Source organism: Medicago sativa, chromosome 3 (genome assembly GCF_051527215.1).
Source record: "Medicago sativa cultivar Bolivia chromosome 3, Bolivia_mono, whole genome shotgun sequence".
Taxonomy (NCBI): domain Eukaryota; kingdom Viridiplantae; phylum Streptophyta; class Magnoliopsida; order Fabales; family Fabaceae; genus Medicago; species Medicago sativa.
In genome coordinates, this window is record NC_140751.1 from 9,731,436 (window position 1) to 9,784,739 (window position 53,304).

The 53,304-nt window shown below is 36.0% G+C and overlaps 4 protein-coding genes, 1 long non-coding RNA gene and 1 pseudogene across 7 annotated transcripts; 1 reads left to right on the forward strand and 5 right to left on the reverse strand.

The window, feature by feature from the left end:
• Positions 1-995: 995 nt before the first annotated feature.
• Positions 996-6,777, reverse strand: LOC146935540 (glutamyl-tRNA(Gln) amidotransferase subunit B, chloroplastic/mitochondrial-like; annotated as a pseudogene). Its single transcript, XR_015029961.1, has 9 exons — positions 6,760-6,777; positions 5,868-6,552; positions 3,941-4,149; positions 3,699-3,839; positions 3,387-3,591; positions 2,698-2,919; positions 2,019-2,087; positions 1,638-1,782; positions 996-1,578 (listed from the first exon to the last, which is right to left on the reverse strand). The product of XR_015029961.1 is annotated as a glutamyl-tRNA(Gln) amidotransferase subunit B, chloroplastic/mitochondrial-like (transcript).
• A 3,069-nt stretch (positions 6,778-9,846) lies between these two features.
• EMB3141 (Pentatricopeptide repeat (PPR-like) superfamily protein) lies at positions 9,847-12,349 on the forward strand. Its single transcript, XM_085750712.1, has one exon. The coding sequence runs from the start codon at positions 10,046-10,048 to the stop codon at positions 12,134-12,136; it is 2,091 nt and encodes a 696-aa protein (XP_085606838.1). The 5' UTR covers positions 9,847-10,045; the 3' UTR covers positions 12,137-12,349.
• A 2,750-nt stretch (positions 12,350-15,099) lies between these two features.
• Positions 15,100-18,480, reverse strand: LOC146935542 (Ribosomal L18p/L5e family protein). Of its 2 annotated transcripts, none has more exons than XM_085750714.1 (3): positions 18,387-18,480; positions 18,070-18,196; positions 15,100-15,731 (listed from the first exon to the last, which is right to left on the reverse strand). In XM_085750714.1, the coding sequence occupies exons 2-3, from the start codon at positions 18,178-18,180 to the stop codon at positions 15,279-15,281; spliced, it is 564 nt and encodes a 187-aa protein (XP_085606840.1). In that variant the 5' UTR covers positions 18,181-18,196; positions 18,387-18,480; the 3' UTR covers positions 15,100-15,278. The 2 variants fall into 2 exon arrangements, with proteins under 2 accessions (XP_085606840.1, XP_085606839.1); XM_085750713.1 differs by having other exon boundaries at positions 18,070-18,216.
• A 3,442-nt stretch (positions 18,481-21,922) lies between these two features.
• LOC146935543 (RING/U-box superfamily protein) lies at positions 21,923-22,708 on the reverse strand. Its single transcript, XM_085757635.1, has one exon. The coding sequence runs from the start codon at positions 22,587-22,589 to the stop codon at positions 22,056-22,058; it is 534 nt and encodes a 177-aa protein (XP_085613761.1). The 5' UTR covers positions 22,590-22,708; the 3' UTR covers positions 21,923-22,055.
• A 7,927-nt stretch (positions 22,709-30,635) lies between these two features.
• On the reverse strand, positions 30,636-31,698 carry LOC146935544 (uncharacterized). Its single transcript, XM_085757636.1, has one exon. The coding sequence runs from the start codon at positions 31,640-31,642 to the stop codon at positions 30,782-30,784; it is 861 nt and encodes a 286-aa protein (XP_085613762.1). The 5' UTR covers positions 31,643-31,698; the 3' UTR covers positions 30,636-30,781.
• A 1,784-nt stretch (positions 31,699-33,482) lies between these two features.
• Positions 33,483-42,481, reverse strand: LOC146935545 (uncharacterized). The gene is made up of 3 exons (XR_015030276.1): positions 41,881-42,481; positions 35,652-40,021; positions 33,483-33,793 (listed from the first exon to the last, which is right to left on the reverse strand). It is a non-coding gene; the product is annotated as an uncharacterized LOC146935545 (long non-coding RNA).
• Between the last annotated feature and the right edge of the window lie 10,823 nt (positions 42,482-53,304).

Genomic DNA, 53,304 nt, shown 5'->3' on the forward strand with positions numbered 1-53,304 from the left:
CAGAGTGATATTTAACTGAGAATGAGTCATTCACATCTTCAAGGAATCAAAATTGTTAACATCAAATTTGGTCAACCAATCAACACATTCATTGTCTTCTCTCAAAGTATGATTTAAGGAGACCACTCAATAAAGAGAAGAAAGTTTCCTAATAAGAGATAACAAGTTTGCACGAGGATAAAAGCTATTCTGATTAGTCTCATCAATAAGATTCAGAATTGTATGATAGTCAGATTCCATGATGATATATCGATACCCAAGGTCCCAAGCCAGATAAAGTCATCTACAAATAGTTGAAAGTTCAGTTAGAAAATTAGAAGATCTTTTTTTGGTAGTGTAGTAAATTATAAGATCTACCACTAGAACAAAAAAAGCCTTTAATCCAACCTCATCTATCATTTCTCAAGGCATTATTGGGATTCCCATAAGAACCATCTAATGATCTTGCTATAGAGAGGCACGATAAGAGATTATATTTTTGATTGAATACCAAATTCCTTCTTCACATTTTGGAAAATTTCTTCATTTCTATTTTTCCAAATTTCAAAACAAGTTACTATGAACTTAGTATTTGCCTCCTTTAAACCAAGCCTGACAATCCTACATGTAAAAATTGTTAAGATGGGTGGAAGAAACATACATCCACATAGACATTGCTCTAGGGCAATCCGTAGAGTATGCAGATCCCAAATAAACTTGGTGTGAGCACGACCAATCCCAAATCCATTTAAACCAACATGTTGTAATAAATGAGGCTACATTTTCTATTATTAAATTAAATTAAGAGAAATTATATTTGTATAACTATTTTTTGACAACTTTTGTGACAACTTTCTCTCTTATACTCGCATTATATTTTTACTTTCCCTATCTCTTATATTCACAATATATTTTATGGTTGTCCCAAAAGTTGTTATCTAAATAGTTGTTCAAATAACAATAACACATGTCTTAAATTAAACGCATACATTATTCCAAAATACTGGACGTATATATTTGTAATACACAAATAAACTATGAATCACATAAATAATATTATTGCATTTGCTTCCTTCAAAAAAACAATTATTACATTTGTTCTCTCATTATTGCTTAGGCAAAAGAGAACACCAGTTTATTCTCATTACATAATCAAAGAACATGATAGATGCAGAAAGTTAAATAAATTAATTGGGATATAAACCACATGTTTTGGGAAGCTACTTTGACCTATTGATCCTCTACAGAAGAAAATAAAAATAAGGACAAAGCACCCAAATTTCAACAGTTGAAGTGGAAATACTTCAGCCCTCTGGAACTCAAAATGCACAAAATCTATAAAATCGGCCAAACTATTCGACCAATATGTAACTAACCTTGTATTGCAATGAGCAACACAAAAAGCTTCCAATTTTATATTTCATTTGCAATTTGTGTAGTGGTCTCATCAGGATCAACACTTGTATGTTAAACGCATGAGTAACTATGTAGCACCGACACTTCAGATTGAAGGCGTGCATATAGCAATCTATTAACATCAGCTTTTTGAATTCAATTTCTCCAAGAGAATCTTGTTAAGTAGACCTGGATTTGCCTTGCCTGCATTTGGACAAACGTAAATAAAACAAAGATAATAAAAGGGAAAAAATAAAACTAACAATTGTTTCCAGTTCTAAAAGTTCATACCTAACCAGCAAAAAAACCTTGGAGTTTCGTTTTGCCTCCTCGGTATTGCTCAACCTGTTTCGGATTATCTACAATCACTTTGTCAACCATTTTTTCAATTTCAACAAGATTTGCTATCTGTCATTTCCAAATAATAATCAATAAAGTTGTTCAGAGTGGAGTTTGCATGTAGGAAGTGGTAACAAAATGAGGTCAAAGGAGGATTTCAACAGGCATTGATGTAACTAACATCACCACATCAAAATGTAAAAAACTATTAAGTTTGCATGTAAACTAGAAAGTTGATGCGGAATGCTGACTCAATTATATATAAACTGGTAAAAATTTCAATAATTGTTGATACTACTACTAACCTGAACCAAGTCATTTTTTTCAATGAGCTCCTTGACACTTCCACCCTTGGCTAATAGCTCAAATAGTATCTACAGAAACACAAACAAATTGTAAAAGTACAGAATGCAAAATAAGCCGATTATAACAAATGTATGATTGTTTTTCCTTCTTTTTAAATTCATGGAGACAAATATATGAAGCAGACGCAACACAACACAAGAGCCTGACCGCCATATAGTCTCATCATGGAAGACATAATTAAAGTCCAACAACAAACAAGGGAAGAACTGTTGAGAGAGGGAAGAGAAGCATATTTATGCTGAATGAATATAATAGATATAAAGAAAAAATATTTCTGAATGCTATATTTACATGTTACATTGAACCTAAGAAATAGTACTCCCTTCGTCCCACAGTGAATGACCCAGTTTGACTATGTGCACTATTCGCATGATATACTTTGACCATATATTTTTTACTAATATATAAAGACAAAGGGTAATATATAACATGTCGGAATTGTCTCGATGGACATTTTCAAAATATCAACTTTTTATATTTTTTATAATAGATAATTAAAAATATTAAAGGTCAAAATTGTGCAAGTCAGCCTGATAATTAGACATGACAGGTCAACATATTTTATAAAGCCCTTGGTCAACAAACACAACTAACTTCCACTGTATAGTTATGCACCACTCGTTAATGCCGAAGCAAACATTCCTCCTTTCCGATCTTTCCACTGATGGTTCCACCTTTAATGGAAGAAATCAACTCAGCTAACTCTTCAGGTGTAAGCATAATGTCATTTATGGTCAACTTTTCATATTTCATGAAGGCTGCAATATCGCTCATTATCCAGTTGGCAACCAGTTTTGCATCTGCACCTTTTGCAAGTGTAGCATCAAAAAATTCTGCAATCTAACGCATCCATTGAGAAAATAAAAAATCACGTCAGATTATGTGTAGTAATAAATATCATTTCTATTTACTTTTTATCTTTCCAATGAACTATACTTTATTGAGTTTCTCTTTCATTAAGATGTGCATCAGTTTTTATTTCTCTAGAAATACATTAGTTGGTTTGTTGTATCTTACGTGTTGAGCATCTTTTGACTAAATCCACAGAAATGCTCCAACAACATGTTCACTATCTCGAGCACGTTTACAAGTTTTGCATGAAAAACTTGTAAATCAATCTCAAGTTGTTTACCACCCTACAAACTAGAGTACTCAACTCATGAGTTACGTGGAACGATAAACTCTCACTCAAAAGAGATACTCCCACTACACAAGTGATCATCACTCACACTTGCATAGTCATGTGTATCACTATCATCACACTGGTACAAAATCTAGTATCGTTAAAAAAATAGCAGGTAACTCACGTTTTTATCATTTGCTAGGAAAAGAACATCTTGCATGCCTAATCCCATCTTTTCATATCTTCTACGTTTTTCTTCAGGAAGCTCCGGTAAAGAATTTTGAATACCATCTACATATTCTTGGGAAAGGATTACTGATGGAAAGGTCTGGTTCTGGAAAATATCGATAATCAGCAAGCCCTTCCTTTTTTCTCATTGTAATAGTTCTCTAAACAGAATATTATGTAAGAAAATAAGTATGAGGGTAGAGAAAGCAACCTTGTAGCTGCTAAAATACCTAGAAGGAAAACAAGAAAATCACAATATAGTACTAGCCTGATAGCCTTCTTCCCAGAGTCGAGTTTCCTGTACTATCTGATCTTCTTGACCTTGACAGTGAAGTTGCACTTGCCTTGAAATTTCAAAATCAATAGCTCTGCTCATTGATGCAAATGAGTTCAAATTTTTCACTTCAACCTGCCAGAACAATAATTGATCATAATAGCTCCTATTTGTCAATATTACATTGCAACATAAAGCTCGAACAATATCATTTTTACAGAAGACATAGCTAGTACCTTTGTCCCAAACTTTAACTGCCCAATGGCCGTACTGATACGTTTACATCGCAACGAAGAGAACCTTCTTGCATGTTGCCATTGCTCACTCCCAAATACCTAACCAACCTCTGTAATTCTGCTGCATATTCTGCGGCTTCAATACCATTTCTCATGCCAGGCTCAGAAACTATCTCTAGCAAAGGTACCCCTGTCCTATTTAGATCAACCTGTGAAAAAATACCATAAAATTTAATATACTTGTATCTAGAATTTTTTTGTAGTCACAATTCACTTTTACTACAAGCAATCATGTTATTTTTGAAGGTACAAGCAATCATGTTGTTGAATTGAAGTTATAATATGCATGTATCTAACAAAATATACAATTATTTAAATTTCACTATTTGATTTTTCTAATTACTGATTATATTTAATGAAGGTAAGCACCACTAGGATATGAGTGTGTGTGCACGCGTTCGAACCCCTGACACCCCTTCCCCCTTGCCGTTTATTTGTGTATGTGTTGGCGATTAGGCCAATAGAAAGGAAAAAAAAATCTAATATTATAGAAGGCAAATTCCAAACTGGCAATTTCTCGTTCATGAAATCTAGTGGACGTACTACCGAGATTTTGTTTCCTTGTAGGGTTAAAATATGTAGTTTGCAATTTTCTTTAATCTTGTAATGCTTGTTGACCAAAAAACAAATATCAAAATGGTATATAACAATGAAACTTTTATTCTACAAAAATAGAAATATTATCCACACAAGATAAACCAATATGCATCACAACTGCACAAGATAAACCAAATGGTAATTACATAAACATAGTGCACTTAAGTTTGTGTTTCAAGAGTTTATTAAAGAAGGATCTGTGATTAAAATTTGTCATTACTGCTGATGTTAGTGCAGTAATCAAACCTATAATTACAGAGGTATCAATAAATTTTTCTGAACATAGTTGCTTCATTTTGAATAAATTGGATGAGTTTTGTCAAAGGACTCTAATGATAGTTCCAATCCAAAGACTAAACAAACAAAATGAACTATACCAGAACAGACAACATTGGGGATAGTAGGGCTTCCCTAATCGCTTCTTTTGGTGTTTTCTCTGGATATATTCTAACTCCGCAATAATAACATGTTAAATAACCAAATTGGTCCGCAACTTCACAAGGGAAATCATTCTTTTACATAGGATTGTATAGTTTTGGCTTGACAAAATGTTTTCTATATTAATTTCTTGATTTCATAATTAATTACGAAGTTATCAAAACAGATAACAAACTGGTTGGAGTCAAGTGGTTAACTAACTTCAGTTAAGGTCAAAACGATAAAGAATACACGAATTTGATCCTGATTGAAACAATTTCTTTACAAACTCTACTTACTTCTAGACGGAAGTTTGAAGTATCAAGGCCCCTTTGGTCAATAACAATTGCTAACAGAGGTACCTACAAATCACCCACCAAAGAGACTCTCACGCTGGCAGTGGGAGTTGAACTCACGTCTTTGCATGTAAGAGTCAACTCCTTACCAACTGAGCCAACTTTTGTTGGCACATTAACCATAATGTTAAAGGACACCAAATTAGATAAGAAAAACAAATAGCAAGAGAAAACCAAAGTTAAACAAGTGTACGTTTGGTTCTGCTGTTACAAGAATTGATTATGTAATTGATTCTGGCTAAAAGTGAGTTGAAGGTAAAGTGATTTTTATTCGGATACATGTAAAAGTGAGTTGAACAAGTATATTTTAAAAATCAATTTTAGAATCAAAAGCTACAATCGTCATAGCTTCAAGTAGAATCAATTATGGAGGCAAAATCAATTCTACTCGAAAGCAACCTAACATGTCATAATCAAGTTGTCCCCTCTAAAAGTGGAACCAAACATAACCTAAATACCAAAACCTAGAACCAATGAGAAGAAAGAAACCAACTAACCTGAGAGTAATTTCCGTTTTCGGTATGCAATAGCTTCCCATCATCCTCTTCCATATGAACCCTGGTAATCCCAAACCTCTTATGCCCCCACCAAACTCCACTGGAATATCAACATCAAGAAACCCGGAACTCGCAATGGGCACATCAAATTGCAAAATTTGATACCTTTAGGCAAATCAGGATAAAAATATTGTTTCCTATCAAACTTAGAATTGAACGCTAATTCGCAATTAAGAGCAAGTCCTAATTTAACAGCAAACTCAATAACCTTATTGTTTATAACAGGTAAAGCACCAGGTAACCCCATACAAACCGGACAAATGCTGGTATTTGGAAAAGAGCCGTAATTGTAGGGACAGTTACAAAAGGCTTTGGTGTGTGTGAAGAGTTGCACGTGTGTTTCAATGCCGATTATTGGTTCGTAGTCTTTTGGGAGATTGTTAAGTTTTTTTGATTGTGTACTGGTTGAATGTTTGGGTTGTGTTTGTGTTTGTGTTTGGGATTGGGATTGTGTGGCTTTTGTTGTTGTGGAATGGAAAAAGTGATTTTGTAGTGTGAGGATTGTGGTTGGGTAGAGTGGAAATGGGTGAAGTTTGAATGTTCTGCCAAGGCCGGTCCCAAGCCCGGGTAAAATGGAGAGGGTTGTGTTAGGCCTCGACAGCCAACGTAAAACTTTGTCGAATCTCTATGACATGGACCAAATACGAAATAGTGTGAATGCTAGGTCGTTGCCCGGAAGCAACGCGCTGTATGGCTCGAGTACAGTGTCAAATGAGCAAGGGCCGCTGCATCGCCGCCTGGATGTAGTGAAAAATAAGCAAGGGTTCCCACATCTTCGTGAACGGGTGCGGGTAAAGAAGCTAGTTCATGAGAGTAGGATTCGTTTTGGAACTAGATATCTTGGGTCCATAGTACAAAATGACGGAGAAATAGAAGCTGATGTACATCATCGTATTCAAGCTGGGTGGTTGAAATGGAGAAGAGCCTCAGGTGTTTTGTGCGATAAGAAAGTACCACTTAAGCTGAAAGGAAAGTTCTATCGGACAGCAGTCAGACCGGCAATGTTGTATGGTACGGAGTGTTGGGCGGTTAAGAGCCAACACGAGAGTAAAGTAAGCGTAGCGGAGATGAGGATGTTGCGTTGGATGAGTGGTAAGACTAGACATGATAGGATTAGGAATGACATCATTAGAGAGAGAGTGGGGGTAGCACCTATAGTAGAAAAGTTGGTAGAAAATAGGCTTAGATGGTTTGGACATGTAGAGAGAAGACCCGTAGACGCCGTGGTAAGAAGAGTAGATCAAATGGAGGAGAGTCAGGCTAAAAGAGGTAGAGGAAGACCTAAGAAAACTATTAGAGAAACCATTAGAAAAGATTTAGAGGTCAATGAGTTGGATCCAAATATGGTCTTTGATAGAACATTATGGCGGCATTTGATCCATGTAGCCGACCCCACTTAGTGGGATAAGGCGTTGTTGTTGTTGTTGTTGTTGACATGAATGAAGGAATGAAGTAATTAAAGAACGTTAAAAATGAATGTTCACTATGCAGTTTCTGGTTGCATAATCTATAAAAACCCAAAATTGAAAAAGTGTTTATGGAAAATGCAACTCTGAACAAGTTTGCTGAATGCACTTCCTGCGTCACCGTTGCAAGCTATTCCGTCTGTCATAGACATTAGATATTAGTGTGGCTAAAATATGAAAGAAACTAGGAACTAAATTATACTAAAAATAAGAAGGGTCTTGCTAACAAGTGCCCTAAGGGCATTGTTTAAGAAACCACAAAAAGAAATTTTGTATTGAAAATACAAGTCAAACAATGTAAAAGTCATAACTGCACAATTTTCAATGCAAAAATTACTACTTTTGGATGCTTAAACAATGCGTAAGGGCACTTGTTAGCATTTAATAAATAACATTGTTTGATGCAATACATTTAGAGTGAAAATCGTCTACCATTCATTTGTTGAATGGTAAGCACAATTGGTTGACCATTCAGAAATATCTTGAAGATATTGTTACATAAGCGAAGTGTTTCAAAAAAACTGAATTTTCATCACTAGCATTTCAAGCATCAGTTTGATACAATATACTTGAAAATAGAGAAAACTCTAACAGGTAGAAAAATGTACAAAACGCACTTGGTAGTGTTAGTGGTTTCCTGTTAAATTGAAATTCATAATTGTTTCGTTTCATACTAACTACTAGTACATTGTAACACACGATTGAAGCACATGAACAAGCACAGATTGAATTCCGTGACTTGCAAAATGAGGACATGAAATTGGGGAAATGAAAACTGAATGGATTAACAACAAGCATGAAAATTGGAAAAGTAAGGAAGGAGAATCGAATGGCTTACCTGAGGCAGCGGCGAGGAGCCGAGATTTCTGTCTAGAGAGACGAGAAGAGATGAGAGGCGTTGAGGGTGAAGCAAAGAAGACGAGTTTCTGGGTTTATCTTGTGAATCCGGATTTATGCCTTTGTGGCGCCAAAGCCAGAGTACCTTTCATTCCATGCATGTTGTTAGATTAGATCAATTTTATTTATGCGGGTAAAGATCTTTTTGTAACTCAGTCTGCAAAGACAATACTAAGAAGGGTCAGAATTCAAATCTCAAACACCCCATTTATTCAGTGAATTCTAATCATATGGTAATTGACAATAAAAAAATTGAGTTGTGGTTTTAGAAACTAACCAACTCAAAGAAAAACTTCAAGAGTAAAAGAAACATGAACTCAATGTATGTTAGATTCCACATTTGAAAAAGTCAAAATTGATTAGATGTATATAATTGATTTTGACATGTTTGATAGAGTAGAATTGATTCAACTTTTGTAAATTGTAGCTTCCGATTCTAGAATTGATTGTTCCATTCAATTCTTTGAACAAAAAAAAAAGATTGTTGCATTCAAATTTATCATTCAAGTCAATTTTACATAAATGTATCCAAATATAAATTTTCTAACCTTATACTACCTCCGGTCATTATTATAAGTAAATTTCAACTTTTTAGATTCATTCAATAAATGATGTATGTGGTCTATACTGTAGACCACATACATCATTTATTGAACGAACCTAAAAAGTCAAAATTTGCTTATAATAGTGACCGGAAGGAGTACTTAATTTTACTCAGAATCAATTCACTCTAAATCAATTTTTCTCATAGCATAACCAAATTACTATGGAATCTAAGTCGAATCATTACCAATTAAACCATCTTACAAACTCATTTTGGTTGATTTGATGGTGTTAGCATGGAACCTTATAGTGTGCTCCCATCAAGGTCTCTAGTTTGATTTCCGCCAATGCTAATTTTAGTGAGCTTGTTCATATAGAGTTGACTTTATATGCCCCCCTCCCCCACCCACAAATGAACAATGGATTAGACCCTTCAAATTATTCGGTCTTTAGATCAAATAATGAGTTAACAAAAAATAATTAAACCACCTTACATTGGTTAAAATAATGTGGGTTAATTAAGTAAATGGTTGTTATAATAGTAAAAAATTTGTTTTTAGCCACTACAAGAAAGTCGTACTTTTTTGTCTTTGTAAACTTTTCCTTTAACATTTTAACAAACTAAAACTGTTTAAAGAAAATTTTGTGGGAAGTAAAAATGTTAAAAAAAAAATTACAAAAACTAAAAAGATTGACAGAAATTTTTATAGATATTAAAAAATATAATTTTTGTTAAGAAATTAAAAACGAAATTATAAATATTTAAAAAATTATTTAAATTAACCAAAAAAAAACTGTAATAAAGAAGGCTATTTGTCTTGAAGTGAGTTTGATAGTAATAGGATGATGATCCACATCTCAAAAATGAGGTGTATTGCATATTCTTCTCATTTGTTTTTTAGTTAGGTGAATCATCCCAACTACCCAACCAAACAAACACACATAGGACATCAATAACAGCTTCAAGACACTTCCATATTTTTAATCATATTTTCCAATTTTGCTGGAAAGTCAGTACCAAACTAAATCTAGGCGGAGAAATATATGCAAAGTACAGTGAAGACTGAAGATGCATACTTTTCTTCCTCTTTCCACATTCATATTTATACCTCTTTTTCATCAATACACCCCCACCAACAACCTCAACACACAACACTTAACAACAACACTTGTGTCTTGTGTTATTGTTGTTAATTGTCAACAATATTAACAATGGAAACATTTTCTTTAGATCAGTACAAATCCTTGTCCTTTCTTGGTTCTTTTTCTTCAAATCCAAGAAAAAACTGTTTTTTTGCATCAAAGATGAAGAATTGGACAAAACCCATTTCTCAGATTACTTGTTGTTCTACAATGGAACAAGCGTTACGACCAAAACCAAAACAGAAAATTGGGTTTGAGGAAAAAGAGAAAGAATTTGTTCCTGATTTGGATGAAACCCAGATGATAAAAAAGAGATCTTTATCACCTTCTGGTCTATGTGCTCAGATAGAGAAATTGGTTTTGTGTAATAAGTTTATGGAGGCAATGGAATTGTTTGAAATGTTGGAGCTTGAATATGCTGAATCTTATGTTGGTGCTAGTACTTATGATGCTTTGATAAGTGCTTGTATTCGTTTGAGATCGATCAGAGGTGTTAAAAGGGTGTTTAATTATATGAAAAATAGTGGGTTTGAGCTTGATTTGTATATGATGAATAGGGTTTTGTATATGCATGCGAAATGTAATCTTATGCGCGATGCGCGTATGTTGTTTGATGATATGCCTGAGAGAGATTCTAGTTCTTGGATGACGATGATTGGTGGGCTTGTGGATTCGAGGAATTACTCTGAGGCTTTTGAGTTGTTTTTGTGTATGTGGGAAGAGTTTAATAATGGGAAGTCTCGCACTTTCGCGGCCATGGTTCGTGCATCGGCTGGGTTGGATTGTATTGAGGTGGGAAGGCAAATTCATACTTGTATTTTGAAAAAAGTGATGAATGGAGATCCAGATATAGATTGTGCATTGATTGACATGTATAGCAAGTGTGGTAACATTGAAGATGCTCGGTGTGTTTTTGATCAAATGCCGCAGAAGACGACTGTTGGATGGAACACCATTATTGCTGGCTATGCTTTTCGTGGATATAGTGAGGAAGCTCTTGGTATATACTACGAGATGCGTGATAGTGGTGCTAAAATTGATCATTTCACTATTTCAATAGTGATAACAATTTGTGCGAGATTGGCGTCATTAGAACACGCGAAGCAAGCTCATGCTGCATTAGTTCGTCATGGTTTTGGCACAGATTTGGTGGCGAACTCGGCGCTTGTTGACTTCTACAGCAAATGGGGAAGGATGGAAGATGCTCGACATGTTTTCGACAAGATGCACCAGAAGAATGTCATATCTTGGAATGCATTGATTGCTGGATATGGTCATCATGGTCAGGGAGAAGAGGCAATAGAAATGTTTGAGAAAATGCTTCAAGAAAATATGTCTCCCAACCATGTCACTTTTCTTGCTGTCTTATCTTCCTGTAGCTATTCAGGATTATCAGAAAGAGGTTGGGAGATTTTTCAGTCAATGAGTCGAGATCACAACATTAAGCCTCGAGCAATGCACTATGCGTGTATGATTGAACTATTAGGTCGAGAGGGCTTATTAGATGAGGCTGTCTCACTAATAAGAAATGCTCCTTTCCCTCCAACCCTAAATATGTGGGCAGCATTGTTGACAGCATGCAGAATGCATGAGAATTTAGAGCTTGGGAAGTTTGCAGCCGAAAAGCTTTATGGTATGGAGCCTGAAAAGTTGTGTAATTATGTTGTGCTTCTAAATATATATAACAGTTCTGGCAAATTGAAGGAAGCTGCTGGTGTCTTACAAACCTTAAAGAGAAAGGGTTTAAGAATGCTTCTGCCATGTACCTGGATCGAAGTCAATAAACAACCGTATGCTTTTCTTTGTGGAGACAAATCTCACAAGCAAACGAAAAAAATATACAAAAAAGTAGACAACTTGATGGTGGAGATATCAAAACATGGTTATGTTGTGGAGAAAGAAACATTGCTCCCTGATGTGGACGAAGAGGAACAACGCGCTATAAAGTATCATAGCGAAAAGCTTGCAATAGCTTTTGGTATCATCAACACTCCAGATTGGTTACCTTTGCAAATTACGCAGAGCCATCGTGTGTGCGGTGACTGTCATAATGCGATCAAACTTATAACCTTGGTTACAGGACGAGAAATTGTGTTAAGAGATGCTAGTAGATTTCACCATTTTAAAAACGGGAGTTGTTCTTGTGGCAATTATTGGTGATGACAGAATTGTGTCATTCAGGCCATAGATTCCTTTTGCTCTCAAACTTAGTCCTACTTTTTTGAGCAGGATAAAATACTACAATGCACTTTGTATTGTTTTGCTTTTTGATACTATTTTTTTTTTGGCTGAGGAATAGGATGAAGATACAAAAAAAATGCATTGATGGATCGAAAAGATTTAATAAATACAATGAATGGATTAAGTTTTCAATTTTCTCGCTGGTTTATTTAAATTTGATTTATCTCTTTTTTGCTTATGTTACTTTTGTTGGGATGCATGATACTGATAGCTATTTTTTATGTCATTATTCTAGGTCAATGTTTACTTTTTAAAATTGCAATTATTGCCCGTCTCATTTTTTTTATGGCTTATTTCTACGGCATAGCTTACAAGGTTATTTGTCTGTATTTGTATATCTATTTGTATATGTATATGTTTCTGTATCTATATAAATATCATTTTAGCCTCAGATACTGAGCTGTCAAATTATGGTGCTTTGTATTGGTTTGGATTGAGGCTTTGCTGGCCGGGCATTTTCTCCCAAAGAAATCCCATTAAAAAATTGCAGCCATTTATACTGCAATCTGTTGCAATTTGACACAGCATTTGATATGTCAGCTTTTGCTACTTCAGACATTCATATGGCGCTGGTGATCTTTCTTTTAAGAAGACATGCATTTGAAAGCTTTGGAGATGTGTTTGAGGGTGAGCTCAGCTTCTTTATTGTAGTTATACATGGTTTGATTTCAGTTCGCTGCTACCTTTGTTTTTAAGGGGAAGACAAGTTTTGTTCTATTTTTACTGCTATGTGTTAGATCTTCTGCTGGATTGCTATAGTTTTTAAAATTATTCATTCATCCTATGTTTGTATTTGATTTATTATTATTATTTTGTTTTCAAAGTAGGCACAAAGCAAGTAGAATATGAGCTGGAAGCACCTCATCTTCAGTGTTGTCAAATAGCGGCTTCCGCATTATACTATTTAGTACAAAGTGCTGTCAAATAGGGACTATTGCGGCGTTATAGCCCTGCAACGTAGAGGAGTTTGAACAAACAACTATTTTCCATAATTCTCAATTGACAACACTGCTCATATTGTATGGTAGGATGTTGAATGCATATATGAAAAGTAGCACATTAATGGAGTTCATAACTTCACCACTTCTTGAGTGAAAGTTTCCCCCTGTCCTGATATTCCAATCAACAGATGATGAGAACTTCGTCATCTCATATTCTACCAGCAATAGCTCCACCAGGTCATGTTGTTCGATGATTGATGAGGATTAAAGTAAAGAAATAAGTAATTATAAAGTGTTGATCACAAATTGTTAACGTAAGTCCATCAAGTTCAAGTATGAACTTTTTAGTTTGCTTGAGCTGCCTTTTGAAATCTTCTCGTGAAATCATATATATGCTGTTGGTAGAGACAGACATCAGACATGTTACACTACAATGTATGAAGCATAAACTTGCAGTGTTTGGAAAGAGATGTCAACTATTTGGTTATATTTGATGTCTCCACAAAGGTGAAAAGTTACATGTAGTAGTTAAGCCACAAAAAGTTGCCATTTCCAAAACTTGCTTTTCATATTCACTGAGAATATCATTACTATTGGTATTTATTTCTGGATGAGTAAGTATTGATGTCAGGCAATGTGCCAGAATTATTTGTGTGAATGTTGTTTCTTATTTTTTCGGTATTTATGTGGCTGCAATTTCGCAGAGATGGTGACTGGTGATATCATTTAGATGGTGCTTTTGAATTTGCAGCATGTTTGGTTTTGCTTCCATTCCAACTTTTTAGCGTCCCAATGCAATATTGCCCTGTTTTTAGAAGCTATGAAGCTATAAAATGAAGTTTCTATCTCATGGCTCCCATGCACATGCTTAATCTTGTTACTCCTTTCACCACAATGTACAAGCTCATTGACATGTTAACATTAATAATAATTTTAGAAAATAAATTAATTGAATAAACTCATGTGTTGGTGTCGTGCCAGACTCCATAAACGATTTCGTTTAAAAGTGTCGGCGATATAAAGCAATCAAGTTAACGCCTTAATACGATAACAATACATAGAGCAGGAAAATTGAAAAATAGAAATAATGATATATACTTTCAGCAGGATTAGTTTTTTTTTTTTTTGGTCAAGTGCAAGATCAATTATTTTATTCGGTTGTTTCCTACGATATTAAAGAGTTGCAGACCGTGTTAGATGTGCTACATGAATAAGATCATGATAGTTGTATTATGACCTAATTGCACTTTTCACCCCCAAGTTTAGAATGAGTAATTTTGACCCTCAAATTTACCCCAATTTGCACTAACTAGTCCCCATATGCACATTTTAACGACTAAAAAACACGGACACAACTAATTTTAACGAAGTGACATCTTCATGTGATCACTACCGTGGAAGTTAACATTTAAATTTTTTTTTTTTTTGAGGAAATCATGTGATCGCTCTATCCAATGTTCTCTCTTCCTCCTTCCACCTTCGGATCAAACCTCAGTTCTTTTTCACCCTTACCATCCCAAAACTGATGGATTCACTTTTTTTGGGTGTGCACTTGATGTAAAAACTGAACAAAGCATGGCTAATATTAGACCACATGAAATGAAGCTTTTGCAAAAAGCAAATTACAACGCAAAAAATGAAAGAACAACAACTCATAACATAAGCAAAAGAGTAGAACACAACAAGACAAGCATAAATACAAACCAATAATAACAATTATGGAAAGGAAAGAAAAAACAAAAAGCACTACTGGATTAGGAAGTATCGGTTGTCAGAAGCTTTCAATATATTACAGTGAAGAACTACCGGTGCTGTTGACGAATAAAGGTGAACACTCAACTGTGACACCGCGCAGCAGTGAAAAGGTTTCCCATGACTTGGTAATCCTACAACATGAATTGGAAATCGGAACCCTAGAAGATGGTTATCATGGGCTATATATAAAAATAAAATAACATGCATTATGCCATAGTTTATAGTTCACAATACTAATATTGATACCAATTACTAATTATCAAGTTACATGGACATAATAAAACACACAAATGGGCTAGATTGCTTCAACCAGAATCTCAATAACTTCTCTGGCTGGAAGTGTTTTATTTAAAAGATTGTGCAACTCAATCAAGATAAACCTTGAGATCAATCCCATTATCAATAAGTGATTGAACTACAGCTCTGATTTTCCCTTCAAACTTATCCCGTTCCCTTGGAGTATAAGAAGCAGTGTAAACATCAGCTTCCATCGCTCGTTCCGCTAAAATCCTACCAATGGCTATGCATGCTGGTATGTCTGACCGAGATCTAAGAACAGCTTTAATGTCCTTGGAGTTGGTACCTGCAACGGCAACCTGTTTGCTTGTCACTCTATGAGTTAGAGAAGCTGATACGAACCGTTTTGAGATAAATACGTCAAGTGTAAAAGGCTCCATGTAGGCAACTGTTCTTTGTTTGAATGAAATATGCTTGTTTGGATTCTTCGATTTTTTCCCTTTTTGGTATGTATAAGGTCGGCTGTTGTCATCATCAACGAAATCCTCTACTCCAAAAAAGCTTCTAGGTGCCATATGTGCCTGCATAAAAGAAATGCACGGCAAATGAGTATCAATACTTCATAAACGATTTCACCTCAAACTAAAATATCATGTTTACTGATACTCCATATATCTTCAATTGAGCTATTGAACATCAATCTGGTAAAAGTTTAAGTGAATTTGGTCCCAAGAAACTCACCAAGACCAAATGTCAACTTTAATTTCAACATCAATTCGGCAAAACACACATTGACTCTTGTATGAATAACTTAACACATAGACAACAACAAATTAGGTGTTACAAAGGGCCACCTATCCTATTGAAATACATTATTTTGTGACGAACAATATTTGATAGAAGAGTGTAAGTAGGATCATCTAATCCACAAAGCAATAGATTTGCAAACAAAAGGTGGGTCTAATGATGATGGCAATTATAAGGGAAAGTGATATCATTTTGAACTAAATTTAAAGGGATTCCCATATTTAAATCATAAAAACTTGGCGAAGATGGACCACAAATATACTTCATCAGATTGTATACTCAAAACAATTCTCTTTGGAGTGTAGGAATAACAGTTTTGTCAAGAAGGGATTCCCATATTTAAATCATAAAATCTTGGCGAAGATGGACCACAAATATACTTCAACAGATTGTATACTCAAAGTAGTTGTAACTTGTAAGGCTCTTGATAAGACTGCAACAAATATATGAAAAATCACTTAACTTGAGAGTCCACACTTCAAATAGGAGTCCCAGTATGAAAAACACAGTATTTGTGCATGCTGATAAATCAACAAAAACAGCTTTTTAATTTGAAAATTGAGATATTTTATTATATTTTCGAGAAGTTTGCCTAAAATATACAAGTTTTATGTAGCAACATATGTAATAAATCTGTCATCTTCATTGTTATAGAGAAGCAAGAAGTGTTTCTCCTCCAATGCAAATTGCAAAAACACAAGTTGGATGGGGGACAAGATAACTTCATAGAAAGAAATTCTTGAAACAGAAAATATTTCAAAGCAAGGTCAAACAACAAACAAGCACTAATTCTTTTCTATTGTTGTAAAAAAAAAAAAACTACTCGGTAAAAATTACAAAAAAAAAAATCTGAAACGGGCCTTTGGCACAATGGCATAATCATAGAACGCAGATATAATGCGTAACTCACCAAAACAATGAATTCTTTCTGCAATCCTTTTAAAGCTAAAATATAATATGCACAGAACATTGAACACAGATCTTCCTAAAATATTTCAAAACTAATCACCTTCGCAGTAATTAAAAAGGGAAGAAAAAACTGTGAAATGACCAGTCTTAAGATTTGTCACAAAATAGCAAATAATGTGTAATCATCAAACACTCAAAAGCCTACGAATATTATTTTAATTACAAAAATTCGTCAAATCAAGAAGCCAGTTTAACATTGTCCAAATTTATAAGCTTTTGGGATTTCCTACCTTGTTCTAATACTCTGCATTTGATTCCCCGATTTATCTATGAAATGAATTATTTTAATCAACAGCTTTATGGCTATCATACTAGAGCCGTCAAAATGAGTTGTGGCCCGTGAGCCAACCCACACGTGAGTTGGATTGCAAAACTCATAGGTCGCCAATGGACCGCAGTGAGCTGGCCCTCCAAATCTGTAGGGCGAGATGGCTTACTCCTAGGTCGAGCAGGCGTAAACCATCCATTTACATTTTTTATTTTTTTTATAAAACATTTTAGTGTATAGTTATTTGTCTAGTATTATTTAACTTATTTTGTTTTCCGCTGCACAATACATTAAAACCCCTTTGCATTTTTTGATAGAGAAATAGTGAAAAATGTAATTTTCTTAATTTTCCAATATTCTACTGTACTTCTTTCAGCACTTTCTAATTTTCTTGGAAAATTAGGCAAGCCAACCCACCAATATGAGGATGGCTCAAGCTGGATTGGTACATTCCTGGTTACTAGACCCTCCCTCAGTGGCAAGCCAACCACTCAACCAGCAACCCCTGGTGAGCCAACCCGTGTAGAAACAGAATGTTAATCACCATTTGTTTTCGACACTTAACATTATAGCCATAAACCTTTCACACCATGTGCCAGTGCTGTCAATTGCAGTTTGTTCAAATTTTGATACGGTACAATGCCATAGCACCGCTAAAGCCACTACTTGACGATGCTTTCTTCCAAATAGCATACCGCGGAACAACAGTAATTTTTTTTAAAATTCCGCAACCCTATTCGATATTTAACAACACTACCATATGTTGCAATCAAAGTCAGTGGCTTAAACCGAAAAGCAGCCAAATGCAACAATCCAGTAAACAGATAAATAAATAAAATAAAACAAGTTTTAAAAGATGAAATCGGAAACTTTACTTGTCCGTTGTGGAAACAACACGAAGGCACATAACTCCATGGCAAAACATTGTTTCCTTCACAAGCATACACATTGGTTCTGCAAATTCTTCCAATTGCTTGCTTCAACATGTTTCTCAGACAGAAACTAAAAGAACAAATCAATTCCTGTAAGAAGATGTAGTTAAATTAAGAGAACCCAAACAACAACTTTAGAGAGACCCATTTGAGAAAATTTGTGAAAAATGAATCTTTGAAGTGAGTTATGAAAGAAAAAGAGTGAAGGGTATAGAGAAATGATTGCTCCGGAGAAGGTGGAAATATCTATTAGAACATACCTTCTTCCCGGCGGCGACGTGATTCTGTTTGAGGCGGCTGACGAGTAACGCCGGCGGTGTTTCCCGGCGAGTTGAGTTTTTCCAGTGCAACTCCAATCGAGCTTAGGAATGGGATGATGGGTTTATTCAAAATAAATTTGGGCTTGGGATTGTAAATTACTATATTTACACCCCCAACAATTTATGCTGTAACATTATAATTGAATTTTAATTTTTACCTCAAAAAAATGATCCTCTCGAATTATATCAATATTCTAAAATAGTTTTCAAGACAATATTTTCGAACGAATTTTATGATAATAACCGTGAAGACGAATTTTTGCGGTGAAGATAAAAAAAAATGAAGTGTAAATATGACTTTTACGGTTGATAAAAACACATTGTTTTTTTTACTGCAACGATCTTAATTCATTTCATTAGTGTAAATACGGACACTATCTAAGAATGTGACTGTCTTAGCTAAAGTGTGACCAATATTATTTGTTTGGATTATAGCGTCATAATCTAAATGTTCATCTTCAAAGTTATGAAACTTAGACACTACATTCTTGGAATTCAATTTGAAGTCTACGTTCATAAGTTGCTACTCCCTACTCCAACGCATGTCAAATAACAGGCCAAGAGCTTCCCCTGTATCTACCTCCATAATTGGCGAAAAGCATTCCGAATTGGCAAGAACAAAGACGCCATTCTCATCCCTTAATGCATATGCAAACTTTATTTTGAGTGGAAGAAAAAGAAGCACCAAAATCGCTTAAGTCTATACCGCATTTGTACCATTATCATGCTTAGTCTATTTGTGTTTTGGTGCGGTTGTCCACTCGTTTAGTAAGTTGTTCGCTCGCTCCTAGGTAACCCACGTTGTGTCAGCCGTGTTGCGTCAAACTTTGTTATTTCTATGCTGCCAAATACTCCAGAGCAGTGACATAAAGGCTGCTCGATGTTGAGCAGGGGTCGCAGATACAATGTCCGAAACAATATTATGTTCTTGTCTTTGTATTTGGACAATGTCCCTCCTGTTAAAGAGTCGCCAAACTTTTGAGCCAAACGAAGTTGATTGAGAATGAAGTTCCTGCAAAGGAGCCACACAAAATTCTTGAATTTGGGTGAAAGTTTTGTTCTCCATATGAGATGCCTCACAAGTGGCTGGTTCCACATTTTAATATCAGTGTACATAAGGCTCGAATCAGTCCAGTGTTCGAACCCTTCAGCTGGAATCGGCATGTCCAAAATGGTGCCATCTGCCAACCATTTACTATGGTATATTCGTACCAGGCCCTATACTCCACCTATATACATCGCGAACAACAAATTTAGCACTCCAAATACTTCTCCGCACAAAGCTTGGATTGTGTCCCAGTTTTGAATTCAAGAAATCACTATGTGGAAAGTACTTTGCTTCGAGCAATTGAGTAGTAAGATTCGTCGGGTTAGAGAGTAATTTCCAAACTTGCTTTCCGATCATTGCAAAATACTATTTTGAAACATTACTACCGTAAAAGTGACCAGAATACACGCTTTATAGATCACAACTTTCTTGTTTCTTGTAAAGAGGTTTGTAATTATTATTATAATGCACACCCTCTATAATTACATTACCTAGTAAAGTTTTCTCACCCAAAACATTACTATTTAAATGTCATATTCTTATTTAATTAATGGTTTCATTATAAATTATGGAGGGCGTTGGAACTTGGAAGTATTGACATTGGAAATGAGATAAATTTTCAAGTGGTTGAGCTATGGATTCGCAGGTGGTGGTTAAGTGTTTGCAAAGTGATGTTGTTGGTGGCAGACATGGATGTGGGTTTGTCAGAAAAACTAGGAGGTGCTTTAAGATAATTGCAATGTTTGTATCCAACATTCAAGTTTATCAAGCTGCTAATATCTTCTCTGCATCGTTTCAATTTAAAGAATAATTTCTTTATTAGGAATCATTAGAGTGTTCTGAGAAAACTCGTTAGCAAAACCCATATAAAAAATATTTATAGCAACTACTCTTATAATAAAGTTTAACAAATTCAATACATAAGAAGAGCAAGTCTGTGACACCAGTACCATACCCCATATGATATAGGTAATAGGTCTACCTCATTTATAAACCCTCAAAAATTTAGAAGTAATAAAGTGAAACTTCTATTTTATTCTTTTTTTTTGTGGTGGTTGAAGTTTGAACCCTGACCTTGCATATAATATGTATTATCCCTAAACTTCTATTTTATTCTGTCATCAAGGGAAAATATTTTAGAAAAAACTAAATCACCTAGTTTTAAATTTATTAATCTACAATTAAAATCAAATTAATACAATTACATATTCATTCAAAATGAACTTAGTTTATACGGGTAAATGTTAATGTCATAGTCAACTCTTGCAACTTAGTTTATACGGATAATCAGAATTTTAAATTGCAGACAGCATTGATGTGGCTGCAATATTGAAGTGATGGCAGTATCTACAATAACATTAGTCTGCAATTGCAGTGATTCTAGATCTCAATAAAATTTGGAGATTAATGCGCTCCTTTAACATTAACTGCGTGACGCGGTATCACTCTTACCGGTCACAATCTAGTCTAAATTAACGAACGAGGTTGTTTAACTGTATGAAATTGATTGTAAAATCTGGATCATCTAATCTTAAATCAATGATCGATGTCAGTTACAGTGGTCAACGACTGAAACGAAAACTGCAGGTAATTTGGGTTTGTAAATCTACAACACAAAGCTAGGTACAATAATTGATAAAGAACCTAGATATGAGATTTTTACTGTAAAAATACGATACATGTGATCTTTAAGCCAAATAATAAAGAGGAGTGGTGTCAACACGGATCACTTTTAATATATCTATTCTATTGTTTAGTGAAATTTATGTGGATCCTACTATTTTAAAAATGGATCAACATAAAACAGCAGGATTCACATGAATTTTATTCGAATAGAAAGTGATTGTTAAAAATAGAGTGTTTATTAGTCCGTCAAGTAATAAACCATAGTATCTAGTAAAAACTTCAAATAAGTTTACACCGCAACACCTGCAATACAAATTATAACTACTGCAATGCAAGCAATCATAACGATCACTTCTAGAGCTACAATTTGAAACACTAACTTGGGTTGAGTTTAACAGTTGTTAGAAGAGGTTAGACTCTCACAACGTGTTGAACTAAAGATGAGTTAAATTTTGACTGAGAAAGATATCCATATGTATAGTGTCCGAAAAGGTTCAATAGGGTTAACTCACGGAACTAAGAGGTAGTCACATACTCACATTCAATGTTTGACAATGCTCGATTAAGATTTACCTCTTCATAAATCTTCAACCACATATCATGATAAGTCTACATATATAGACATTATGTCCAGTTTTTTTTTCTTGAGAAAAATTATGTTTGTTATTCACATCACAAATTCACAACCATCTACATAACATAACAAAAATAAATTGCCACTTCTTCAAATTGAATCACCAAATTCCAACTGAATTATGGATACATTTTCATTTAGCTCAATCTTCAAATGCATTGTTCTGGGATTCCAATTACAAACTTATGTATGTGAAAAAAAAAAATACAAAATAATTTTAGTATCATCTAGTTTTGAATTTTCGTACGTGGAAATACCGTGTTACAAAAATAAACAAAAAAAAAACTGCAAAAATTAAGAATCACCTAGCATGAAAAGCCAGAGGAGCAAGCTCCGACAACGGCGTGGCCACCGGTGTAGTTATCGGCGATGGAGCCGGAGAATTCCGACACAAAGGACACGTGGCACTCATTTTCAGCCACTCATCAACACACTCTGCATGAAAACAATGTTGACAATCTGGAACGCAGCGTATTGTTTCCTTTGGAAGATAATCAGTCAAACAAATAGCACATTGGCCATCATTAGGTTTGGGCAATCTTCTACTCTCTCCAAGTATCATCTTTGGGTATGACTCAATCATAGGCTTTTCTAAGCCCAAGATAAATGGACTCGGCTGAGCCGAGCCTGAGTTAATAATAGTATGAGCTTGATGGTGGATGTCGAGATGGTATGAGTCTCTGCGTCCGTGTGATTTTATACGGACGCAGAGGTAGGAAACGAGCATGATGGTGGAGATGAGGACGAGGATGCTTACGGCGATTGTGATGCCGTAGCCGAGCCCTACGCCGGTTGTGGTGATGGTGGTGGAAGATGGTGGCTCGGCTGTGGACATGAGAGGGTAGTAGAGTTTTTTGTGGTTAGAAAAGGTATAAAATTTGAAGAGAGAAAGTGTGTGTTTGTGTGAAAGAGTAGTGTGTTAATTGAGTGTGAGAGACAGTTGGAGTTGGGGGTTGTGAGTAGGAAGCGGATTCAGCGGGAAAAAATTAAATGACCTTGGACATTGTGACGTTGACATTCAATAAAAGGAGTGGTGAATTACTATATCTTAAGTATCCTTTCTATTTTTCATATTTCTTAAAAAAAGTAGTTATAGTGAAATTAATGTATCTATTTTATGTGTTAATATTATTAAATTCTTATTTGTTTGTATGCATATTGAATTTGATTTTTCATATTTTAAGACAAGTTAGCAGTAATAATTAGGGGTATGTTTAGGAAAAAATAATAAATGCATTTAGTAATTTGAAAATATGTTTATATTTAAAGAAATTTTTTTAGTCAAAAGGGTGTTTAGATATAAGGATGGAGGGAATAAATAATTTCTCATCGGTTTCTCCTAATCTAAGAACATTGTTACCATGAAAGTGCTAACAAGTACGCAAAGGACATATGAAAAAGATAAATGATATTTGATTATAAAATAAATAATTTACAAATAAAAAAAAAACTTGTGTGCATAATATCTATAGATTTTTCGAGGAAATGCATAATATCTATAGATAAAATCCATCATAAACACAATATTAATTATTTAAAGGAAAAACAAATAGTGTAGTCTAGTTTAATTATTATTTTTTTCATTTATGCTTAAATGTGGACACTTCTTCATGGTGTTAGGTTATAATGTCATCGTGAGCATAATTCAGTTGGTATGAACAATGCATAAATATGCAAGGTCCGGGGTTCAAACCCTGGCCTTTGAAACTGATTCTATGGTGATGACAACAACTATCATTAGAAGATCATATCAAATTTTCTTTAGGAATATTTTTTTTTTCCGGTCAAATATGGTTTTTGTTCCTATAATACCAACTTTTTGTTTTAATTCCTTTAAAATTTTCCTTCAACATTTAGTCCCTATAAAATTTTCAATCACTATTTTTTGTCCCTATTTTTAAGTTCATTTTTGTATTTTTTAATGAAACTGTGCAGAAATGTGTAGAATATTTTTTAATTAGAATTTTTTAACAAAACATAAATTAAATATGAATTTTTAACCGTAAAAAATATAAAAAGTCATATTAATTCATGTTTTGTTAAAAAAATTGTAAATTTTTTTGGGAGAGATTCTTATAATATTATGAATTTTTCTGCAAAACTTTATTCAAAAATATGAACTCTACGTATGAGTTTAATTTAAAGGAGGGACCAAAGGTGAAGATGAAAAAAAATTTAGGGACTAAAAGCTAAAGAATTTTTTTAGAGGGACTAAAACGAAAAGTTGACATATTTACAGGGACCAAAAACATATTTAACCCTTTTTTTTACAACAATAAACGATATTCATTCATTCAAGTTGTCAGAGTACATCGATACAATTCAAATCCAAAGTCGCTAAAAACAAAAAGGATGATTCTGCGAACAAACTCACAACATCCATGTTAATAGCATAAAATGACAAAGTACCTATGCCTACAAATACGACTATATTCAAGTCTCCAGAATACTCATGTCTTCGGATCTGCAACGTTGACGGCACAAAAGTCATTGATCAGATTTGCACTTGCTCAAAGCTAATCTTTCAATCAAATAAACACCGCACTAAGACGGGAAATCAAATACACTGCACAAAGACGGAAAATCAAAACAAACAATGTCACGACGAAATCATAAAAACAAACTAAAGAAAACTAAAAATATGTGGAAATCACTTATTTAATTAGGGTATAAGGAAAAACAACTCCGAGTGGATGATTTTGAGAAGGAGAGAAGATTGAGAAAGAGACGGGGAAATCTTAGACGGGGAAATCTTATGTCAAGGCTTTTATTTGGCATTTTTCCTTTTTGCTGGCAACATCACAATAACTAGCATTCATATTGAAAATGAGAGCAATTTTCTTACTTTCACTGTGCATATCTTCATGAGAAGCAGAAGCCTGCCGTTATTGTTGTGTATACAATAGAGCCAATGTTGTGGGCTTAGGCATTAGTTAGTATCGTTTGTTGCAATATGAAAATAAAAAATATGTATTATATATATTTATAATTTAATCAAAATGAAATTAATTTTAATCAAAATTTCATAAAAACTACTTTTTGTAATTTATATGCATTAGCAATAAGAAGAGTGGACAGACGGACACTCCGTCTAATATTAGATTACCTATTTGACATTGTGTAACCATTGACCTAACTTACTTTGACAATATTGTTCTGCTAATATATAATGATAAATAACATTATATAAGATGTTGTTGGATTCGTCTCGATGTATACTTTCAAAATAGGTTTATTAGATCGTTTGATCCTCTAAATAATTTCATGTTTTCATTTTGGTCGCATAATTAATAAAAATGGCGTTTTAGTCCCTCACTTTTTCCTCCCTTTGCCAAATAAATCCTTGACTGTTAAGTTTAACTTCAAATGTTTATGGTGGATCAATCTTAAGAGTTGTCCACCATAGACTTCATTAGTTTTTTAAATTTTAACCGTTTGATTTATTCGCTAAGAAGATCACCATTGAATTATGTGTGTCTATTGTAACTTACGGTGTACCAACAACACCTAATTTTTTTCTTTCTTCATCTTCTATCTTACTAATCTTCATCATCTTCAACTCTCATTCATCAACATTCATGAGAAAAATCCAGAAAAATTTCAGAAACAACAACTATCAACAACAACACAGGATCTAATCTCCAAAATTCATATAATGTTCGCCATCAACAATTCTTAGAACAACAACAACATCAACAAATTAATTAATCAACAACAACAACATCTTTTTTTTTGTCAGTAAAGGAATTTCATTAACAGAACAAATGATTGTAGAAAATTGAGGGGTTGCAATAATGATTGTAAAAAAATGAATGTAGAAAATTTCATTAACAATATTCTCTATCCTTGCAATAATTTCTATGATTAACTCATCAATTGCAACAGGTTTTGCAGCACCATACACACACCTAACTACTGTTTCAACATCCATTTCTATTATTAGGTTCTTGAGTTGTTGTTGTTCTTAAGGATATTGCAATAACATTTCATTTCAATATCCTCACAACAAAGTGAAAAGCACCATCACAGCAAGTAACATCCATTACTAATGGGGGAACTTTAATATCCTCACATTTCATTTCAGCAAATAACACAGATCCAGAATGCTTTTGAACAATCAACCCCAATCATGTTTGACCGTTGGAGAAGTAGCCTGTTCATCCAATGCTTTAGCAACCCAACTCAAGGTTGCTGGGTTTAATCACAGATCTGAATCGAATGCAACCCAAATCCATTGCCTCAGCAGATCTGAATTGAAACAACCTCAATCTTTCAACACCCACGAAAATTGATTCAAGCTGAATCAAATCTCCAATCGATGGAGAAAGAGACACGCCCAACACATATCAATTTTTTCCCACCCCTTTTGTGCGACCAAGGATTTTTTTTTTGTTGAATGAGATGTTTTGAAGGTTCTGAACGAGAAAGAGAAAGAGATTCTGAGGGAGAGAGAAGAGAAATTGGAAAGGGTAGGGAAGTGTTTTGTTTGATGAATTTTTTCTCATGAATTCTATGAAGATGATGAAGAACACAAGGAAATAATTCTATTTTCTGGGTTTTCTTTGCCACGTGGGCTCATTAACAGAAGTGTTAATTATTTGACATAAGGGATTTATTTGGCAAACGGAGGAAAAAGTGAGGGACTAAAACACCATTTTTATTAATTGTGGCACCAAAATGAAAACATGAAATTATTTAGGGGACCAAATAAACATGAAATTATTTCGGGTATTGGTTATGAAAACCAATATAGAAATATTATATTGAAAATATGTAAAACTTATATATTTAACTTTTTAAAAGTCACCAGTTTGTTTTTTTCAAATGTCGTATTTATCTAAGCTCTCACAATGAGATGTCAACGAAATGAAGTGGAAGCGAGGACTACTTTCTGCTTCTTGTCAACTAATATGCTCAATCCACGTCTCCATTTTCCTCTTAACCAACTCTCAACATAACCAACCTACAGACTTATACCATATCTAGCAAGCGAAGACACATGTGAGAAATAGAGGACTATCAGATTTGATCGGACCTCCACAAAATACACATAGTGTACCCCTAATGTCAATGACACCTCTACTAATTAAGAGATATTGATAGGTAGGAACACTATGTGTAGGGGTGTCAATGACACCCCTACAGACTTATACCATATTTAGCAAGCGAAGACACGTGTGAGAAATAGTGGACTATCATATTTGATCGGACCTCCACAAAATACACATAGTGTACCCCTAATGTCAATGACACCTCTACTACTTAAGAGATATTGATAGGTAGGAACACTATCTTGGAGAAGCTGCCTAGAGAAGGTGTTCCCTCCGTCCCAAAATAATTTAGTCTTTTGTTCAATTCATGCATATTAAGACAAAAGTGTATAAGTGAGAGAGAGAGATAGAGAGAGAGAGAGAGAGAGAGAGAGAGAGAGAGGGAGGGAGGGAGAGAGAGAGAATGGTTTTGAGTGTTGTTGTTAAGTATTGGTGCATTCATCATTATCATAAATGCAAAGTGAAATATATTGAATTGGAAATGATAAAAGTAGTATTAATTAGAGTGTGTAGTTGGAAAAAAGTAATTAATACTACATTGAAAAGTGAAATAAGTCAATTATTTTGGGACAATATTTTTTTTTTACAAATGGGTCATTTATTATAGGACAGATAGATTAATTACTTTGGAGGGGACCCAACATTTCTAAAACTTAGCAAGAAGTTAGACCTCATCATGCGCGCTCTCTCCATGTCGAAATTAGTTGATAGAACTATGTACCTCGAACTAATTGAGTAGACCCCATTCGTGTCATACTCTATGAAGAAAAATATCGCTCATAGAAAGACTACGATCCTATATATATATATATATATATATAGAGAGAGAGAGAGAGAGAGAGAGAGAGAGAGAGAGAGAGAGAGAGAGTCATGATCCGTTGACATCAGGTATCAACAAATTCATTAACACCAAATCTTAACCGTCTATTTTGTTAATTCAAAAGCTAATATTTTTCCACTTAAAACCTCACACGAGCAAATTTTGCCGACAGTGACACCAGGGGCGGAGCCATGTTGGCTCTTGTGCAAGCAAGTGCCCCTACTAATTTTGAGATTTTTTCACATCCATCCTATATAATAATACATCATAGATTTCCAGCACCAGCACATACATATATACACAGAGTATTATAAATATGATGATAGAGTTATGATAACTAGATTACATATTATAAATAATACATGCACCTCTCCTCTATGTGTTTTCCTACTCTTTGTTTCTTTTATTTAGTTTCATTTTTCGAAAACATTACTTCTATAATTATAGGGGCTGCTAATTTACACCCACCTAAAAACACTAAGGTGTAAATTAGCAAGTTGCACCACCTAAAAACACTAAGGTGTAAGTTAGCAACATACACCCACTTGATTATATACACTCATTAATTTTATCAAATTGTTTACACCCACCTCACTAATTTACACTGATCACTTTCATCATTCCAAATATTGTTTCCTTAAAAGTTTGTCTCTATTACATATTTTGTACCTTAAGCATGTCATTGTCTTTTTTGTTTCTTTTTTTAAGGACCTTCCTTACGATAGTTACAAAACTGCCCTTCTATTTAAATTTAATTAGAACAGAAATAAAATGGTGTTTTAGTAAAATATAAGTGGGTGTAGCTTGCTAATTTACACCTTAGTGTATTTAGGTGGGTGTAAATTAGCAGTCCACAATATTATCTAAAAAAAAAAAATTTATAGTCAATATATTTTTGTAACACTTATTTTATTCTATTTTTATTTTAGAAATTTATATGTAAATATTGCCCCCACTATTTAAAATTTCTGGCTCCGCCACTAAGTGACACCGTATCTTTTTTCCCTCAAATCCCTAGTTTTGTGTTTGTGTCTCAGCCGTAGGTTGATTTCTATTTCCTCTTGTTTCGAAAAGCTAATCGAAGCTCTTATTCGTTCATTTGTGTTTGTTTCTCTCCCATCATTGCAAAGCTTCTCCTAATTGATTTGGGGGTTATTCATCTTTATCCAAATACCCTTCTTTCAAACTTATTCCGACAAAAGATATTAATTATTGTTTTCAATCACTGAAAATCTAGAATTGAAATCAGAGGCATCGTGATACTCCTCCTAATTCTTTTCTGGAAAATTTGTTATTCTTTATCTAGATCTCTATTCCCTATTTGTTAATTTCCCATATCAATAACAGCTCATGAATACAATTTGTGCCAATATTATGGGTTTGGTACGAGAATATCTAGTTTAAATTGATTTGGATATATTAGTTTGTAAATCATTAAAAAATAATCACACATTTGGATTGCTTCCGATTTTAATTTCTCATATTTCAATATTACGGGAATTGTCCGGGGAATATCGGGTTCGATTCCCAGGGGGAATAACGCTTGGCCAGTGCGCATGCCTCTACGCACGAGCCGGATTAGTCGCCCACCTTTGGTGGGTCGGAAACCGGTGCGAAAGCAAAAAAAAAAAAATATTACGGGAATTGGTTAAGAACAACAATCATATAATTGATTTGTAATTATTTTTTTAAATTGATTTGTAATTGAAATATGAAATTAGGTTAAATATATTTATATTTTAATCTTTGATTCAATTAATCTACACCACAATCGAATAGTGGGATTTTGATTTGCATGAGCAGCACATTAGATTAGTGAAATGTTTGAGCATGTGCAAGCACGGGAAGGAGATGGAAAACCATGGAATAAAAGATCATGTACGCGATGGTTCACATGCATTGTTAAGTGATTTAACAAAAGCCTTTAGATTAAATTAAATCAACAGATGTGATTTGGTGTTAACGGATTCGTTGACATCTGGTGTCAACGAATTCGTTGACACCAAATAATAATTGTATTCATATTCTATTTCCTGTGCATTCTTTTTCTCAATCACACATTATTATTGTTTCCACTTCATCTACTTTAACGCAACATGCAACAAAAATCATCTCAATTACTGGAACATAATCACCTCTGTTGATCCAACATAATCACCTTTGTTGTCCTTGTCTCTCTCTAATTTTTTCATTTGATAAATTATCCCTGTCTCTCACTGTCCCACGATATAGAAACCAGCCAGATTTTATTCGTTGATCAAAGGGTTTAAAAACCTATAAAGCATTTTTTGAATTAATTGTCAATTGTGAAATTTCCAGAAATTTAATTAAAAAAAGAATTAAAAAGCGTCGATTGATGTATGTCTACTAAGTGTTGATTTTATCTATCAAGATTCAAAAGCAATCCAACATCACCGTGATCCCCTTTTTCAAGAAGTTTATGTCAATTATTCATATAATAACCCTCCATCACTGTGATCCCCTTGAATATGAATTTTACAATCATCTGTTATAAACATCCATTTGAAATCGATTAAAAAAACCTCCATGTCATGATAATTTGTCTACTTGAAATCAACAAAGAAAATTATCCTGCTTACCTCTATTAACCTTTGTCAATACAATAATCCGTAAAAATAAATTGCACTTAATATCATAAAGAACGAGATTTGTTTGCCAAAAATAAAATAAAAGTAAAGAGCAAAATTAAAGCACACAAAAAGAGTCCATGGTTACTTAATGTGAGTAATTATGAGCCTTTGATTAAAATGAAACGCAAGGCTAGGATTTGATGTCAATATAAAGTTTGACACCTGGTGTCAATGGATCCTATCTCATATATATATATATATATATATATATATATACACACACACAGACACACACACTATACCTATGCAACATGACATGTATTTATGGGTGCAAAAAATCTTTAGCTTTTTCTGTCAAGATATGTGACAATTTTCATGATAAAAAAGGATAAACATATTATTACAATAAAACAATTAAATAAATGCAATAAACATCTTTATTTCAATATTGAATTATTACAAGAACTATCAATTACATATAATGTCACTCTTCACCATTGATTATTCAAGCTCTTTTCTTTTTCCTTCAAAATTGATAGCTTAAGTTCTAAACACTTTATAAGGATTAGACAATGGTGAGTGATGGTGAGGGTGAAATAGCATGATATTGACGGCGAGGAGAGGGAGCAGGTGATTGGTGGTGGGGAGAGGGAGTAGGTGATGGCGTGTGATGGTGGTGGTGAGGAGAAGGAGCATGAGATTTATGGTGACGGGAAGGAGCGGGTGATGGTGAATGATGGTGGGGGTGAGGAGAAGGAGCATGAGATTTATGGTGACGCGAGGGAGCGGGTGATAGTGAGTGATGGTGGTGAGGGGAGGGAGAATGTGATTGATGGTGAGGAGAATGGGCATGAGAATGATGGTGAGGGGAGTGAGCAGGTGATTTGTGGTGAGGAGAGTGGGTGAGTGAAAGTGAGTGATGGTGGTGGTGAGGAGAAGGAGACGGTGATGGTGAGTGACCGTGGTGGTGAGGAGAAGGAGCTTGAGATTTATGGTGAGGGAAGGGAACGGGTGATGGTGAGTTATGATGGTGATGAGGGGAAGGAGAATGTGATTGATGGTGAGGAGAGTGAGCAGGAGAATGGTGGTGAGGAGTGAGATTATGTGATAGTGAGTGATGGTGGTGGTGAGGAGAAGGAGTGGGTGAGGGTGAGTGATTGTGGTGGTGAGGAGAAGAAGCATGAGATTTATGGTGAGGAGATGGAGCGGGTGATGGTGAGTGATGGTGAGCTGAGGGACCATGTGATGGTAAGTGATGGTGATGGTGAGGGGAATGAGCAGGAGATTGATGGTGAGGGGAAGGAGCAGATGATGGTTTGTGACGAGTTTTAAACTCTTCAGGAGACGCATTAAAAGTGTCTTCAGCAAATGCAATGAAAGAGGCTAGTTGGAGTATTAGTAGTAAAAATGCTAGAGTTTTGGCCATTTTTCTTTGCAAGAGAAAAACAACCTTGACAGAGAGGGAAATGAAGTGACGTTTGTGATGTGAGAGTGAGTTTAAGGGGTGATCTATTTATAAGATCTAATGCCCAAAATCATTGTTGATTTTGAATATGTGGCAGTATTCAATTTTTCATATCATAAATGTTATTTCTTTATTTCTGCTTTTTAGTCAATGTCTAAATTGATTGAGTTTTATTTATGATTAAGGGGCAAATAAAATTGTTTATTTATTAATGTCTTTTATTAAATAGTGTATTGCACTTGAACTAATACTTTTATAAGGAAACTAATACTTTATTTATTTACTAATTGTATGTGACAACGCATAATTGGAAGCATGTGTAAAATACACTGACACAATATACTAGATAAATTCGTGATTTTATATAATTTGAGTATGAAAATATGATATGTGTCAAGATTCAAATAGAAATATATTTTGAAAAGATATTAGTATCAATATGGATATATGTATTTTTAAAAACTTTTTATAGTTGTTTTGACCAAAACTTTTTATACTTTTCTGAAATTTGTAAAAAAAAATTAGCATAAATGTGGATCCGGTCAAAAAAAAAAAAGGACATCATTAAATAAAAAATAATCAATTTATTGAAGTTTTTTGAAATTAATGAATTCATTTAATTAAATTCGTGATTTTATATACTTTGAGTATGAAAATATGACATATGTCAATATTCAAATAGAAATATATTTTGAAAAGACATTAGCATCAATATGGTTATATGAATTTTTAAAAACTTTTTATAGTTGTTTTGGCCAAAACTTTTTATACTTTTTTGAAATTGGAATTTTTTTAACATAAATGTGAATCCGGACAAAAAAAAAAAAGAAAGGACATCATTAAATAAAAAAATTAATTTATTGAAGTTTTTTGAAATTAAAGAATTCATTTAATGAACATGGTTACTTTTTTGAGTAAATTACACTCCCCTTCCCTCAAAGATGCTTGAATTATACTTGGCTCCCCTCTTATGTTAAAATATACACTTCCATCCCCTATTATTTTAAAACATATTAGAAATATTTTCACTCTCTCCCCAAAGAGAAGCTTGAATTACATTCCCCTCCCCTCTTATGTTAAAATCTACACTTTAATCCCTCAATATTTTTTTATTTCTAATAATCCAGCAAAAAAATAAATCTAACACACTTCGGAAAAAAAATAGTATTGCGGGTCTATTTGAATACAATCAAATTTTGAATACATATTTTTCGCTATTTTTTATCCACAATTTAATTAATGTGTAGTTTTAAACCCTATAATAAAATATGAAACAACCCACAATAAAATTAAAATATGTGAAAAATTATTAAAGACAATAAATCATGGTTATTTAAAAGTTAATTTTATACCCTAAATTTTAAAATCAAAAGAAAAGTGCTTAAATTTAATTATCATTGACATTTAAATTATAAAAAAATGAATTTATTTTTCTTAAATAATGGTAGTTCAAAATTAGTATATATCATAAAAATATTTATTTATGTTAAAATAGATTAAAGTGAGTGCATATTTAATTATTAAGGGAGGGAGTTGTAATTCAAGCATCTTATAAATGAGGGAAGTATAAATTTTACTTTTCAAAGGAAAGGAGTGTATATTTTAATATGAGAGGGGGGGGAAGGGTATTCAAGTTTCTCTCAGGGGAGGGGAGGGTAATTCACTCTACTTTTTTTTTTTATGATTGTCTATACTTACACTAATGAAGGGAATATAAAAAACAAATTGTATAAATTATCCTTAAACATTTTAACTTTTAGATTCGTCAATTATAATTTTATTTTATTTTTTCCGAAGGAAATTATGATATGATTGTTATAAATATAAATATAACTCAGGGAGAATGAGAGAGTGTAACACCCATACTAGACGTATCTAGAATGCCTAGCACGTGCGTTAAATTTAGTATTGGATACATTAATATTTAACAACAAAACAACTACGAATGAATATATATACAACCAAATGTGTTCGTACATAATAATACAACTCATCTTTTCTAAAGATATTATGAATGCATCCTTGATTAACCATCTCGTCCTGCAGCGGGTACGAACGAACACTTGTCGTAACATCCATTCAGCTACTAGCTTGCTAATCCAACCTGTTTATCTGAAACAAATAAGGATTGGGATGAGACATAATGTCTCAGTGAGTTCCCCTAAATCCTAAGCTATAGGCAACCTCAGGGGAAACCTACGGTCACCACGTGTCTACGTTACAACCTGACGGTTGATTATACGTGTGTGGGAACTTGCATACTTAGAGGTCGTGCATACTAGGGCCGTCATAGTCTTATCTCACTGTTATAGGCTTCACTTCCTATATGTGTCATGGCGGTCAAGGGGAATCTAAAACCGCAATGCCAAGAATACGCTCTACGTATCAAGGCCTAAACATACTATAATCATGACACAATTCTAAACCGGACGGTTAGGGGAAACCTAAGACCGTCATCGGCATATCTTTCTCTATTTGCTCTAATGCATAATACGATGTTTCTAACAACGTATCTTATCTTGCTATCATACTAGTTTCTACGATCTACGTCTATGTTCTACTATTCTTGACGATCTACGTCAAGGCTCTACTAATTCTTGACGATCTACGTCAAGGCTCTATGACATGACATAATATATCTAATAAATATGCACAGTCAGATTCATTCATAAAGTTAGCGTTTAACAAGCAAACATTATCTGAGTTCATTTTACAGAAAGCCCCGAGTGGAGTAACCCCGAGCGCATTCCCTATCTATCCGATGGAAACCTATCTAAGGTATAACCAACGGCACTCCTGCAGTGACGTGCGGGATCCTTACGGCTAACCCCGTTTCTCCTAATGGAAACCTCTTGAACCAACCTAGTGTGGACACAAGAGACACGACCACTACCTCTTACTTACTAAGTGACATGCGGGTTCCTTACGGCTAACCCCGTTTCACCTAATGGAAACCTCTTGAACCAACCTAGTGTGGTCACAAGAGACATGGCACCTTAACTTAAAAGTCTTGGTCTAAATATATGCATGAGTATTAAATCTATACTAGCTATCTCTTTTACCCCGGATGTCTATACGATCCGACTAGAGGTAAACTATGTGCTTGCTTAACCTTCTATGTGAAGAGATATCTAATCAATTCACATCTTGACATACTCGTATGACACTTAGCTCTTATGCGAAGATAATATTCTATTTCACTTCACGTCTATTCAAATATACTACTCATGTCTAGCATTCTATTCTCTTCTAACTATTCTAGTTCTTGACAAGCTATGTCAAGGCTCTACTTTCATCCCATGCCTAGTTCTTTGCTACCCGAATAATTCGGCTAAAACTCTCTTGAGCCATCCTTGTAATACATGCTAAGATTGCCATGATTAATGATGCAAGGATCAATTGACGATGCGTGCAAAGTTTCATTAATTACTAGAGACCGAAAATGCCATAAACCCAAGTTTCAAGCCGTTTATAAATTCTATGATTTGATAAAGCCAAACTTGTTCCGGTAGAAAAATAAGTGAAAACAGTGAAAGAACACTTCGAAACGATCGCTACGGACCCCCACACGACTGCCCCCAAGCACCCGAACGCAGAACAACGCGGAGGTTGTCCTGTCTGGGGCGCCTGGCGCCAGGAGTGGGGCGCCTAGCGCTGGCTCCCTGTGTGTGGGCGCCTAGCGCCCTTGTACAGGTGCAGCGCTGCGATTGTTGCGTTTTCGGTGTTTTCGGCTACGGGTTTTCGCCATTTTCGATCCAAAACTCGTCCAATTCGACCCTGTAATGCATCAAACTCATACAACAACATGTATAGCATCATTTAAACATAACTCATGGCAATTTTTAACATATAATCAACTAGAATCGGCTTGGGGTACTAAAGTTTCATAAAAACTAAACTTAACATAAATCATTATCCTTCACAAGATTAAACAATCCCCAAAGGTGGGTAATCTATCTATGGAACTCACCTAAATAGGATTGCACTTGATTTCCAAAGCCTCCAAGTCCTAAGCTTCAAGAATGCCAAAACCCTTGCTCTTGGTTCAACACAATCCATGGCTTTAGCTCATCAATCCCACTTCCTCCATCTTTCTCTTTGTTTCTTGATCATAAAGAACCACATCATGCACAAAATCATGCTTCTACTTCCATCATAACCAATACCCTAACCTCTTGAGGTTCTCTTGGACAAAAGAAAGAGTAGTGGTAACAATCCAAACCAAGCTTCCATTCTTCACTATGATCTTGAAGAATCCTTGCTCAAGTATGTATAAAGATGGAATCAAATTCTTGGATGGCAAGGAGAAGAGAGGAGTGCGTGAAAGAGGAGAGAAGGAGGAGAAGAATTTCTTGCCAAAACCTAGAGAGAGAATGAAGAGTGGAAAGTGAGATATTTGAGCCTAAATCAAATAAATATCTCTTAAACGTGCAATTACTAAATTGCCCTTGCTCCAAGCGTGTTTAATACGACACTGATACTTAACTCGTATTAAGCTGACATCCCATAAAATATTTCCATCACACTTATTTTCCATGAACTTAATTCCTCTGGCACGATCGACTGGTAATATTCTGATACTGACAGGCGGGGTATTACACTCTACCCCCCTTAGAGAAATTTCGTCCTCGAAATTTAGAAATCATCTACCAATCGCTGCGACTAAAACCTGCCTTCTTTGGTTTCAGTTATACTAAATCTGATCAAACTCGGTCCGAAGAGTTTTGAAGCATACTTTCCTTATCAATACATGTAATTCTGCCTCTTCTCAGTCCGCATAAACGAACATGATCTTTTCTATCTTAACGTCTTCCTCAATCACAGAACTATCTAAGAACATAGTGATTAAAACTAACTTTTGATATATGAGGATTGCTTGTCTCGGATATATTCCTTCTCTGCTTAGCATGAACTCTGCATCTAAGTAACTTTTCTCTACCTGAAACACTCAGGATTTGCCTTTAAACTGGAGTTCTACTGATATCCAGGTTTGCTCTGCAGTGCTTACTTGTATCTAACACATCTTTTCATGCATACATCTTATCACGCATACATAATCTTCATAGTCTCCCTGAACGGTAATCCATGTGTAGCTCGTTTAACTCGGCATAAAGAAGTGAGCTCAACTACACTGATTCATCTGACAATCTATTAACCTGTCTGGTGATTCACATGCTCTTGAAACTTTCTACTAAGTCCATTTGCACTTGCATTGGACACTCAAAGCACAAATCTGTGCATCTCGTACGACATGAGTATCACATGGGTATTGTCATTCATAAAATTCTATCTTCTAGTATTGGCATACTTTCTAGCGCCATTGCTTGTTATTTAATAACGATACTCATTCTAGCTTTTGTTTCTAAGAGTTTCTAAACTTTGGTACAAAGGCACTTGGAACGAATAGATGCATGACTAGAAAATATCATTTTAAAACTGAGTCTATACTAGTACTGCAGAACCACAGGACGAGTCTCTATATCTAAAAAAAAAAGGTTTTATGACTCTCCTTCACACTTGTCTCTAACAAGCTGGTTCTGAAGTCTGTACGTCTTAAGTGAACTTACCCGCTTACGACATATCTCATCAGTTTTAACAATGTGAAATTTCATGTTTTTTTTTTAAAATAAACATCGTTCCCAAGTTCCTCAATACCAATCTTATCCTTAAAAGTTATAAAATCATGGCTTGACACCATTCTAGAAGGTATCGTTATCATTTAACAAGCATGGTATAAGAGGGTATGTACTTCGTCAGGCATAACTCATCAATCGTACTCCATTACATAGCATATACTCTTTCTGACTAACCAACAGCTCTTCTACGAGTTAGACATCACCAAAAGGCAACTCGATTAATTCATCTGTGTTAACTCTAGTCTTTCTCATCTTACCTGAGTGAAGATGCTTTCTTTAAACTTTTACTTTAATCATTATTGGCTGCATAAGCATCTATACTTACTTAACATAACGAGAACTCCTCGCTTTCCACATAATACTTCTCACTGAAATGGTATCTCTATTTCAAACATCTTTTTTTTTTCCACAAGGATTCTTACTACAAAATTCCATGTTCCATGGCTACTGTTCGCAACTTAATTAATTAATTAACTTCCGTTGCGCTACTCTGATTCTCATCGGTTGCCATCAACCATTACTCTGATCCGTCGAGACGAATAACCTTTATTCTTCTTCTATTATTACATTAATGTCTGCTTGAACTCTGCTCAATACTTCTATGTTGCATGCTACTCTGCAACCTCGCTCTACTCTTTGCTGGTAAGATTGAATCTCAAGGAAACTTACCTCTGGACATAACAATGTCACACTTACTCTTATTCCTGAGCAACTTAACTCAAGGAGCACACCTTTGCTATTACATAATTACTATTCCATGAAACGATCTTACAACCTCTCATGGTAGACTAATCTTGCATTTGGACATACTTCCTTATGCATCTAACATTGTAGCTTCGTATCTCGCATACTATGTTTTGCTCAATCCTTCCTATGCTTGCTCGTTAATTTTTCTTTCTAATAAAATTTCGTAAATTAGCACATGGGTCATTGACGTTGATGATTTACAACTATATATAAAACATATACTGAGTCTAGGTCCCAGTCGTTACTCTAAAATCCCAGGACGAGTTGATAACACGTATGTGTTATCAAATCTTAGTCCTAGTGAGTTTAGCCAAAACTACACGAGTCGTAACAAACCGGTACCTACAAAATTTCATTTTGAATTTCACAAAAAAATATCAACTTCAATCACCCATATGCGTATGTCTTTCTAAAATCATGTAAACTTTACAACTTAGCATCCTAACGAGCCTTCGCAAGTTCATCAAGCAAAACATAGATTCGAGGGGTACTCTTAACTCTGCGAAATCCAAATCCTCGTGATTTCATATGACTGCACCACTTTAACTCCTTACTTTATGCCTTCACATCTGTAACTTCCATTCTAGATATTGGTGCCTCTAAACTCTTGGTCTAAACTCATTCTTATTTCTTGATACATTAACTTCCAAAGTCACGTTAAATCAGATCGATTTTCGTTGATGGTTGCCCATGCCTTTTCCTCTTTTGAATCTTTAGGGGGTGATATGCATTTGTCACTCGATATAAAAAAAAAAACAATTTCTCATTGCATAAAAGATGGTGAAGACAACTCTCCAATAGTCACTGCATTCCCTAGAGACGAACTGAAAAATTTTGCTCTGGGTTCGCTATTGATGAGTTTCTTCAGCTCAATTTTTTTTTCAAAACATAGTTTGCATAAATTTTTTTATTTCTCAAGTAATTTAATGCACATCAGTCATTCCCAACATCTAAAATATCCTACTACATATGCATGGCAAGCATCAACCTAATTCGATACAACTCTCGGCACTTTGGAAACTAATGCTTCATTCCTGTTAACATAAAACTTTCACTGAATCCTTTTTCTACTACGAGTAGCTTACTTCTCTGCGTTACCGCTTAACGTAGCTTCCCGAACACTAGAACCTCGTTCACTTTGAACATTCAAGTCCATAATCTCAATAACATAATGCTAATCCTGAGAGTCTATTAATCCCGTCAACCTACGTCGACTGCTCTCTATCTTGGAGCCTTGCGCTTACTTTCTGGAATACAATTCCGTTCTAACTACGACCCTTACTGAAGCTTCAGGTCCTGCTAAGATATTTTTGTATTCTCCACTTACGGGTATACGAAGTATCATCAACAACTTACCCAACGCTGTCTAAGCGCCCCTTCTTAACATTGCCTTACATTCCCGAAGGATTCATACTTATACTTGCTTAATTCACCGGCCACCTACTGGCACGATCAACTTTTACTAATACTCATTCCGAGTTCTTACTTTCCGGTGCATCTTAATCACATACTTCGTTCCTCCAGGGTCCTATTCAGCTCTCAGGCATCCATTCTAATCGTCGAATGCTAAATTGAGTTGATCAAGCTCAACTACCAACAACAACTAGAACATTTACCTGGAACCCAATAGTCCCACTACCTTTGTTGTAACTTAATGACCCAAGGCACGATCTGAATCGACCTGCTCTGATACCAAGTGTAACACCCATACTAGACGTATCTAGAATGCCTAGCACGTGCGTTAAATTTAGTATTGGATACATTAATATTTAACAACAAAACAACTACGAATGAATATATATACAACCAAATGTGTTCGTACATAATAATACAACTCATCTTTTCTAAAGATATTATGAATGCATCCTTGATTAACCATCTTGTCCTGCAGCGGGTACGAACGAACACTTGTCGTAACATCCATTCAGCTACTAGCTTGCTAATCCAACCTGTTTATCTGAAACAAATAAGGATTGGGATGAGACATAATGTCTCAGTGAGTTCCCCTAAATCCTAAGCTATAGGCAACCTCAGGGGAAACCTACGGTCACCACGTGTCTACGTTACAATCTGACGGTTGATTATACGTGTGTGGGAACTTGCATACTTAGACGGTCGTGCATACTAGGACCGTCATAGTCTTATCTCACTGTTATAGGCTTCACTTCCTATACGTGTCATGGCGGTCAAGGGGAATCTAAAACCGCAATGCCAAGAATACGCTCTACGTATCAAGGCCTAAACATACTATAATCATGACACAATTCTAAACCGGACGGTTAGGGGAAACCTAAGACCGTCATCGGCATATCTTTCTCTATTTGCTCTAATGCATAATACGATGTTTCTAACAACGTATCTTATCTTGCTATCATACTAGTTTCTACGATCTACGTCTATGTTCTACTATTCTTGACGATCTACGTCAAGGCTCTACTAATTCTTGACGATCTACGTCAAGGCTCTATGACATGACATAATATATCTAATAAATATGCACAGTCAGATTCATTCATAAAGTTAGCGTTTAACAAGCAAACATTATCTGAGTTCATTTTACGGAAAGCCCTGAGTGGAGTAACCCCGAGCGCATTCCCTATCTATCCGATGGAAACCTATCTAAGGTATAACCAACGGCACTCCTGCAGTGACGTGCGGGATCCTTACGGCTAACCCCGTTTCTCCTAATGGAAACCTCTTGAACCAACCTAGTGCGGACACAAGAGACACGACCACTACCTCTTACTTACTAAGTGACATGCGGGTTCCTTACGGCTAACCCCGTTTCACCTAATGGAAACCTCTTGAACCAACCTAGTGTGGTCACAAGAGACATGGCACCTTAACTTAAAAGTCTTGGTCTAAATATATGCATGAGTATTAAATCTATACTAGCTATCTCTTTTACCCCGGATGTCTATACGATCCGACTAGAGGTAAACTATGTGCTTGCTTAACCTTCTATGTGAAGAGATATCTAATCAATTCACATCTTGACATACTCGTATGACACTTAGCTCTTATGCGAAGATAATATTCTATTTCACTTCGCGTCTATTCAAACATACTACTCATGTCTAGCATTCTATTCTCTTCTAACTATTCTAGTTCTTGACAAGCTATGTCAAGGCTCTACTTTCATCCCATGCCTAGTTCTTTGCTACCCGAATAATTCGGCTAAAACTCTCTTGAGCCATCCTTGTAATACATGCTAAGATTGCCATGATTAATGATGCAAGGATCAATTGAAGATGCGTGCAAAGTTTCATTAATTACTAGAGACTGAAAATGCCATAAACCCAAGTTTCAAGCCGTTTATAAATTCTATGATTTGATAAATCCAAACTTGTTCCAGTAGAAAAATAAGTGAAAACAGTGAAAGAACACTTCGAAATGATCGCTACGGACCCCCACACGACTGCCCCCAAGCACCCGAACGCAGAACAACGCGGAGGTTGTCCTGTCTGGGGCGCCTGGCGCCAGGAGTGGGGCGCCTAGCGCTGGCTCCCTGTGTGTGGGCGCCTAGCGCCCTTGTACAGGCGCAGCGCTGCGATTGTTGCGTTTTCGGTGTTTTCGGCTACGGGTTTTCGCCATTTTCGACCCAAAACTCGTCCAATTCGACCCTGTAATGCATCAAACTCATACAACAACATGTATAGCATCATTTAAACATAACTCATGGCAATTTTTAACATATAATCAACTAGAATTGGCTTGGGGTACTAAAGTTTCATAAAAACTAAACTTAACATAAATCATTATCCTTCACAAGATTAAACAATCCCCAAAGGTGGGTAATCTATCTATGGAACTCACCTAGATAGGATTGCACTTGATTTCCAAAGCCTCCAAGTCCTAAGCTTCAAGAATGCCAAAACCCTTGCTCTTGGTTCAACACAATCCATGGCTTTAGCTCATCAATCCCACTTCCTCCATCTTTCTCTTTGTTTCTTGATCATAAAGAACCACATCATGCACAAAATCATGCTTCTACTTCCATCATAACCAATACCCTAACCTCTTGAGGTTCTCTTGGACAAAAGAAAGAGTAGTGGTAACAATCCAAACCAAGCTTCCATTCTTCACTATGATCTTGAAGAATCCTTGCTCAAGTATGTATAAAGATGGAATCAAATTCTTGGATGGCAAGGAGAAGAGAGGAGGGCGTGAAAGAGGAGAGAAGGAGGAGAAGAATTTCTTGCCAAAACCTAGAGAGAGAATGAAGAGTGGAAAGTGAGATATTTGAGCCTAAATCAAATAAATATCTCTTAAACGTGCAATTACTAAATTGCCCTTGCTCCAAGCGTGTTTAATACGACACTGATACTTAACTCGTATTAAGCTGACATCCCATAAAATATTTCCATCACACTTATTTTCCATGAACTTAATTCCTCTGGCACGATCGACTGGTAATATTCTGATACTGACAGGCGGGGTATTACAGAGAGAGTGGTCCTGAGAGAGAGAGAGAGAGAGAGAGAGAGAGAAGCGCGCGCCGCCACCATGGGCCACCGCATCGGTATTCACCTTCACCGAAAGTAAGGTACTATAGGGGGAAGGGATCCAAGCAGGTTGCCACTATATGGGGGGGGATAGGGGTGAGTGGTCTGACGTGAGACCGCGAAGAGGGAAAGAGCAGGAACAGGTGGAAGACAAACATGACAAGCTTCAGAAGGAGCAGTGGCATAAGGTTCAAGGCGACAAGGACAGTCTAGGGTTAGGGCTAGGGTCGATTCAGATTGGGGAGACTACGACACTGAGGATTCACGTGAATTTTGCAAACATATTCTTTCTCATGATGGGTGAGTTACCCTACAGTATTCGCGCCATGATCGGTCTCGTGGTGGAGGAGCACAGCGAGGTGGAGGACGATTGCCAATTCATCAATAGCGGTTGGTGTCAAGGAAGAGGTTTCGCAGTAATGATCATGGTGCTGATCATGTAGAACCTAGGGTTTACAGGTATCGACGTAATTTGCTTTCACATGAAAGGTACGAACCTGTTTTGGCAGTGGACAACGAAGCTGACCGTTCACGACATCACATTCTTGATCCAACCAAACAGCAGCCGGTGTTAACGGATTTACTCAAGGAGGGAGATTATAGGCGCGCTGCTATCTCTGGTCGTGCAGATGAGAGGGAGGTGCTTCCCAGGCCACGGTCAAACAGTCGGGAGGTAAAAGGCAGAAACAAGATGCTAGCAGGTGAATATAATACTTTGGTGAGGACATATAAACATTATGAACTAGAACAACACCAGCATGACCTTAACGGTACAGTAATTCCGCAATTTGTCTCATTTTATTTTACCAATGTTCCAGACAATATTAATTATAACGCTTTAAGACAAGGTTTTGAGGTTTGTGGGATTATGGAGGATGTTTACCTGGCTAGAAAGCGTAATGTTAATAGTGCTTTGTTTGGTTTTGTATGTTATGCTAAGGTTAAGGATGTTGATAAATTGTTAAAAGCGGTGAATAATGTCTAGTTTGGTGATTGTAAGGTGGTGGCAAAGGTGTCTAGTTTTGATAGGTATGGTAATAAGCGTGGTGAGGGTGGTAAGCAGATTTAGGGAGAAAAAAGAAATGTTGAGGGAGATAAAAATAACGAGGGAGAAAAAAGAAAGTTGGTGGGTATTGATATAGGTGCTGGTGGTTACAAGGGAGCAAGATGTGTTGAGGGAGAAAAAAAACTTTGGAGAGAATGATGGTGGTATTGTTGGTGGTGTAAGGGAAGAGGTGGAAGAGGCAAAGTAGCATCGTGTTAAGGGTGGTAATGTGGTGCAATCGAGACAAATATATGTTCCTAAATATGTGTCTGAGGCCTCAGATATTTTATGGGCATCAAAGGGTATGGTGGTTACTGTGTTGAATGGGGAAGTTATTCCTGTGTTACAGCGTCAGATTTATGATGCTGGATTTGGAAACTTGAGATTATACCTCTGGGAGTTGACAAGGTTATTCTTCGATCACCAGATGGTGAGGATGTCAGTGCTATATTTTCGGAAACACCAGATTTTTTTAGTAATTTTTTCTCGAAATCTGTCAAGTGGAATAAAGAAGTTTTGGTTCGTGAAAGAGGTGCTTGGGTTAGAATATATGGTGTGCCTTTACATGCTTGGAATATTACTTTTTTAAACTCTGTGCGCTTGATTGTGGACATTTTCTTAAAGTGGATGATTGTACTTTGGAGAAGGAGCGTTTTGATTATGCACGGGTTTTACTGTCTACTGCGTCGTTGGATGTGATTAATGTTGATGCTACTCTAATGGTGGACGACGTTCTTATTTACTTTAAAATCATTGAAGAGTGGGGGTTAAATTTAGTTGATGACGCGTGTTTATTTGATGAGGATGATGTTAGAGATGGTTGTAATTCTGATACGACGGAGATTTTTGAGGATGACATAGGTAGGGAAGATGTCGAAGCTTTTGTGAATCATCTTTCCGAGGAGTGGGCTCAGGAATCACTTGCCAATGATGGTGGAGGTTCGGTTCATATAGGCACTGTAATGCAAGGAAAAAATGTTAAAAATGCTTCGGTGGAATTAAATATTAATCGTGAAGGTGCATATTGTTCTTCTAGTGCCCCTTTGATGATGGTGCAACACGCAAGATTGGCTGAACAAAAGGCAGCAAGCTTCCCAATAATTGATGCTAATAAAGAATTTGAACAACAAGAGAATAATGGCAGACGTCTGTTTTATCTTGGTTTTCGGGTGTCAAACATTGATTACGTTTGAACCTTTTTAACCGTTGATATCTCGTTTTTTCTTGGGAAGGGAAAAAATAAGCAAAACCCTTGAGAATCGAGGTCCGGGAGTTGTTTTCGCTACGGGAAGGTGTTAGACACCCATAACGACTATAGTATCCTACAGGAACCGTCTTTACTTTCTACGCGCGCGCTTTACTTTTAAATGCTATTTTGAAAAAGAAAAAAAATGATATTTACACCTAAGAGTTTTCTAAGTGAAGAATTGGAGGGAGAAGAAAGTGTTCGAATTTTTATTTTAATTGAATTGAAGGAATTTTGATTCCTTGCCTACGTACTCGTTTAAGGGATCAAATCCACCGTAGTTCTCTTCCAAAAATATTTTTTGTTTTTGTTGGTTGATTTTAAGTTTGAAAATTGGAGTTTGAAGAATGGAGATTGAGAGGCCTCAAGGGCATAAGATTGGAAAAATGTGAGGTGGGATTAGTTATTTTGCAAAATGAAAGTCAAAGTATGATTAAAATTCATTAAAATTTGATTAAGAAAATAAAAGAGAATACAATGGGATTTTGGATCCCAAGGTTTATTATGAAAAAAGATTTGAGTGACGTTGTTCATATTTTTTGGAAGATTGATTTTTCTAAGTGTAAACCCTAAGCATTCATCTAAACATTCAATCCTAAGCATACATCTAAACATGCATATTCTAGCCATACATCTAAAGTGGGGTGTGTGCATATGTCGGTGCTTGTGTCGGTGTACATCATTAGAGTCCATTGTCCTTATTACATCATACCCTAGATACATGCTATGGTCTTGCAAGAATTTAAAAGCATAGGAAAAATATTACAAAATTCCTAAGTTTTACATTCTAATTTTTGGTGAAACTTAAAGTGCTAGAAATAAGATGAAGGAGGAGATGAAGTATGGAATGCTTATGAATGAATGAAACATGAAATGAAATAGTTAGTGGCATAAGGAATAATAGGAATTGAAAATTATAAGCAAAAGAAATGCTAAAACTTGGCAAAAGTTAATGAAATTCCTAACCTAAAGGTGGCAAAATACACTTAAAATTTACCATGACATCAAGACAAATATGTGACCTATAATCCTCATATCATGACAATTTCTAAAGGTTTTATTACAATCAATGATATGAGAATTATAAGAACACATTCAAGTCAAGATCCATGATATATCTAGGCATATTTGGCATTTAAGTTTCACAAACATAACTTGCAAACCAAGCAATCAAACCTAATTCACACACATGCAACAAAAAAACACACATACAAACAGTAGCTAAAACTTCACAAAATCATATGGTATAGGTCACAAACTTTCATCAAAACAGGGAATTAAAATCAAGCAATTGTCACAAATTTTTTTAATACCAAATATCACAAAATAACAAGAAAATTTTCACATTATCTTTTATCAATTTTTTTAATATGCAAAAATCATCACAAAAATACCACAAAATTATCAAGACATGTGTGTGAAATTTTTAAGAAATTTTAAGAATTCTTAGACACAAAACATAGGAAACTTCACAAATTCTAACAAAAATAGTAAAGAATTAACAAGAAAATACTACATATTTTTTAATCCAGTTTCAACACATAACATCATCACAAAAACACCAAGAAAAAGCTCAAGAACCCATAGAAAATTTTTAGTAATTTTTATCAAAGTTTTTGGGCAGACAGGGGCGCAATTAGCAAGAAAACAAGTGCATATAGTAACAAAAACAAAACAAAAAAAAAACGAAAAGAAAGGACCCAGGCCCAAAGGGAATATGGATCCTGGACTATCCAAACGTATCCGGGACGTTGGATTGATCCAGGATCCTAATAACCCTAGATCAGACGGTTAAGGAGCGCAGCGCATGGTAAGATCAAATGGACACACCAGAAGATTGAATCAGGACCACACATCTAATCAAACAGCAAGATCAACGGCTAAAAACATGGTCTAGGAGTGAACCAGACCGGTTCGAATGAACCAAACCGGTTCACACCTATATAAAAACATGGGGGACCGGTTTACGCCATTCTAAACCCTAATTTCTCTTTCTTCTCTTCAGACTCTCTTGTTTTCTCTCATCTTCTCTCATGTTTCCCACTTGTTCTTCTCACAACGAACATGGATTCAAGCCATAAATCACAGATAAACCACAAATCAGTGTAGATCGAACACCAAACATTTTGGATCTTGATACTTTTTGAAGAAAATCGTTCGAAATGCTTCGATCTTGACGTTTTTGTGAATAAAGTTGTTTGAAACGTTTCGATCTTGATGTTTTTTCGAAGAAAATTGTTCGAACGTTTCGATCTTAAAGTTTTTTGAAGAATATCGTTTGAAACGTTTCGATCTTGATGTTTTTTCGAAGAAAATTGTTCGAATGTTTCGATCTTAAAGTTTTTTGAAGAAAACTATTCGAAACGTTTCGATCTTGAAGTTTTTTGAAGAAGATTGTTCGAAACGTTTCGATCTTGAAGTTTTTTTGAGGAAAATCGTTCGAAACGTTTCGATCTACACTGATTTAAGCACGAAAAGCATTCGTAAACGATAGAGCATGGGATTTTGAAAGAGAAAGAAGAGTCTGAAGATTTACCTGCTGGAATTTGGAGATTCGAGCAAAAAGAACGGTGAGAAGATGATCTAACACTCTCTTCTTGCCTCTGGTGAACTTCTTGATTCGAACTTCGAAAATAAATCGAAGTTCTCTTCGTCTTTTCACTCTTCGTTTCTCGAACTTTTCTGGTATTTGATTCTTCTTCGCTTCTGCTTCAATCCTCTTCTTCTCTTCCCTCACCAAATCCTTCGTGATCGCAAATTCGTCCCTGACGAATCTTTGCTTGAATTGCGAAGGTGAAGATTCAGTGATGATATTTTTTTCTGAGAATCTTCTATGAATTCGAATCAATTTTATGTAATCATTGCTGAATTGAGTTTTTTGTGATGAAATTGGTACGAGCTTGTGATGAATTGAGGTAGTTAGGGTTTCGGTTAGGGATGAATGTTCTTGAAGTTTTTTTTTTGGAATTTTTGTGTTTGATCTTGATTTTGCTGAGAGAGAAACTGGATTTGTGTTTGTGATGTGGCGTTGATTCTGTGGCCAATTCTGACACTGTGCACTATTTATAACCTGCCATGTGTACTTGAGACCCACTGGAATGGTGACATGTGTCCTGGACCTTAACTGATTCGGCCTGAACTGATTTTTGGACTTGAGGGCTCTTCTGCAAAAAATAGAAGTTGTGGACTAAACTGCAAATAACCCAAAAAGACTAAAAAAAATACTGGACAAAAATTAGGACCATTTTGCAATATTTGAAACTTTGGGGACCAAAATGCAATTGACCAAAAAAGGACTAAAAAGGAAAAGTTTGACTTGGGGGACCTAAATGCAATTTAGAAAATTTTTAAAGAGAAAAATAGAAAAAGGACTAAAATGCAAAAACTTAATAAAAATTGAATTTAAAAAATGTAATTTGGAATAAACGTAAAGTGAAACCAATAAAAAACACAAAATGGACTAAAACGAACCAACTACTCAAATGAGGTACTTTAAAGTAACCTCTCTCTGCCAAAATTTCATGTGAAATGACCAAAATGCCCCTAGGGACTAAAACGACTAAAAATGACTCAGATGCAATTAAAAAAATGGTTTTTAACAGGGAATTAAAGCCAGAGTTTATACAAACTAAATGAAAAGACTCAGAGACAAGTTTTAGGGATTAAACAGAGTTTTAACACAGGAAATGACTAAAATGCCTCTAGGGGCTAAACTGACTCAAAATGACTTCAAACGCAATTTTTAAAATGGCTTTTGACATGGAATTGAAATAAAAACTTATTCAAACAATTGAAAAGACTCAAGCAGTTTTTTTTTAAGGACTAAAATGAGCTTGGACACCGAAAATGACTAAAATACCCTTTTATGTGAATTTTGCAAGTAATATTGAAATAAAATGCAGAGAAAGATGTAATTGATCAAAGACAGTTCAAATGACTTGAAATGCAAGAAAAGAAGAATGAAGCTAGTATTTTTAGGTCCAAAATTAGGGTATAACAACGTCCACGTGATGTCAGTAGGGGGGATGGTAAAGTATCAAAGCGCACTACTTCATGCCCACCAGGAAGAGTCCATGCCGTTTCTGCGGGTCCGTGGAGTTTGAAGAGGATTTCAAGGCAAAAGAATGCGGATAAAATTAATAAGACTAACTTTGTAGATATTCCTCGAGGTGTAAAGAAGAAGGGATGTGGAGTTCTCTGTTATAATGCTCAAAGTTTAAAAAGAATTGCTCGACTTCCAGCAAAGGACCGACATGAAATTCTTTGAGTTCTTCGGAAATATGTTAAGAAGCGGATGGGGTGGCTGCTGACTCTTTGAATAAGGTAACATCTATTGATAATATCCCTCAATCTTCTGGTTCTCAAGTGTCTGTTAATAATGACTGGATGAATTGGCTGGTGCTTCATGGAAATAAAAATAAGGCGATAGATGATGTGTGTGAGATAGGGAAGGCAGTGGGACTTAAATTCAAAGGGGATAATAATAATATTTTTGATGTGTTGTCGGGGGCGAGAAGAAAAAATTAGGAAGGTGATGGTGGTGGGAAGTAGGTCGTAGGTTGTGAGGGTCGTGGGCAGGTGGTGGTGTTAATGTTTTTAATGAATATTATTTCTTGGAATGTCAGGGGGTTAGGGGGTTTTGAAAAAAGGAGAGAAGTTCGTCAGTTGGTGAAGGGGAAACATCTGTTTATTCTTTGTATTCAGAAAACAGAGTTATCAGTGGTTGACGCGATAATTTGTAAATCTTTATGGGGGGATGACAATATTGAGTATTCCTATCAGCCTTCGACAGGTTCTTGCGGCGGTTTAGTGACATTGTGGGATGTTAATGAGGTTACGGTTTGGTCAACCATTTCTTTTGATCATGTTCTGGTGATTGTAGGCCGTTTTTTGAATACCAATGAGTGTTTTGCCTTGTTGAATGTTTATGCACCGTGTGATGTATCCAGACAACAGGTTTTGTGGGATAATATTTCTTTGAAGTTGAATTCCTATTGGGCCAGAATATTTGTAATTGTGGTGACTTTAATGCGGTCCGTTGTGTGGTGGAGCGCCATAGTATGGGATTGCTGTGTAGGCAGTCAGGGATCGCAAATTTCAACCAGTTTATTGATGGTCATTTATTTATTGATCTTCCGCTCCATGGTCGCAGCTTTACTTGGTATCATGGGGATGGGAGATCTATGAGTCATCTCGATCGGTTTTTGCTATCCAAAGAGTGGTGTCTGACCTGGCCTAATTGTGTTCGGTCGGCTTCGTCAAGGGGGTGTCTGATCATTGCCCTCTACAGTTAACTATTGATGTGGAAAATTGGGGGCCTAAACCACTTTGTATGCTAAAATGTTGGGAAATGTTTTCGAGTTATAAATTTTTTATCCATGATCAGTGGAACTCTTATCTTGTGGAGGGATGGAATGTATATGTGCTGAAGGAAAAATTCAAGTTAATTAAAGTGGCTTTAAAAGAGTGGCATCAGCGACATTCACAGAATATTCCATCAAAGATTCTGCTTCTGAAGGATAAAATTACAACTTTTGACTTGAAAGGGGAGTCTGCAGTGTTATTAGATGATGAGGTAGATGAGCTACACGGGTTATCTGAGGATTTATTTTCTTTATCTCGGATAAATAATAGCATTTGTTGGCAGCAATTGAGGGCTTTATGGTTTGGTGAAGGGGATGCAAATACAATTTTTTTTCATACCACTATGTCTAACAGGAAGAGAAGAAATGTTGTGTCATCTGTTCTAGTGAATGGGGTGATGGTGGAAGGGGTTGATAATGTGCGTGCAACCATTCATTCTCACTTCTCTTCCCACTTCCAATCCCGTGTTAAGGAGCGCCCAAGTATGGCTGACCTCCATTTTCGTTCAATGTCTCATGCTGAGGGGGTCGGGTTGGTGAAGCCATTTTCTTTGGAGGAGGTGAAGGCTGCAGTTTAGGAGTGTGACAATTATAAATTTCCGGGACCAGACGACATTTCTTTTGAGTTCATTAAAGAGTTTTGGGATATGTTGAAGGATGATGTGATGCAATTTCTTGTGGAATTCCATAGGAATGGTAGGTTGACCAAATGGATAAATAGAAACTTCATTGCTCTTATTCCTAAGGTTGACAGTCCCCAACGATTGAATGATCTCAGACCGATTTCTCTGGTGGGAAGTATGTATAAGATTTTATCAAAGGTCCTTGCCAATAGACTTCGTTCGATTATGGATTCAGTTATTTCAGATTCTCAGTCTGCTTTCATTAAGGGTCGGCAAATTCTTGATGGAATATTGGTTGCTAATGAGGTTGTCGACGAAGCCCGAAAATGTAACAAGGAGTTATTACTGTTTAAAGTTGATTTCGAGAAAGCATATGATTCTATAGATTGGGGTTATTTGGATGAGGTTGTGAACTTGATAGGGTTCCCGACTATTTGGAGGAAATGGATAAAGGAATGTATAGGAACAACTTCAGCTTCAGTTTTGGTTAATGGCTCTCCGACGGCGGAGTTTCCTTCGAAAAGGGGGTTGAGGCAAGGTGGCCCTTTTCCCCCTTTCCTGTTTTTTTTGGCATCAGAGGGATTTCATATTTTGATGGAGTCGTTGACTGTTAATAATCTTTTTTCGGGTTATCAGATAGGAAGAAGCGAACCTTTCATTGTGTCTCACTTACAATTTGCTGATGCTACATTAATTTTGGGTGAGAAGTCTTGGGCCAATGTGAGGGGTATGCGTGTTGTTCTTCTTCTTTTTGAATCTATGTCTGGCCTGAAGGTGAATTTTTCCAAAAGTCAATTGGTTGGTGTTAATGTTGCGGGGTCGTGGTTGTCAGAGGCATCAAGGTTGTTACAGTGCAAGGTGGTTTCTTTACCTTTTGTGTATTTGGGGTTGCTTATTGGTGGTAATGTGAGACACATGTCGTTTTGGGAATCTATAATTGATCGCATAAAGGCTAAACTGTCGAGTTGGAAATCAAAAGACTTATCTTTGGGTGGTCGTCTGGTTCTGCTGAAGTCTGTCCTGTCATCTCTGCCTGTTTATGCTCTTTCTTTTTTCAAGGCTCCGACAGTTATCATCTCCTCTATTGAATCTCTTTTTAATTTATTCTTTTTTTGGGGGGGGGGGGGGGGAGTGAGGACCACAGGAAAATATCTTGGGTGGATTGGAGTTCTGTCTGTCGACGTAAGGAGGTTGGAGGATTGGGGGTAAGGAGAATTAGGGAGTTTAATTATGCTTCATGAGGAAATGGTGTTGGAGGCTGTTGGTGGATAGGAATAGTTTATGGTTTAGGGTGTTGTTGGCCGATATGGTGTGGAGGGCGGCCAGTTGCTATATGGAGGTCGAGATGCCTCTACTTGGTGGCGGGTCACTTGTACGTTCCGTAGGGAGGAGTGGTTCAGTGAGCATGTCAGTCGGGTGGTGGGAAATGGTAAGCTCACTATGTCTTGGTCGGATGTGTGGGTTGGTGGTGTGGCGCTCAGGGAGCGTTTTGGCAGGTTGTTTGATCTTTCGCTCCTTAAGGAGGTGTCTATGTTTGATATGCGTCAGTTAGGGTGGGGGGAGGGTGGTGATGTAACATCCCAGACTGCTTACAGGATTGCCGACTAACCCCACAAACCAACACGAGTCTTTTCAGCATGCTTTGTCCTCACTCACATGCTTACCGGGAAACTTCCCGGTAGGTCACCCATCCTAGTACTACTCCAAGCCAAGCACGCTTAACTGTGGAGTTCCTATGGATTGAGCTCCCGAAAAGAAGATGCATCTTGTTGATATGGGTAGTACCTAACAATTCTTATAAGCCTTCCTTCAACCATGTAGTCCCATACCTACACGGCCTCCGGATCCCTCTCATTCCGATGTGTTTCGGTTCCTACTATTGTCGTAGGGGTCCCTTGCGGCTTAAACCGTTCCCCTTAGGTCGGGAACCTTTGGTATCCACCTAGCGGGATATCGAAAGCCACGACGTGGGTGTTACATGCCCACCAGCTTCCGCCTGGTTCGTCCCCGAACCACACCGTACTGGGAGAGGTCTGCTCTGATACCAAGTGTAACATCCCAGACTGCTTACAGGATTGCCGACTAACCCCACAAACCAACACGAGTCTTTTCAGCATGCTTTGTCCTCACTCACATGCTTACCGGGAAACTTCCCGGTAGGTCACCCATCCTAGTACTACTCCAAGCCAAGCACGCTTAACTGTGGAGTTCCTATGGATTGAGCTCCCGAAAAGAAGATACATCTTGTTGATATGGGTAGTACCTAACAATTCTTATAAGCCTTCCTTCAACCATGTAGTCCCATACCTACACGGCCTCCGGATCCCTCTCATTCCGATGTGTTTCGGTTCCTACTATTGTCGTGGGGGTCCCTTGCGGCTTAAACCGTTCCCCTTAGGTCGGGAACCTTTCGTATCCACCTAGCGGGATATCGAAAGCCACGACATGGGTGTTACAG

Coding starts and splice junctions, on each gene's coding strand:
- EMB3141 (XM_085750712.1), top strand. CDS start 10,046: ATGGAAACATTTTCTTTAGATCAGTACAAATCCTTGTCCTTTCTTGGT.
- LOC146935542 (XM_085750714.1), bottom strand. CDS start 18,180: ATGTTGAAGCAAGCAATTGGAAGAATTTGCAGAACCAATGTGTATGCT. Junction 15,732..18,069: donor GTTGTTTCCACAACGGACAA/GTAAAGTTTCCG, acceptor TCTTTTATGCAG/GCACATATGGCACCTAGAAG.
- LOC146935543 (XM_085757635.1), bottom strand. CDS start 22,589: ATGTCCACAGCCGAGCCACCATCTTCCACCACCATCACCACAACCGGC.
- LOC146935544 (XM_085757636.1), bottom strand. CDS start 31,642: ATGGCCAAAACTCTAGCATTTTTACTACTAATACTCCAACTAGCCTCT.